The sequence below is a fragment of the Plectropomus leopardus genome, chromosome 22, assembly GCF_008729295.1.
Source record: "Plectropomus leopardus isolate mb chromosome 22, YSFRI_Pleo_2.0, whole genome shotgun sequence".
Classification (NCBI taxonomy): domain Eukaryota; kingdom Metazoa; phylum Chordata; class Actinopteri; order Perciformes; family Serranidae; genus Plectropomus; species Plectropomus leopardus.
Genome location: NC_056484.1, coordinates 18581086 through 18652566, shown reverse-complemented (window position 1 = coordinate 18652566; position 71481 = coordinate 18581086). Strand labels below are relative to the sequence as shown.

At 39.3% G+C, this 71481-nt stretch overlaps 5 protein-coding genes across 6 annotated transcripts in view; 3 read left to right on the top strand and 2 right to left on the bottom strand.

Moving 5' to 3' along the window:
• The window catches only part of camk1da (calcium/calmodulin-dependent protein kinase 1Da), a 59458-nt gene extending 44622 nt beyond the window's left edge, over window positions 1-14836 (top strand). The window contains 6 exon segments of the mRNA XM_042511769.1: window positions 1-40; window positions 3421-3533; window positions 5632-5710; window positions 5865-5952; window positions 6565-6832; window positions 7537-14836. The exon segment at window positions 1-40 is cut by the window's left edge and continues 36 nt beyond it. Coding sequence (XP_042367703.1) covers window positions 1-40; window positions 3421-3533; window positions 5632-5710; window positions 5865-5952; window positions 6565-6832; window positions 7537-7661 — 713 coding nt within the window. The 3' untranslated portion in view covers window positions 7662-14836.
• Window positions 14837-19193: 4357 nt separating this feature from the next.
• ccdc3a (coiled-coil domain containing 3a) lies at window positions 19194-32016 on the bottom strand. Its single transcript, XM_042511481.1, has 3 exons — window positions 31217-32016; window positions 29737-29914; window positions 19194-21098 (listed from the first exon to the last, which is right to left on the bottom strand). The coding sequence occupies exons 1-3, from the start codon at window positions 31618-31620 to the stop codon at window positions 20793-20795; spliced, it is 888 nt and encodes a 295-aa protein (XP_042367415.1). The 5' UTR covers window positions 31621-32016; the 3' UTR covers window positions 19194-20792.
• Window positions 32017-34144: 2128 nt separating this feature from the next.
• Window positions 34145-44520, top strand: optn (optineurin). Its single transcript, XM_042511654.1, is given in 14 exon segments — window positions 34145-34235; window positions 35641-35750; window positions 35752-35767; window positions 36522-36730; window positions 37821-37982; window positions 38163-38347; window positions 38604-38700; window positions 39661-39776; window positions 40552-40701; window positions 41398-41482; window positions 41656-41814; window positions 42407-42549; window positions 42741-42823; window positions 43551-44520. Coding segments are annotated over 13 exon segments (1608 nt in total). The 5' UTR covers window positions 34145-34235; window positions 35641-35660; the 3' UTR covers window positions 43664-44520.
• A 664-nt stretch (window positions 44521-45184) lies between these two features.
• Window positions 45185-58239, top strand: mcm10 (minichromosome maintenance 10 replication initiation factor). Of its 2 annotated transcripts, none has more exons than XM_042511435.1 (18): window positions 45185-45383; window positions 47105-47159; window positions 47244-47552; window positions 47642-47848; window positions 47973-48113; window positions 48295-48502; window positions 48625-48790; window positions 49920-50087; window positions 52413-52529; window positions 52708-52904; window positions 53268-53362; window positions 54234-54347; window positions 55044-55532; window positions 55619-55749; window positions 55925-56038; window positions 57022-57167; window positions 57283-57325; window positions 57413-58239. In XM_042511435.1, the coding sequence occupies exons 2-18, from the start codon at window positions 47153-47155 to the stop codon at window positions 57494-57496; spliced, it is 2736 nt and encodes a 911-aa protein (XP_042367369.1). In that variant the 5' UTR covers window positions 45185-45383; window positions 47105-47152; the 3' UTR covers window positions 57497-58239. The 2 variants fall into 2 exon arrangements, with proteins under 2 accessions (XP_042367369.1, XP_042367368.1); XM_042511434.1 differs by having other exon boundaries at window positions 47970-48113.
• Window positions 58240-61651: 3412 nt separating this feature from the next.
• On the bottom strand, window positions 61652-68544 carry ucmaa (upper zone of growth plate and cartilage matrix associated a). Its single transcript, XM_042511687.1, has 5 exons — window positions 68401-68544; window positions 67250-67309; window positions 67067-67159; window positions 63834-63932; window positions 61652-62208 (listed from the first exon to the last, which is right to left on the bottom strand). Exons 1-5 carry the CDS (start codon window positions 68456-68458, stop codon window positions 62120-62122), a joined length of 399 nt encoding a protein of 132 aa, XP_042367621.1. The 5' UTR covers window positions 68459-68544; the 3' UTR covers window positions 61652-62119.
• Window positions 68545-71481: the final 2937 nt, after the last annotated feature.

Genomic DNA, 71481 nt, shown 5'->3' with positions numbered 1-71481 from the left:
CCGTGGACTGCTGGTCTATCGGAGTGATCGCTTACATCCTGTGAGTACAGACTGGTCTTCATTGTGTTACATCACACTGGGTTTCAGCAGTCTGACTGATCACCACACTTTCACTATCAGTGTTAGATTCACAGTTTACATGAGTGTCGCACCAGGAACCACGTTAATCACACTAGCACCTTATGCCGGATAATCAAGTTGGCTGAACACATTGTAGAGTTCTGCTCAGACTTTCTTTTGCTTCGAGCCTTCACCGGTTTTACTGTTACAATCGTTTACACGCACAATAATATTCCACTATTTAATTCAGGTGATCTGAATAACATAATCCATTATTTTCTGAATTACACCTCATTCTGAATGTAGCATTTTCTGATTAAGAAGTGCGATATACCTGTATTATTCTGTTTTTAGGAGCATTATTTGGAAATGTACACAGCGCACTTAGAATATGTACCTAAACTGGAGTTTATGTCGCAGTTTGCAACACAGCCTCTTACCTGTTCAGTCAGCTCTGTGCGTTGTCATGGATGAGTCGTACACAAATCAACTTGTTTGCCCAAAAAAGAGGCCACATTTATAGTCGAAAGGAGAAACACACTTTCTTTTATAGCCAGAATAGGAACAGTACAAAGTGTGCAAAGGGAACACCTACTTTTAAACATGAAAACTTAGGATATCAACAGGTTTTTGGATATGCACAAATATCATAACGCCCACCTTTCCAAGAATGTGGTTCAAAGAATAAAAGGGGAGGGCTGTTTCCCCGGGTAAGATATTAAGCCCCAGCGTGTGAGCGCGTGTGAATTGTTACTAAGTCACAGGATGCACCATGTGTGGTAGTTTTGGTTACAGCTTGACGGGGTGTTGACGGGGCATTTTTACCATTATTCCAACACCACATATATCCACAAATGCACAAATGATAGAGAGATTTCTACACACTGAAACCATATTTGTGCTAAGTATTATTTTGAGTAAGAATTTCACAAAACTTTATTTACTCTTGTAAATAAAATTATCAATCCACACTAGTTGAGTCTCCATCAGATCAATTGAAAACATCCTTGTTCGCCATCACGTTTTCCTCTTCATTTAGGAATCTGTAAGAGCACTAACATCGAGAATCACAGTCTCGTATGACACAAAATGACTCACTTCCAGCTAAGTTCGTACATGAACACGAAACCACCGGCTGAGTTGTGATGTATTGCACACTTAAACACTTTGAACCACCTTCACATTCTTTTGGTTGTCATGGACTTGCAGCTGCAGCAACAGTTAGCAATGCTGCTGCATACTCATGTGTCCATGGAGCCTTTTGTCCTCAAAGGTCAAATAGCACCACTCTGCTCTGGAGCTGAACTTGTATTTGTTTATTTTTCTCTGCCAGTTCGTGTGTGTGTGTGTGTTGATGCTGCTTGTGTGCCGTCATCAGTGCCAGATGGAGCTCTGCTAAATGGCCTTGTATGGACATGGAGCTGCAGGCTAGACTTCTTTTTCTCTGCTTTTTGTTTTTCTTCTGAAGCGTCACCCCCACCTCTTACCACCACACACACACTTTCAACTGTGTGTGTGTGTGTGTGTGTGCGCGTGTGTGTCATTTGAGGATGACCACTAACGTGCGTATGAAGCTGTTGATGCCTGAAGCCACCACTTTGATTAGTTTGATTTGTGCGTGTTTCTCCATCTGTATCTCAATTAGTGTGCGGATGATTGTGTGTGTGTGTGTGTGTGTGTGTGTGTGTGTGTGTGTGTGCGCTGTGTGTGTGTGTGTGTATGTGCGCTCCACCTGACAGAGATGTTATCTTGTGCCTGAGGTCAGATCAGGGGTCAAAGGTCAACAGCAGTTAATAAAATGCAGAGTGTGCGAGGTGGCAGTGAGGAAGGCGCGCACAAACTATTTTGTGTCCAATGTCCGTGATGTGACCTTGATGTGTTAAGTAAAGGTCTCTCACTTTTTCCTGTCTGTCTATCCTTCTTTTGTATCATATACATTGTTGTGTTTGTTTGTGTGTCTTACAATATTTTGTCTTTGGATGTCTGTAAACCACATGTTCAATACATCTTTTTCTGTAAAAGTGAGTAAAAACAGGTTTTGGTGCAGCTGCCATCTCAGTAGAGAAAGTTTGTGTGTTCCTCTGTGTGTGTGTGTGTGTGTGTGTGTGTGTGTGTGTGTGTGTGTGTGTGTGTGTGTGTGTGTGTGTGTTTGTGTATCTGTGTGTGAGAGAGAGACAGAGCGGCTCCCTGCTGGCAATTAGCACAATTAGCGTTGGGATTCAGACCTTGTTAGCTTTTAGCTGTTGCTCAGGTGGAAAGATCACATTAGCTAATCAGCCATGATAATCACCTGGGATCTTGAGTGTGTGTGTGTGTGTGTGTGTGTGTGTGTGTGTGTGTGTGTGTGTGTGTGTGTGTGTGTGTGTGTGTGTGTGTGTGTGTGTGTGTGTTCAGTGGGATGGATGGTGAGCAACAACTGAGTCTCCAACCAAACGTGAAAGCAGAAAAACAAAAGGGAAGCTTCTCTTCACACCAGGCAGAAACTTAGTTTCTTCCTGATGTGTGTGTGTGTTTGAACATTTGTGTGTGTGTGTGTGTGTGTGTGTGTGTGTGTGTGTGTGTGTGCTTGTTGTGAGGGTGCTCGCTGGAGTGGAGGGTTAGCCGAGTGACAGGTGAGTCCTAAACCAAATGAGAAACCAGAAAAACAAACGGAAAGTTTCACTTTCCTAACAGCAGGCAGACTCTTTATTCCTGGTGTTTTTCTTTTATGCCTGTTGTGTGTGTGTGTATGTGTGTGTCTGTCTGTGTCTGTGTCTGTTTCTGTGTGCGTGTGTGTGTGCGTGTGTCTGTGTGTGTATCGATGGAGAACGGCATTTTAATGACTTTTTATCAGAATCTCTTGGTGCATCCAGAACTTGAGTAATGAGGTGCAGATGATGTTTGTGGTTCAGCAGCAGCTCTGCTGTTGGTTCAGTTGGCTCATTATGGAGAATCAGACTGGAGCTTCAGTTCATTTGTGTTCACCAGCACTTCGAACCAGTAATCTCATGTTAAATTGATTAAGTTGATACACCAAACTAAAGCCAGGACTATGAGTAAAGGGGCTGTCACACTGACCGCTGTAGTGACCAACATGACTGTGTTGCCTGTCTCTAAAATAGCCATTAATGACTGCTTTGAAATAGGAATATTTCATGTAAAATGTTCTTCAGGCCCTGCGATGGTCTGGCGAACTGTCCAGGGTGTACCTCGCCCTCCACCCGATGACAGCTGGGATTGGCTCCAGCCCCCACGACCCTTACGAGGACAAGCGGTTACAGGAAATGACTGACTGACTGAAAATGTTCTTCAAAGTCACTATTTAAATGAGTCAGCGAATGACAGAATGAATGGTTGATCTAGGAAACTTCTTGCCTGCAGGCTGTGTGGTTACCCTCCCTTTTACGATGAAAACGACTCCAAGCTGTTTGAGCAGATCCTGAAAGCCGACTACGAGTTTGACGCACCGTACTGGGACGACATATCAGACTCAGGTGAGCCATCGTCGTTGTCCACTTTCTTTTGTGTTTACTTCACCACTTTCCCTCCTCCTCCGTCCACCACACATGGCACATATGGACCACACAACACCTCTCCATCATGGCCTCTGACATCATCCGCCTGGAATGAATGTCTTTGGGAATGTGAGTGTGTGTTTGAGGGGGGTCATCAGTCACCACCACAGTTATGTGTAAAGCCTGGCAGGAAAACCAGCTTTTGCTGGAAACCCGTTCAAGATTCCAGTCCAGTGTGTGTGTGTGTATGTGTGTGAGTGTGAGTGTGGATGGGGATAAAATAGCATTTATGTGCTGTCAGGTAAAGCCTTGTTTCCAAAAGTATCAGGTTTCCTCTTGAAGCAAATCTTGCAGACAGTGAGCAAATGGAAATCTCTCAAAGCAGAGTTACGTAGGTTTTTCCTGACGACAGATTTCTGCTATTTTTAGGTTTTTCACATCAAGTGAAGATGCAGCTCTGTGGTGACAATTTTCAACCCTTAGTCAAAGTCATATCAAGACTGTGTTTAAATCTTTGAAAACTGGACTGCATCACTGTTCTTTTGTTACATTGTCACAAGTATTTAAACATTTGAAATCTACAGAATTATTATTATTATTATTATTATTTTATAACTATTTTTCAGGTCATTTCCTTTATTTGATCGTTTGTTTTGTTTTATTTCACTTTTTCTTTTTTTCCAGTTTTTAAGTAATTTTTTGTGTACTTTTTCCTTTTTTTAAAAAAAAAATTGGGGGTCATTTCCTAAGTTGCTTATTCCCTTCTCCCAACGTTTTTGACAGAAACCAAGCCAGTGTGCTCAGGTTTTAAAGGGTTAACCATGTTATGGTCATGGCTCTGTAGATGACTAATGGTCCACCACCCTGGCCCAGACTAAAATATCTAAAAAGTATTGATGGACTGACATGAATTTTTTTCCAGACACTTGGCTCTCAGAGGATAAATCATGATGACTTTGACGATCCCTGACTTTTCCATGAGTGCTACCATGAGTTTGACATTTGTGCTTTTTAGTGAAATGTCTCCAAATGTCTCACAGCTATTGAAATGATTGCTGTGGACGTTTGTTCACAATTTTTATGGTCCCCTTATAATAATTTGTTATAATTTTACATCATAACTTTATATCTAGCATCATCATCATGTTGAATTTTGCTTGTCCAATACTGGTTTATTTAAAAAAAACAAAACTGCCTAATTAATGACATTTCTATCAGCCTAAGCTGTATTTAGTGCTACTTAGCACATGTTAATACGATGAGCATGATAATCCATGCACCTGCTAAAGATCAGCATTGTCTTTGTGAGTGTGTTTGTGTGATGATGTGCACATTTGGCACAAAGCACTGCTGTGCCTATAGGCTCATAGTAACACTAGGGCTGCAGATTCTTATGCTGCTTTCACATGAAAACAGGCAGACAGACGACACATTCTGGATGGCATGGGGAAAACGAACAGCACGACAGAACGGCAGAATAGCGAAGCAAAGCATGTGTGACGAAATGTTGCAATGGTTATGTCATTTTGTTTCCAAAGAGTGGAATTAAATTTATTAAATAAAATTACTATGTGTTTATTGTTTTGTGTAATTGTTCAAGTAATGTTTAGTAATTGTCCGTTTTCTCCCTGTGCGAGGGAGCTATATAACATCCAGTTGTTAATCCTGTCACAGAGGATGACAAAAAGTTAAAATATCTTAACTTTGGATGGCGATGCCATCTACTGTGGCCAATGTTCTGCTGCTTCACCCAATATCCTGCTCTTGTCTGCCAAAATTCTATCCGGTTTGCCATCTACTGTCTGCCTGATTCCATGTAAACTCAGCATTAGTCTTGTGCTTTGGAGAGATTATGTTCAACAGATACCAGGTTTTCAGCAGACGCCAGCAAAAACACATTTGCGCAAACAATCCAAACTGTCTGGAATATCAAAGTTTATCATTGTTATTTGTGTTATCAATATCTTTTTAAGGCAGATTACACAAAAAAATGTATGAAAATTCTGTTTAGGGTTGGTGTTTGTGTGTCCAAAGTTATTAACCTTTTATGACCTTTTTGATGTTTTTTTCCCCCCAGCCAAAGATTTCATCGGCAGTCTGATGGAAAAAGATCCAGTCAAGCGTTTCACCTGTGATCAAGCGCTCAGACACCCCTGGTGAGAAACACACACACAGAATATCAAACACAGGCTCACAAAAAGGTTTAATATATATATATATATATATATATACTTATATATACTATCAGAATTAATGTACTCTAACAAAAGGAAGAGATAATTTGTGTGTGTGTGTGTTTATATAAATCAGGATTGCTGGGGATACAGCGCTCTGCAAGAACATCCACGAGTCAGTCAGCCGACAGATCCGAAAGAACTTTGCCAAGAGCAAATGGAGGGTAAATGTTGTTTACTGCAGTTTATTCTTTGTGGTTTTGGCTCTGTTGCAGCATTTTACTGCGGTACAACTCCTCAAACGATTGTCTGTGTTTTTAGGAGATGAATCACTGTAGTAAAAAACCTGGCTCGCCATATGGTCAGCAGTTAACCTTCATCATCCACTTTTCTCCTGCAGCTCTCAGAAAAGAGAAAGTAACCTGCAGACTTGAAACAAATTCCTCTTTCTTGAAGAACCACTCTGCACACAGTATGTCAGTTTGAGCTCTGGCTGTTGTTAGAACATCCAGCTTGTGTTATATGTGAAGCTCAGATGCTTTTGATAAAGATAAACTACATCAGAAGACCATATCATTGCATTTTTGCGCCAGTGCCAGTTCATCGAAAGCAGATTCTGGTCTGCAACTTCAAAGCTTCTATGAAATGAAAAATCACTTTTTTGATCTTTTCAGTGACGTAATATTAAAAACCCTTCATAAAATTCCACTCTTATTCATGAAAGAGTACATTAATAGTGCAACAACCTCATGCCAAACCAATAGATAGAAATAAAAACCTTAATGAATCAAACTATCACAGAACCGTTTCACCAACTGATACTCATTCCCCTCCAGCAAGCGTTTAATGCCACCGCTGTTGTTCGCCACATGAGGCGGCTGCAGCTTGGCAGCAGCATGGGGAGCAGCATGGACGCCTCCAACCCGCCGACCAGGCCGAACCAGACGCAGAGGCCGGCCCAGAGCCAAAGCCAAAGCCAGGCGGGCCAGAACCAGCCAGCTCAGAGCCAAAACACTGGCCAGGCGGCGCAGAGCCAGAGCGCCAACACAGCCGCCAGCAAAACCTCTTCCACAGACAACAACATAGCAGCTCCCCGCAAGGAATGTGAGTATGAGTCAGGCGTATCAGTCGCACCAGAAAGTCAAGAGAACATATGTGAATACCAAAAAGTTAAAGAATTCATAATTGGCTAAGGTTATCCCTTTAACAGGGATTGTCCAATCCTAGTATAGCAACTGTAACTAGGCTCAACAGTTTGAAGAAAAAAAAAGAACTGAGAGAAAATAAAGGAAAAAACATCCTACAAAAAAAATCAAAACACTCACACTACTATATCAGAGTGTAAGCTAATATTCTGAGTTTGTGAACAGGAAGTGGGCACCATACTGTTTCCTGTTAATCAAATATAAACCAAGATTCAGTTACAGAGTTGCATATTTCTTGTGTCAAATGTTTTCAGATGTTCAAATGTTTTTAGGGTACCGTTTAACTGTAATGCACGATTGTTTTTTACCAGCCAGCCAGTATTGTGTTGAAAGAACCAGTTTGCGTAATGTCACCCACCAGCAGGAGTGTTAATTGGTCTGGTGCATTGCAGTGCATTCTGGTATTTGTAGTTTTTCTACCTCTTGAGGAAAAGAGTCCCTTCTCTCTTTCTCTGGTCTTGTAGCGCCAATTTCAAAAGTATTTGACTACACTGACTTTCCAGTTTCACGAAAACACCCTCTTTCCAGTGATGAAAAACATATTTAAATTACAGCGTTTTCAAAAAAATACTGCTGATCCATCTGCTGTCTCTTCCCTCTCAGGTGTAACTGCACCGGTCACACCCTGCAGTTTGGCGTCTGCAGCGTCTTCTCCCGCCGCAGGGCAAGAGCTGAACCGGCCACATCCCTCAGCAGTTCCTGCCCCGGTGCTCACGGAGACCAAGTGACGCCAGGTCCCGCGGGGAACCAGCTGGGAGGCCACAGCGCTGTGAGGCAGAGAGATAAGAGACGGAGGGCGACAGGAGAGGAAAAGGATCCCCTTCTTCTTCTTCATCCCTCCCTTTCCTCGCTGCATTTCTTCTTGAATGCGCCCCCTCAGCAAGTTCCCCGCCCTGCTCCTGGGAGAGCAGAGGACTTTACCTCCACCCCACCGATTCAAGCCACACAGCGCCACACTGTACACCCACCACCTACCCACCCAGCAGGACGCCGCGTAGGATTCTCTCTGCCACAGCAACAGCACGGCCTCTCATTGAGGATGTTTGTACAGCCGGCTGTGATTGGTTGCTGCTTAATGATACATGGGAGTCGACTGCGTGAGCAGTGATTGGTGGTTCACGGTGGGGCTGGTGGTGTCATATTATTCAATGTAAGTCAACATCAACTTCCCTCTTGAATCTGGTCTTTCCTGCGACACTCTATTTAGCTTTTTTTTTCAAATTAGGTTTGACTGTTGACAACTGGATTGTTTTATTTGTTATTATTACTGTGGATGTTAAAGGTGGTATGTGTAAGTTTTAACGTCATTGTCAGATTGATCGTGCTACTTTGGTATAATTACTGTAAATAAACAAGAGCATGGCCAAGACGCCTGCAGCAATTTTCCCTCCATGTGTGACCTGGTGAGCGTAAAATGCAGAGGAGAGGCTGACAGGTCTTATTTGTTTGCACTAATTTTACCAATGTGGCATGAATGATTCATGTTAAATGCTACATATAGCACCTTTGACACATTTGATATGTCCTTATGGGCTTGTTTGTTTGTTTGTGCTTTAAGAAGTGCTTTAAAAGTACCATACGACTGTTGAGATGTGGAAACATGAGTAAGCGCTTTATGTATTTTTGCACACAGAAGGTCAGATATGTTCTCAGACACAGATTAGCCGCCATCCACTTATGTTTATCAGAGAGTAGAGATTGTAAACCTTTATAGATAAAAAAAAAAACCCAGAGTGGATGTCAGAGCATTGTACAACTTGTTTATTGTCTGAAAGATTCTGATCTGTTTATTATTTTCTTACTTTATAAGACTTTTATAACAATCACCCTTTAAGGGACACACACACAGGTTACTATGAAACATGCAGCAGGTTTAGGATATGATAGGAAAGGGGAATTTACCGGAAAACTGCCTCCAGTTGAGAATGTTAGCAACTACATGATAGTTTTGGCATTTCATTTTCTAAACTAAGGAGTCACAAGCAGCACAGTGAAGTTTAAATGTGGCTAAAGAACACAAGACGTGTTACAAACCGTGTCTGAGATATTTAGCTGCTTCCCACATGGGCCCTCAGAGTGTTTGGCCTGTGTGAAGACAAAATCAAAGATGGAGACGCTGTCGCCTGCTGCTGTTCCTTCCCCCATATAAAGAAGCCATGATCCTACATTTTCGCATCGTCAAGCTGCACCCAGTTCAGAAGTGCTCAGGGAAAACTGCGGCTGCACTGTGAGCTGGTGAGTACAGACTTCCTAGTTTAGGTTTTTCAGTCAGTGTTGTTGGTCCAGGTGTTGTGGCATCACAGTTAATGATCCAGTGCTTAAGACTTTAGCTGTGTCCTTATTGCAGTGTTGTGGTGACTCGTGACTTGAATATTGAAGACTGGGGCTTAGACTATTCAACCAAGGACTCCAAGGTGTTTTGGACTCGATCTTCTCAGCATACCAAACTTGTTCCACTACTTTGGCTTTTATGTTTTGTTTATGCAATTCCCAACCTTTGAACAGCATAGCAGAGCTTTTTGCTTGAATAAATTGGACAGAACTGCCAAAGAACCATGGAGGATCGGTTCATTCTTGCTGTATCCATGATCCCTTCCTTTATGACTCAAAAGCAGTCAGTTATTGTATCTGAAATCAGAAGCATGGTTTGCGTAGCTTGGTTCTCACGATGGGTGAAAGGTCTTAACAATATTCTAGAAGGATTTTTCAAAGCCAAAATATTTTGTTTCAATAAGGCTTCCATTGTCTACAACCTGCTTTCATTTTTACTGAGGGTTAGTCTTTAAACAAAGTTTTTAAAAACCCAATGCACACCACCCAGTTTGACACCGGGTGGAACAGTACACAACATCTCATAGAAAATGTATCCGATGATACATAACATCGATGACAATTTGCACAACCGTTTTTAATGTTTTTATTTCAGATGTAATGACTTAAGTCCACAGCGTGGAGTCCTTGTTTGAGTATCTAAGTTTAATATGACTGACTGACTTAAATGTGTTCCTGATTGAACCTTTTCATGACTCTGACTTGACTACAGCAGCCTGGATTGTGCCACTGGTTGTAATGTCCTTTTAGACAGCAGAGATGTACGACGTTGGGTGCTCACTCACACATATCAGATTGTCACATCTTTGTTAGATGCAATGCTACTGATCCCTTTATTGTGAATTAGCCAAAGACTAGTGCTAGGTTCGTATACAATTTGGTTCATTCTACTCCATCAATTAGAACTAGTCAGATATGAAGATGTTTGAGACACAAGTGGACTAAAACTAAGGGCTGAACTTAATCTGAGAGAAATTGATTGAACTTTGATCCTTTCCTTATCTGTTGCCATTTTACTTTTTTTCTTTTTAATTATCTACACAGAGTGCTGCTGAAAAATGTCTGTAAAATATTCGTAGTGCTTGTTTTAATCTGTATGGCATGTCAGAAAGGTGTTAGACCACAGCTGGATGAAAGTCAAGTTACATTAAAAACGACAGTAAATCAACACTCACCCAAGCTCACTGGAATTCACCCTTGGCTCACTGAGTCGTTTTGTGTATTAAATTCCACCTAATTGGCACTGAACTTGACTAAAACAAGCCAAGAAGACACATTTGTGAGTGCAGTCCAGTCTAAATCTGTCTCCGTCCTCACTATGCTCTCTGTTCTTTGGCCGCAGCGCCTTCTTCCTTCAGTAAGCTCTGGAGGAACAATTCCAGTGTGTTTGGTTTCTTTGCTCTTTATGTTTCCAGGCCCGAAAAATGTTATGCACATTTGTAGCTCTCAAAAGCCCAGTGGCTGCTACTGAAAACATGAATCTTTCAAAATGACTCACAAGTATATAGCTGACATGAGACAGGACAATATGTAATGCTTTCACTCAGAAGTATCAGTTTTTGCTTCATCATCACGCAGAAATACAGAACCCACCTACTGTCCCTGAATGTGCACATTAGTATGAAACATGTAAATCTATAACTGTATATCTATAAATGTATTTAATATTAGCAGTCTGGTTGTCGGATGACACTGTCTGCAATAGATTGCTTAAGGTTTAATGCCTTATTTCCACTGCATGGTTCAGCTCGACTCAACTCACTTTTAGTTCCAGTTCCTTTTCTCTGCTCTGTTTTCCACCATGGATTTAACCTCTTCGGAGTCGGCCTGAAACTGCTGTGACATCATCTTCAATGCGATTCTTCTATAACCAAACAGTGAAATGTATGCACCTTATCAGTTTATCCTCATAAAGTAGCAAGCATGACAACCTACAAACTAGCGCCCCACGAGTGATGTTACGTCTTTAACGTAAAGTAACGTCGTTATTGTGGCTAGGGTCAGGGAAAGAAACATGGTGAGGACATACTTTAAAACAAGTCAAAGTTCACACCAAAATTCATAGTTTATGCACAAATTACTGGCTTATGATTACATGGGATATGTACAAATTTGGGTGCAATAATTTTGTAGGAAAACCTACGAAGGGGGAAACCTACGAAAACTGCCCGAAAACAGTCTGATGTTGTATATTTCTCAGTTTTGTAGGCTGCCATTTTTTAAAAATCTGGTTCAAGTGAATAAAAAATTTACAGTCACTGTTGGCTATTTAAAAATGGCGGGTTTATGCTGGATATCCCATGTGGTGCAAGTGACAAAAACCAGAAAAGAGTAAGTCAGGCTGGGGTTGAGTTGTGATGTAGCATGCAGTGGAAATGTGGCATAATTTATGCTCTTAGCAAAACTTCTCTATAATTACTTCTTGTGTTCTATGAATGTAAAAACAAGAGAACCATACATCCACCTTTTAGGAATACATCACCCACAAGATGACCGGTTTTGGATTCCTTGTTCACTGTGGAGACATGCGAGAGTTTTCTTCACAAATTCAATATAACAGGCTAATAAGCTAATATGAAAATTGTCATTTTGTGGGTAAAATTCCTCGAAAAGTTTTTTTGTTAGAAACCTCTCATTGTCCACCTTACTTCTTCTCCAAACAGACATTAGATCTACAATATTACTGTTCAAGTACTGAAGCACACATTTTAAAATGTGCAAATGTGGTAACAGCACTGACATGGTTGATGCCTTTTAGCTGAATCATTTTGGTAGCATTAGGTTTGTGAGAAAAGGCCAGTTAGCCTGATTTATTTTGCCATTTTAAAAGCGCAGTCATAGAGTAAGTTAACTTCAGTGTTCCCTCCTGATTTATGATTTTTCCTTCCTTAACACCCACATGCCGTGTCTCTTACTGCATGACTACACAGGTCACCTTACAGAACATATATATTAATTTTGACATTTTTACAGTGGGGTCTTGTGTTACATTTTTCTCAAACTCAATCCATGTAATTATCCACGTGTTACTGAGGGGAACTTTCAACCATGTAAGGGCTTTATTCCAATGATCACCTTAATCTAATTATTCACTGTAACCATGTATACATAACCATTGATTGCTATGCATTTTTTTTAACATTTTAAAGTGTGTTGTCAAAGCTTTTTTGTGGAAGTAGGATCTGGAACCAACATCAGCACCTATAGTTAAAAAACTAGTTTTAGGGACTAAAGACACTGAATCCCTGACAGATCTTAGACTATTTCAATTACTTAACTGTTAATTATGATTATGATTGAATGAGCTACATTGTTTAAGTGTTGTGCCAGATGTTTTTTCTGGCACAATAGATGTTATCGAATCGTCAGCCAACACTGTAAGAATATATTTCATTAAATGTGATGCCGTCCACTTCAGTGTGGACGTTTGGGTTTACGAATGTATCGTGAGGCAGGTGGAGGGTCAAGGTTCATGCTGCTCTGTGGTTTTATGTCCGCTGTTTAAAAAAAAAAAAAAAAAAAAGTTTTCTGAATGAATCTTTCCATGTTAAAGATGCTACTGTAAATAGATTGTGAATATGAATGATCATTTTCAAGATAATATTTACAAATGTTTTGCTGTTCAGGCATGTGAGAGTGAATGAGTGAGCGAGTGAGTGTGTCGAGGGAAGTTGATTGTATTCTCTATGGAATGTTTAATGTATTAAAAAAAGAAGCTAAAATCCCCTTTACTCCCCACTGCTGTCATATATACTGTCCAGTGCCGTGTGACTGCCACCTGCAGAACCACATGGTGCAGTTTAATGCCATCAGTGTTCCACCACCACTTCAGTGTCAGTCCAACAACAAGTGAAGCATCGTTTACCGAACTCAGGCTTACGTTTTTGCCATTCTAATGGAAGAAATCCAAAGCTGTGACCGACTCAGAAACACACTGTTAAGGACGATTTGTGGCTACAACCCGCTCTCGTCCATCCCCTTCCCCTTTGAGCTCACACTCCTTTTTTTTTTTTTAACGATGACGTCACAAAAGATGAAAACACAAGCATGTCGAAAAAAGTGCTTCAAGAATTCAACTTCACCATGAGTGTTTGCATAATCTTATATGCCCTTGTATGATGTTAGTATCTCTGTATAATGTAAAGACGCACACAGGTTGAGACGTCCGAGTCCACAAAAAGATGAGTTTTACTTCTACAAACAGTTTTAACAAGCAGAAATGATCTCACCGATAACTGCAGACTAGCCAAGTGACTTTTTTTTAAAGAAACTGGGTACCCTGTTCAAATGCAAGTTGCTCTAGTGCTGCTTATGAGAACCACTTCCAGCTGATTCACTGCATACATGGATGAAGATGTGGAAATAATCTCTTAATACTAATTCAACAGTTTTGAGATAATTTAAGATTTTTTTATTGTACCAAGTGGCAAGGACTGTTTGTTTTTTTTTCATTCATGACTTTGAAATTTATTACATCATTGCACCGAGCTTAGATATGGCCCAACTCTGTGGCTCCAAACTGGTCCACATTTTTCCTTAGTCATGAGATTAAGGTACGCACATTATAAATGACTAAATATTCCATTTTATTTGCCAAAATGTAAACAATACATTTATTTAGGACACGTATAAATAAACCATTTGGCAGGGGTAAACAAATAAACCAATGTACAAAAGTGATTTCTCAGAGACATGGTTGCAATAGCCTTGTATGGCTAAGAAATTTCAGCTAGGCTAGTTAGCTAACTCAGATAGCTTTGTACGTTAGGAAGCATATTTTCTATACGTACTTACAAACTTTATAAATACTTTCAAACTTTCTATACATGATTTAAAAAGTTCTATTTCTTATATACATAGAGAGAGAGAGAGAGAGAGAGAATTTTTTATCCCAAAAACGCAAAGGCTAGTCCTGTTGCAAACTGTGCTTATAAGGAAGTAAATTGATGTTGTTTACTAGTGGTAGATGTAATACTTAATTTTGTGCAAGAACATAGTTGGTATGTGGGCTAAGTCTCTGTAAACTGTTGCCAAATGCTTTAGGAGTCACAATATTAGCATTTCCACTCAAGAGCTGAGAAAGTTGCTAGTTTCATTAGCTTTAGTAAAGTACCACACAGCTGCCATGCTGCTGTCCTTAAGATCTAGCTGGACTAATGACAGCGGTGAATGAAGTACCTGAAAGTCATACTTAAGTACAGATATCTTACCACAGAATGACTTTGGTAGAAGTTAAAGTCACGTATTATAATATTACTTGAGGTATTTAGTGTGCTTAAGTATCAAAAGTAATTTTATTATATTCATTATTTTTATGTGTTGAAGGTAAAGTACAAATAAATACTGGTAATTAAAAAACAAGCAGCCAAAAAATGGAGCATACACACTAGGGGGAAAAAAGGACTTAAAGGTATTTTACGACAAAATCACGTTTTTCCATCCCTCCCACTTCTTCCTTCCCTATTTTGTAGTAATTGACTAAGATACATAGGACATATGTAGTGGAGTAAAAGTACTTTTTTTTAGGAAATGTAGTGGAGTAAAAGTGAACATTGACAGAAATATCAAAACTAAAATAAAGTACAGATACTCCCAAAATATACTTATGTGCTGTAACAAAATACTTTTACTTTGTTACATTACAACAGTGACTAATGAGAATAGTTCTGCCCCTGAGAATTGTTTGTACTAAAACTCTATACAAGCTGCTTTTTGGGACGCGGCGTCTCCCTGTGGCTGTCCTTGTCCAGAGCCTGCTGAGTTAGCTGGCTGTATTGTATTTACTCTCTCTGCATGTGACCACGACAAACTCCCATCCTGTGCACTGTCGTCACGCCGACGACACCCTCATTTCTCAGAGCGGGCGCCGCCTGCCGCACTTATTGTGCTGTGATGATGATGATTTTCTGTTAATGGGGCTTGTATATCAGATGCCTTCGACAATCATGTGCACATATCAGAGTTACCATGACGACACAGGCCAGAGCGACTGATTGTGTTTCGTTTGTCTTTCTCCTGGAATAAATCCTGAATGATCGTAACATATGACTCTTTACACATGTTTTGTGTGTGTGTGTGTGTGTGTGTGTGTGTGTGTGTGTGTGTGTGTGGCTTACTCATACTACTCATTCTCAAAGTTAGAGCTACATTTCCTACAAATGTAAACTCGTGTGTTTGTACTCAGTATTTCAACACTTGCAGACTCCAGGATCCATGCATGTGGATATTAAGCAGACCATTTTACCACTTTGACCATATTGCCTGCATATATGCTGTGCAACAGATGTTTAGCAGACACAAGACAGATGTTGCAAACACATGAGGCACATGTTGCCTTCACTAGCACATGCTGGAATACATTATGAGGCTTATATAGCACTAGAAACATAATGTCTACAGATGTTACTCGCCCATATGAAAGTGTGTTTGGCCTCCTTGGGTTAACACTCCAGTGTCCTCGCACTGAAATGATTGTGCAGATGCAGCTCAGGGTTCAGTAAGAGTTCAGATAAAACAGTTTGGAGAGACATTCTTGTATTATTGCTCTGTATCAGTGTTTTTCTTTAACAGCAGTTTCCAGACATCTTTGAATCCTTACAGCTGTCCAGTAGAACCAGTTCGGGTGACTCAGTGAGTGAGTGCAATTTAGCGCATGTGTGTATGTCCCACTGGCTAGCTCATCGCCGCTACTTTGCATTACTCTCATATAGTGGTTGGGACACCATTTTTGTGGAAGTATAGCATCCACCCTCAGGTTAACACATTTCTGTCAACACTGTTGCCGGCGTTAAGCATTAAACGTGCTGTTAGGACCAATAGCTGCCAGCTCAGCCACCACTGAGTTGAGAACTATCCACAGACAACCTCTGAATCATAGACATGCTTTACATATTGTTAAGAGCTTCTTTGATATTGGTCTGTTATTAGCAGAGTGTTACCTGTGCTGCTTCATCACACTTCCTCTGCTTTCCCTTTGTCTGAGCTGGAGCTTTTCCTCCCGACTGCCTGTCTATCTCAGCTCAGCACAGAGACAACACAACACAAACACAAACACACACATACAGACACATACACACAATGCTTGTTCAGAATTATTCATCCATCTAACACACACACACACCAAAGCACTGAAATGAAAATCGTGAAATCAAAGTATTTTACATCCCTTTGACACTCATGCAGTACAGCATCAGCATCAAATGCAGTCGTGCACACACACACACACACACACGCACACGCTCACAGAGCAAAGCAGCAGAGTTTTTGTTTAATCAAAATTGCCTGTCACTTTCACACACACTGATAGAACTCGCTTGTTGACTTTGGCTGTCAGGCTGTAAGTGTGTTTGTGCTCGGAGTCACTGATCTCTCTGCTCCTTAAAACTGATTTCACCTCATCTTTAATTCAGAGCTTCACCCTCCTCATCCTCGTCTCCAGCTTTTCTCTCACTGCGGGCTTTTTCCTCCCCTCCTCTCCTGTCTCTCTCCCCCGCAGAGACATGTTGTTTTGTTCTTTACTAAGCAGCATATGTATATCCCATAAAACTAATTACGGGCCAATCATCTGAAACTGTGAGATAACACACAATTATGTGCGCATGCCGGGGAATCTCAAGTGTGTAAAGACCGTCCGTGTCATTTGGACAGACAGTTCTGAGTGCCAACAGCAGGGGGTGATGTGATGTTTCCCTCTCATGTCTCACTGTCTGTTTGCTGGCAGTCAGTAAGATAGAACTAAACCAAACTTTCAGCTGTGATGGAAATCATCTCACAGGATCGCACCAGCAATGACCTCAAAAGACATTTCACTTTGAAGGGAAAATGCTTTTATATAATATCTTCTTTCAAAAGCAGATACTCAACATCTTATCTTAACATCCTCCCTCAACTTTAAAAAAAAAAAAAAAAAAATCTGGTAGATGGTGATTTCAAGTCAAAACTGTAACTTTCTCTAAGAGTCCATGATACAGCCATTGGTGAATGTAGTATTCAGATGCTTTACTTAAATAAAAGCACTAATACCATTCTGTGAAAATACTCACAAAGTCTTGCATTGAACATGTTAAGTATGATCAGGAAAATTTATTTTAAGTATTAGAAGTACACAGGGTAGAAAAATCTTTAAAAAAAAGAAATAAAAGATAAAAAAAACAAATAAAACGCACAAAACCTAATTATTAAACACCTAAAAAAATCGAAATTATTAGAAAATCTAAAACAAAAAAAAACACTCCAAACCCTTTAAAATTAAATACTAAAAATATTAAAAATAAAACCACTAAAAATCAAAATAATAGAAAAGAGGGGGGGAAACAACAATAAAATTTAAAAAATATTAAACAAATAGAAAAAAAGATACCCAAAACCTCAAAATTATAAAATTAGATATTTTTTGTGTGCTTTTCCAGATGCTACACCCCCCTCCTCTTCCTCCCACTCTGCAGAGACTAATTGAGCACACCTGTGCGTAATCTGCTCATTAGGAGCATGCAGTGTTTGAGGACTGAAGAAGCAAACTGTGGGAGGCAGCGGGTCAGCGAGGCTGTACTGGAGTCAGTACAGGTTGGTGAACGCTACTTTGGCAACACTTTACCTTTGGGGAAAGCAGTTTTTTGAATACTCATTATGTACCCTTTGCTGCCATTTCTTGTCAAGTAAATCATCACTCTTGTTTGTGTACCTATTTACACTTGCCTTGCTGCTTCTATTTGAACAATTAATGTTATTTTATATGCACGTTTGGCTGTATCTGCGAAGATATAAAGTACTTCCTGTACTTGTGTTACTTGCAGGCTAACTAATGCTGGGTTCAATTCAAAATTGCAGGCCCAGTTTGACCAAATGTAAAGAAAAAAACAAGACAGACAGTGATGAAGTAGTGTGTCTGTGGTTAGTCCATGGACAATTGGACTATCAGCGGGGTTGCCTCTTTATATTTGAATAATATATTAATATTTAATACTAATATTAGAAATAATATAATACTAAATACTAATGTTTTGACATCAATTTACACGCAGAACATGTTTTACTATGTTAGTAGATGTATTATTTTAATTAAATACATGCAAATATACTTTATGTTGCCTTTTAGTAGATTTCTTACTATTGAAAATGTGCGCCTCCATGGCATGGATGCTGCCATTGTTGAGAGACGTCAGACCGCTGAAGCTACATGGACTTCACAAGCAGGAACTGTACTTTTTCAAGCAGGAAGTCAAAATATCTCGACTTCCGAGTTTTCTGGAACGCAGTGTAAGCATAGACCAAGAAGATGAAGGTTTGCTTCATCTTTTTGCAGAAGGGGAACATCTCTGACAGAATGTAAAAACAGTGCAACACTGTTATATTTTTATTTTAGCATCTCGATCACGGACTGCAGGCGATAAATTGACCGCTTCTTTATTCCCCCGCCTCACCATCACTGAGTGTTTGACGATGTGCCATAAGAGAGAAGCTGCAGTTTAGCATTTGATGAACACCTCTCTCTCTCCATCCCTCTCCGTCCACCCTGCCTCTCGTTTTGTCATCTTTCGCTGATTTGTTTTCCTCATTCGCCGTGGTCTCATGATGTGACGGCTGCTTGCCTCCCTCCAGAGCTTTTGGTTTTCCAGACTGAATTAGAAGAATATTTCAGCGACGTCCTGCTGTTCAGAACATTGCTGCCCACACAAACACATTCCAGTCACTTGATGGACCAGACACACACACACACACACATGCATACACACCTCGTTCTCCTCTCAAGTACGACACATATACAGCGTCTCCTCTGACCTTAACCTCTCTTTACACTCTCTGCGTGATGCTGTGCAGCTTAACTCCACCACTGAGCGTGTGTGGCTATTTGTTTTTTTGTACTCCACTGACCCAGATGTTAATAGTCTTCTTTCAAAACATTGTCACGTTCACACCGATGTTCATCCAAGTTCAATTTTATATGCAGAAAAACATTCGTACAAAAATATCCACGTATACAGGCTGATGTTCCAGACTTTAAAAAGCTCGACTTAATAATAAATGAACAGTCTCAAACATCCCAGACTTCTCATTCTCAGATACACATCTCTCTGCTCAAAGATAAACTCACAACATTAAAATTATATTTAATGTTTCTTATCATTGCTTCACCAGGCCATGATGACATAGATAGCTTTTTGGAATGTGTGTTTTCTTTGGTTAACTGTTTGGTTGCTGCAGATCGTCCTAAAATATGTGTTGCAAAAAACGAATAAGCTATGAGGCTAAAATGTCTTCCAGTTATTTATAGCTGCTGTTATGATTCATTTTACTGTATTAACAATGGGTCAAATTAGTATGTGCATCGTGAAAAGGGATGCTTATAGTGAAAAACCCACAAAGAATTCTCACTCAAATCTGTAGTTTTCTCAGCTCTGCAGAGTATTTTAGCATCTTTCAGCTCACTGTTTTGGTCTTTCAGCCTAAATGTATTAATTTAATCTAATCGCTTTTGTCAGCATTGTTTCCATTTGGCAGTACGCAGCTGTTTTCTGTAATTAAAAAATACTCCAATAAACCCATTGTACACCAACTGCCCAGCATGTCATACCATTGTTTCAACAGCTCATAATTTGGAAGCCCCAATAGTCTGGGGGGTTAAGTCAAAATTGATGCAACAGAGGCAGAAATATCCTGACTTTTAAACTCTGGATCCCACACTTTCCATAATGCAATTCTGCAATTCAACGCTGTTTTCCATTAGACCCTCCTACCTGACCCTACTTTGTAAATACTGATCTCTTTTAAACTTCATGTGCCAAATGTGTAACACTTTATGTTATGAGGATTTCTGTTAAAACCAAAATAACCCTAATGACATCATGTTATTTTAAGACTTGACACCAGAGCCATTAAAGATATTATCGGCCTGCTTTCACAAGCTCCATCTGACTTGCAAACTGATTGAAATGTACAATAGGTGGAGTGCCCCTTTAACTAAACTCTTACATCTTGTTGTCTCGCTCCAGCATAAACTGACATAAAACATGACTTTCTTTTGTCATTTATTGTTTTAAAACATGAACCACTTTTCCTCCAGGTTGAGAGAACCAGCACTCTGATAAGCTCCTGCTGCTACTGTTACTATTGTCACTAAGAGCTTCTCTTTGTGTTGGAGCAAAAACACTTTCTATGTGATCGCAGCCTGAGAAGCAGCTGAGCAGGAAGTGAATCCAGTTGTAGGAGGCAGCAGAGCTACAGCTCTGCTCCACCTGCGAGAGTAATCATGGAGAAAATAAATGTTTGATTCTCTTTCAGGAATCTTCTTGCTCTTTTGTCAGTTGACCAGGAATGGTCCTGACCTTCACTCTTGTTTTATAGCAATCAGAGATACAAAAGAAAGGGCTAGTTTATGTACAGAAAGTCTATGTAGATTATAACTTTAAAATTGTGTTTATGCATATGTTGCTTTTTATTTGTCCCTTTACATAGAGACCATCCAGCAGTCTCTCGCTCTCCACGGCCAGCTTTCAGTCCTGTCGGGTGGCAGACGGGGTGGGAAGGATTAGTTAAAGTTGCATTCTCTTGCGTATCGTCGTGCTTGAGTAACGCCCCGGTGGAGGCTCCTCCTGTGTTATGGCGTTGAGGTGATGCCCCACCCTCCGCTCCGCAGCCTTCAGCTTCTCTTGCAGCTCCTGCGCCTCCTGCTCGGCTTTGCGCGCAGCCTTGCGGGCGTTCCTCAAGGAGCGCTTCACCTTCCGAATGCGCTCTTTCAGCTGCCGGTTTCTCCTTTCCGCCGCGGCCAAGCGCTCCTGCATCTTGCGGCCTCGCTCCTCCTCCTCGAATAGCGCGGCCTGCACCGAGGAGCACAGTAGCTGGAGAAAGTGAGGAGAGAGTGAGTTAACATACAGGAAGGGTTGTTTTCTTAACCCTTTAAAATTTAAAATCTAGCCATATTATTTCTTTCAAAAACACATGAAGAAAGAAGTTCATGAGAAACAGAAGAAATGGAACCAAAACTTAACAAGAAATTAGTAAAAAGGTACAAGAAAATGACCTGAAAATAAGCAAAAAAATATTTTGGGGGGTTTTGGCCTTTAATCGACAGGACAGATTAAGCATGAAAAGGGGGAGGCAGAGGGGGTACATGCAGCAAAGGGTCGAGGCTGTAAATATAATTATTCTAATTCTAAATATATTTTTATCTCCTATTTTCTCCTACAGCTAATGTTCAAGTCATTTTCTTGTCACCTTTTACCTTTTTTTCCTTTTTTTTTTTGCAATTTTCCAGACATTTCTGCTGCACCAATTTTCTCATGTTCCAGATGTTTAAAATGCTGGTGAACGACGTCTAATGGCATCACAACAAAACTGATGGTGAGCCAGGTTTTTAAAGAGTTAACCAGCAAAGCAAACAGTTGTAAACCTCCAGATGCCATCTTGTCAGCTGGTTGTGAAGTGTGGGAGCACTGGTGATGGGCTTTTCCCAGCAGCCTTTCTAAAATGAGAAAATCTTTTTCCCTTTGAAGTCCACAGTGCTGTTGTTTCTCCTTTACTTGTGTATTTTCTCCTCTGCAAAGCCCAACACACTTGTAAGGGTGGAATTTGGGGAAATAAAATAAAGGTCCTAACCCTTGTCATTGACATTTATCCCCACAGGCTTACTACCAGTGCAAAAACACCAGGGGATGATGTTTATGTGTGTCTGTGTAACATAAATGTATCACCCCACAGACCTCCCTTCCCTCCCTGACGATGCGGGGGTCACGTACTTGGGTAGAGCGGAGCTGACCTCAACCAGCAGGGTTAACAGGGGTGAGTGCTCTTGTAGTCACAGCGGAAAATGTGTCTTTATATCCGACAGCATAAAGTCCAAGGAGCATACAAATCGAGGGAGATTTAGTCCGCTGCTTAAAGTCCAGTTTGGATTTTATTGAAGTGGGGTTGTACGGTTGTATCCATAGTCAGTGTATTACATAGAGTAGATGACAGATTGTACACTCCCAGTTTACAGTAGCAGACAGGAGCGCTGACTGTATTGCTGTGGATGTGATCAGCACGTATTTTATCCGCCTAAAAAAGTCCCACCTAAAAAATCGATATCAGTTCATAGGACCAGTGTATGGGATTTTAGGGGACATACTGGCAGAAATGGAATATAATATAATAAATATGTTTTCTTTAGTGTAAAATTACCTGAAAATAGGAATTGTTGTGTTCTCTTTAGAATGAGACGTATATATCTACATAAGGAGCGGGTGCTTGGTTCATGGAGATCTACATGCTGCACTGCCACGTTTCTACGGGTCTAAAACATACAAATGTACGATATACAAGATACAATATTGCAAACTGGCAGATAGGAGCAATAAGTTATATAAATAATAAGAGAGCACATCTTACCAAGTAGTAGTGGTCTCTGATAGTCATTCTGTTTTCATTGTCATATAGCATATGGAATAAAAGACTCTGTATAAATGTTACGACGAGTTTTTGGGACACTAAATTGATGGTCAGACAGGAGCAGCTCAAACTCTGAGTGTAATGGATGTGGGGCATCTGCAATTATATTTTCCTTCCTGTGTACAGCACTGTCAAATAAAATGCTGAGTTAAGCACTTTTTTCCAGGCCGTTTTTTTTCCCCAAACTAATTTTCAGGTAATTTTCTTGTACTTTTTACAAATTTCTTGCACATTTTTTGGGTCATGTCTTCTCTCATTGCCCTTCTCCCATGTTTTCATGTTTCTTATAAGCTACTCACACAAACCCACTTTAAAAAAATCCGCTGTCCCTTTAATGCTAATTACTACTTGTGTAACACTAGCACTTAACCAACAAACACAGCACTGATATCACCAGATCTGGTTGGCTATTCTGTATCAGACAGTAGATTGATGATATTTTTTTATGCCCAATTTGGAAATGAAGATCACATTAAAATCCTGTCAAAAGAACTTGCAGCGGCCTGTTCTCACCAGCCTCAGATGGCTGCAGCAGATAATGATGGGTTTAATAGTTACTTTTGAATATTCTAAGGTGTGTCTTAGTGCCAGTTTTGAGAGCTTTGGTTCAGGTAATACACATTAACTTTTCCTTCTAAAACATTGTCACATGATGCATATCATTGCATAGTTACAGAATGTGTCAGAATGGCTTTTTTTGTCTCTGTGTTAAATACACTGTAAGTTATATATTTCATTATGGCGTCAGCTACTACAGAAGAAATAGTTAACGGTGAAGTCTTTGGATCATTATGAATAATGTGAATACTGTTTCTGGAAAAAGAGGTTTTTGATATGTAACAAAGGTCTCCAGCTGGAATTTAACCAGGGTTATTGCAAGTAGGGCGATTGAACGCCCTACTGTAGATTTTTTCAAAGCTGTGAGTACAAACAAAACTGCATTCATATCCATTTTACTGCAGTGAGGTGAATTTAATCACAAAGATGAATAAAACCGAGACAAAACATCTTTTTTCTAATTTGTGTGAACTGAGCCTTTAGATGAAGTCCTTTTCCACTCATTTATCCAAACAAAAGTCAAATCCAGATTATGTAACACTGGTACAAGAGTTTGAACACTTTCTCATGCTCATAGGAAGGCTCTCAGCAGGACGCCCCCCAACACACATGCACACACACACACCACCTGTCAAAACATCCGGGTGTTACCTGCCTGCTGTTCAGCATCATCTGTATAAACAGTGGTTAGAGGACATGAGAAGACACACACATGCATGTGCAAAATGTCCTTGCATTCGAATTCACAGTCACAGTCAGGCTGCAGTGTCAAAACTTAAAAGGCATTTAAAACTGCTCTACATAATGCACAGAATAAAAAAGATAAAATAAAAGCAGGTGCTCATTGTGATGAACCCATGGGAAATTATCACCTAACTCTGCAGTTTTCCTTTAGCTCTATGGAGCGTTTTAGCGTCTTTCAGCTTATTGTTTTTTTTTTTTGTGAAAGTAGCAACTTTGTTTTGGTTGAGTCCACTACTGTCATCACGATTTAAAGCCTCATCAGAAAGTTATTGTCACAGTTATCCTAGTTACAAGCTTATAAACGCAGTGGAACTCTTTGCAGCTTAGAGCCAAATATTATGTTCAGGAGTTGGTGAGACCCAAAACAGTGCTAAAAGTAGAGTTGAAATTAGACTGAAATTATGAGTTGGCCAGAAACACAACTCAGAATGAATGATTGTTACCTCGTATCTGTTGCTGATGTATAAATTATCAATTGTTCCTAACGCTAACATGATTGCCATATTCACGATTGCCACACTGCTGAGGCTAGGAGATGTGCAAATTTGTGTTATGGTTTCAACTCACAAACCAATCACAAGGGCAGAGCTTTTGTGTGATAAATAAGGAATAAAATAAAGATTGTAAACAGAAGAGAGTAAAGGAGTTAAGGGAATTGGGAGGGGTTTGTATGTCTGTGTGTGTCCAGCCTGACCTGACCGCTTATTTATTTGTGCAGACTTTCAATTCCCCTTTTCAACTCCCCGTCTTTAGAACTTCACTACTGACGTCAGAGAGAAAAGCCAGGATTTCAGCTCTTCTCCTGAGGTTTAATTTGCTTTGTGCATGTGTGTGTGTGTGTGTGTGTGTGTGTGTGTGTGTGTGTGTACGCATGTGTGTTTGTGTGTGTGCATAGGGATGCGTGATTAGAAAACAGACAAAAAGAAGAAAAAGCACAAAGAGAGAGTGAGTGATGAAGAGATAAAAAGAACAAAAGGGAGGCAGAGAGAGGAAGGAAAAACAAAGCTTGAACAGGCACTAACTACTAAGTGAGACCAGCAGACTGTTGTCCTCCTTTTATAAATCTACATGTCCACATAAAAACATTAATCAGAGTTGAAAATAACCTTCTTAAAGGTGTTTACGTGACTGTGATAACTGGAGTATTCCCTTGCTGTGGTTATGATTAAATCATTAGAGTGAAAGTAGACAAGAAAATCTGCTGATTGAGAAGTATTTGGGGAATTTGGCTCTTTCTTGTTGTAGCTGAAGGATAAAGGAAAGAAAATCATAAAATAGACGAGATGTCTTTCAGGGGAAAGAAAGAAATCTGTATGAAACAGCTGAACGATGGGCTTACAGCAGCGTCATGGTAAAAGCTGCTCCGAGTGCTGCTGATAAGAGGAGGCTTTCACAAAAGCTAATTGAAGGCTCTGGCAGAAAAGTGGAGGAAGTCTCCAGTTTATCCTTCTGGAGGGGCGTCTGGTTCCCATGAGGCTGAAACCAGAAGCAAACAACCTCCTGACTCCAGTTTTAAGGGATGTTTTGTGTTGAAACTCCAGCTGAATGATGTCTTGAAACCTCAAAGCACAGAGACAGTGATTCAGCAAAGGAAACACCTTCGAGATCCTTTGTAGATAGATAGTGATATTAGAAATCTGATCGTGTTGCTTTTAATTTAATTTTAATTACAGTCCGGCAAAATTTGAAGGAAAAGAGCTTTTCTTTTTGCTTTAAATTTGATACGAAAAGGCAGGGAAACATGGAGGGGTAAGAGGAGACATGAAGAGGACAGAGAAGGTCCTTCCATCTCATCATCCTCCATAAATTCCAGGAGTAAAACACCTGTTTTGTCCCGCCCGGACGGGAGGTCACAGCCTCTACATGCGAGTGCTCGTCCTCTGAATAATCAGCGTCTTTAACCCCTGCGTCACTGACCTTTGACCATAAAGCTCAGACCCTGCAGGTCAAACCTGAGGAGAACTAAGACACCAAACCACTGCACCTTTCCTCATTTAGTTCTGCATTTTTGACTGCTGGCTATACAAAAAAATGCTATAAATCCATTCAGGAAGCAATTAACTATGTCTTCCTATGCTGCAGGCAGCGTTCAGGTCAGTCCGGAACAAGATGCAACATCCTGACTGCGAATGCAATGATGCCAATTTAAAACATTTTTGTAACAAATTACACAAATTTTTCATCACTGTAATGATGCCAATGACATTTCTGTTTGATGTCAAAACAGTATGACTTTTTCGTGTCATACTGATCTGAGTTGTCCATTGAGGCAAGTCCAAATAAGGTCAATGAAGGTAGGTCCAAGGCCAAGGCTCAGGTCAATAGAGGTTCGTCACCGTCAAGTTTCAAGGAAATTGCGACCTTACAAAGACAAGGCTCAGGTCAATGGACGTAAATCTAAGAAAAAAAAATCAAATCAAGGCATGTCCCAAGTAAAGTCACTCAGAACAAGCCCAATTCAAGTCTCAAGTCCTCTAGACATGTGAAGTCAAAACCCATTTGGCACAAGTGCAAGAAGACAAGTTTCAAGTCAGTGGAGACAGACAGAGGCAAGTTCGAGTCAAGTCTCAAATAATTTGAGAAGAGACCATGTCAAGTCTCAGGAAAATGGAGAAAAGTGAAGTCGAGATTTATTCTGATAAAAGTCAAGTTAAGTCTTATGTCATTGAGGACAAGCCAAGTCAAAATTACAGCACAACAAGTCCAAGCCAAAGTCTCGAGTCACTGAAGACAGGTCAAGTTGAAATTCATTTGACACAAGTCCAAGTCAGACCAACAGAGATAAGTCCAGGTCAATGAAGATATGTCAGAGGCAAGGCATAAGTCAGTGCACACAAATCTTGGAAAAAATAATCAATGCAAGACATATCCCAAGTCAATGATGTTACTTAGGACAAACCCAAGTCCTTCAAGACAAATTAAGTCAAAACCCATTTGGCACAAGTGCTAGAAGCCAAGTTTCAAGTCCATGGAGACAAATGGAGGCAAGTCTGAGTCGAGTCTCAAATAATTCGAGAAGAGACCATATCAAGTGTCATTGAGACAAGTGAGGTCAAGATTCATTTAAAACATATCAAGTCTGTCCTTTGAGACAAGTCAAAAGTAATTCAGTACCAGTTCAAGTCAAGTCTGAAGTCACTGAACACAGGTCAGGTCAAAATTAATTTGAAATCCAAGTCAGCTCTTGAATCATGTAGACAAGTCTAATCAATTCTCAGCTCAATGGAGATTAGTCTTAGTAAACTCTAAAATAATTCAAGATCAGTCCACGTTCATTCTCAAGTCCAATCGAGTCTCAAGATATTAAAGACAAGTCCAAGTCAAGGCTTAATCTGGAGAGCTCAAATCACCAGTATTCAGTGAGGAATGCAAGTATATGGTAAGTCTTTCAGGTCTCTAAATGCTGACAAATATTCATGTGTTTTCTTAGCTGATACAAAGTCCCAACAAAGTACAGGCCTGTTTGTAGCCCTGCAATCAGAATTTTACAGCCCAATACTTTAAATTTGAAAGCAAGTTTGCTGTTAATAAGTAATTAAGTCAAATCTTTAAGGAGTCAACTCTTAAGTAAGTCAAATCTTACAATGCTCAAGTCCAAATCATGTCTAATTTTTGTTACTTAACTCTGACTCGAGTCTCAAGTCTACAACTTTGATATACAAATAGAGTAAAAATGACTTATTATACTGATGCAGTGCTACTGAATGAAAACCTCTTCAACATCTGAACAGTTGCCCTTGTATCCTTTCAAACTGAGGGCAAAGACTTGTTCCATCTCCAGCTGCTGTGTTCTGTCTTGTCTGAAGTGCGACCTGCTCAACTCACTCAAAGGAGGAGTGATAATTAATGCAGCAGAGCTTTCTTCCTCTGTCGACAGGGTTCGGCTTATCTCTGCTCCCAGGTCAGCAGCATGTTACTTCACACTGATAGAAATCAAAGCTGCAGACTGACACACGTCCAAACTGACGCCTGCTTAAGATGTGCATTTTTTTTTTTTTTTTTTTTGCTATCTGACCTTTGACCTCTGGATGGTTAGCATCCTGTCTGCCTGTGGAGCCAGAAGCACGTACCTCAACCAATCAGCATTTGCTTTGATCTTGGGACATGATTGCATGTGACCAATCACATGCTGGGAGTATTTTAAGAGTATAATCATGTCTTTTGTGCATGTGTGTTTCTATTTGTTTTAAACCTTTGAAGATAAGAACAGTGAGCTGATATTTTTAAATGTGTGTGTGTGTGTGTGTGTGTGTGTGTGTGTGTGTGTGTGTACTCTGCACTGTGCCAGAGGGTAGTTTTACTGTGTTTCTACTGATCCACACCACATTCCTGTCAGCAGAGTCACAACTCAGCTCAGGATTAGGTGTCCACACACACACACACACACACACACACACACACAGACACACACATACACAAACATACCTCACTCTGCTGTTGTAATTTTCTTCACACTGCATCACATTAACATTTTAGCTAAGTAATATTCCTAAAAATATATAGTTGACTAACAAAACCACAAAATCTTAACGGTAGCTCTTAATCCCCCACCATCTCCAGTTCCCTGCACCCTGCTGTTTATCTGGCCCATTAATCTGTTATCTCCACGGTAACGAGATGGTGTCCCGTTTGTTTACATTCTCTGTAAACTCCCAAAAAGCTGACCTGCCTGAAAAAGACTTTTTTTAAATCTTATACTTCTCACAAGGTAACGAGGTTGTACAAGGAGATAGAAGTCATTTCTGTTTTCAAGAAAGCAGCCAGCATCACTATGGCAACCAGCTATCTAGTCATGCTGCATGGCAGGCCTCTGGGTTGCAACTCTTGGTTTAGTTTTAGACATTAATAGGGAGAGAAGTTGCCTGATAACATACATGAAAAAAAGGTGTGTGTGGTGAAAACAGTAGCCTCTTTAACACTGCCTGTTCAAGGCAGGAATGTCGTGCTGTTATGCTGCCTCGCTGCCTCGCTATCCTGAATAAAAGGTACAATCGTAGAATAAGGGGACAGAATTTCCTTGCCTTTAGGATGCCATGGGAGGTAACTATAGCAAAAAAACCCTGTAAAAACAGGACAGCCAGCAGGACAGGACCATGCTCAGGAAGGGTAGGACGTTTTGACAGCGTGTTATGTGTGTGACCCACTGTGGAAGATTTAAAAAGCAACAAGCAGCAGTTAGTAGCTAACTCAAAGAAGAAAAGCAGTCGCAAATGTCAGTAAATTGAGAAAACAATGAGGTCCCGGGGCTCTTTACCTTTCTAGCAAAGGACAAGATCAGCCACTATTTCACAGGACGGTAAATGCTCGTTATTGCCATGTTAAGCCATTGTTATTGTTCAGAAAGGCCGACACATATAGGTCACATGAGAGGCGAAACACTGTTGTGTTTAACATCTTGCCTGTCACGCCTCCTTTGGTTCTGCGATGCCAGCATGCTATGTCAAATCACACATACCCCTTCTCACCAACGTAGAACAGATTCTGTTCCGATTCCTGCACCTAATTTTAAACCACTCAGAGCATGTCGACCAAATATGAATTGGTCCAGAACAAAAAAGTCGATTTCCAGCTGGAAATTCCTGCTCAACAACCAGAGCTGATTTGGTGAAAAAGGAGTAACAGTGGAGCGGGATGATGCCGCCGTCATTTGGCTCTGCGTAAAATTACAAAAGCAGCACAAAGCTCAGACTTAGTAACGGCCCTATAGTGTGATCTCTGTGTAATAAAAGTGCTTATATAAAACCCTACCCTGCTGTCCTCTTGGGTGTCCCACTCAGGGCTGAAGGTGTGGAAAGGCTGGCTCCCTTGGGTGCAGTTGGAGAACTGGAAGAGGCTGGAGAAGGTGCGCCTGTTGTCAGACGTGTCGGGGAAGATGGCGTCCTGGAAGTTGACGCCGTGTGGGAGGATGTTGTAGTTGTCGTCCATCCTGCAGAGGAGATAAACAGGAAAGCTGTGAACAAAAAGCTGAGGCTGCTGCAGGAATAATCGAGCTGTGCAGATGCTGTTTTGAATTTGCATCAAACTTTGCAAGCTTTATGGACTGATGCACTGCAGAGGTTAGAGATGCATAATATTCACAGTAATGAGCTTGCAGTTTGCTTGGCAGGTAAAATATTTCTTTGCAAAATAATTAGAAAGCACAGCTGTCAAAGAGATGAAGTGAATAACAAGTACATCATTTTAAGTCTCACTTGATGGACATGCTAAGGCAGCTTCACACTGTCAAAAGAGACTAATGGTTTTAACTTTGAAATAGTTAGTGTCCGGGCTGCCTTAAAAATTTAAGTTGACTGAATTTGAGAAGAAAAAATGAATTATTACAAAATTAACTCAAGTTGTCTTCTCAAATTCAGTCAACTTAAAGCTTAACTTTAAGACAGATAGGACACTAACATCTTTAAGTTAAAACAAAAAGTTTCTTTTTACAGCGCAAGTGGTACACCTCAAAATTACATTTAAATACAGTCATCTTGTAGTCATCTTATATCTGACTGTAAATCACAGTTTAATCACAGAAGAGGTATTACACTGTAAAATCAGACAAGTTGATTTCACTTTTTTCTTTTTAAATCTAGAAAACCAACTTTCTTGAAAAATTTAAGTAGATACAACTATGATTCTCAGTTTCATGTTTGTATCCATCTGCTAAGTTTACAAAAAATTTAGTGACATTTACTTAAAAATGAAATCATCCTGTTGTAAGTTTTAGCAGCTTCAGTAAACGAAGTTTTCTGTGCTGTAAATCTTTATTCTGCTGATTGCAAACTAATTAATCATATCTGCACATCCTGGAAACAGAACTTGCAGATCTTGTAACTCCATCATTGGCAAAAAAATTTCTTTTTCATGATCAGGTTAAGTCAGACTAACTTGGTTTAAATTACTAACACTTAAAGAACAAGGTAATTCCACTTGTCATTTACTTGCACCAGTTTCACAAAATTAATTACATCTAAATATTAATTAAACTTAACAGTTAGATATAAGGTAAACATGAATTAAGATTCCTAGTTATTTATATATTTATTTATTTACCTTTTTCAAGGCTGTCAGTTTCTAGGATTATTTTAAGTGAGATCAACTTTTTACATTTTACAGTGTAGAGTGTTAGTTTAAAGTTGCTTCTTTGCAAAATGCATTTGTGTTTAGCTGATGTAAGTGCAGTTTTAATCAATATTTAGAGACCAAATTTCTGTTGGACCTATATGGCTAAAGGCCTTGCGTTCACCTTAGGAAGAAGAAGTAGGAGTAATTCTCCATCACGGTGTGGGACTGGCAGGACAGGTATCCCAGTCCGGTCAGGTTGAGCCTTGATCCAGTTGGCACTTCCAGCATGCTGCCCCACGCCTGGTCGCACAGCAGCTCCACCTCCGCAGAGTACAGCAGCCCTTCCTCCGCGCCCTCGTACCCGTACCCGAACCCAAAGGGCAGCGAGTTGTACAGGCTGCCCGCCCCGCCGGCCATGGGCTCCCGGTGGATCGCCAGGACCCGGGCGTACACGATGATCTCCGCCAGCTCCGCCCGACAGCCCTCGCTCAGCGGCCGCCACTCGGAGGGGAGCTGGCACCCGTGCGTAAAAGTGTCCAGATGCGTAAAAACGCTGAGCGCTGCGAGGAGAGCCACGGGAAACATCTTGACGACCCGAAGTGTTACAAACTTCTGGACAGTTTCTAAACCTGGTGGTGATGCTTCACTGAAGAAAAAATCCCTGTTTGATCAAAATTGACTGCTTAATGTTAATTTCAGAATCTTCAAACTTCACAGTCGCCAGAAGTGAGTTGAAGTAACTTCTGATCATTTAATAGTCACCTGGAAGCTTGAGGATGCTCTACTTGATCAAAAACTAAAAAAAAAAAATATATATATACAAATTTCACACGGAATTCAACCACAATGTTTTTGCCCATTAAGCAAACTTGCATGAGCTCATATCTTCTCGCTTCCAGACTCTAAACTAAAACTAAAAACTAAAACTAAACATTCAAATCTATTTGCAGAGACTTCAACTTCTCCAACCTGTTGCTCTGCTCCCAGTGCTCCCACCTCATCTGTCTGCAGCGGGAGCGACAAGCTTCAGCAGAGCGCGCCGGTGCTGCGTTCAAGGACTAAAGTGACGCTCCGACATTTGATGTTTCCATGTGAACTGGTTGGTGAGCTCAAGCGTTATGCAGTCGGAAAATAATAAGGACATAAAAGTTACCATTTGATACCTGTTGCCACCTGTTGAACTCGATAATGTCCTTAATGTTATAAAGCAAATAGGCCAATACACCCATACATCATCATTTGTGTTTTATTTTATTTAAAACATATATACAGTTAGTTAAAGTTCCTTTTAACGTTTCACGTGATCACTAGATATTTCATTAGAGTCAAGGTAATTACCTACCTGAATTCAGAAATTCTGCTTATTATTGAAGCCCATCTCCTTAAGTGTGATGGGAAAAAATCTTATAATGACCAACTTTGTGGAAATAATGACTTAATATCTCAAAATAATAAGTATCTTTAAAGTATGTAATTTTTAATTAACATCATTCATTTGAGAAAGCTTCTACTGCCTTTATCAGGATTGATAGTTGCACAGGATAGCTGAAATACACACATGATATGTATATAATATATATATAAAATCTATATAAATATTTAAAGAAAAAATAGCCTAGAAATATAATTGCACAAAGTAGTAAAATATTGCACAGTAAGACATTATACGACGAGTTACGCAGTATAAATATAAAAAATACAAATATGTGATATGATTGTGTGGATATTTATTGTCATTATTGAAAAATAGATAATGTATAGTATATAATCTGAGGTGGAAATAGGCCTCGTGCAAAAAAATAGTGTGTTTTTACAGCTATGGATTTTGCAGTGAAAACACTGCCATCTAATGGACACTGACATAAACAGCATGTATATATGTTTCTTTTTCTATCACTGATTATATATATTAATCGAAAAAAAGCTGTAGTATTTTTATATTTGCCTTAATGGTTACATTGTACTCAAGTTTGGACTTAAGCAATCAATTGGAAGACTTATTGTAATTTATTAATATTCAGTAGTGACCTTGATGCGTTTTTGTAAAAAAGAAAATTGCAAGGTATTACATCAGAAAGCATTATATTTAAATAATTATTCTTCTATATGTTTCCAAAGGCCTAAACACGTAAACGCGCAAACTGCCAGGAGGTTTAGGGAGTCTCCGGTGTCTCCTCTGTTGTTTCCAAAGTGCAGCAAGGTGACTCCTGCAGGGAATTCCCGCTGTCACATGACGGCTGTCCTCGCCCTCACTGATCTGTAAAACATGCGGATGGGCCTGTCACACAGCGGCTATTCTCATCCAGCTGCCGCCTATCTCACTCAGATCTGTTCACTGCTCTGCGACGTCACTTCGAGGAAATGAAAACCCTCGTTAGCCTTAGATCCTCTCTGCGTCATACTTACGATGGTTAGATCGTTGTAGACAGGAAGTACGTTGAATGAGCTTTTAAAATAAGAGCTAAAACTTGAAAATGATCAAATATAACAAATTAACGATAACAATATATTATAATGGTAACCTAATAGAGAAATAGTGTAGCAAGGATTGGTTATATATCGTAAAAAGGTATTTATCGTTTGATTAAATAATGCAAAATGCAGGGGAATCATGTAGCCCAATTAAATGCAATTGAATTAAAAATATTAATGAAAAATGAAAATATGATATATATATATATATATATATATATATATATATATATATATATATATATATATATATATATATATATATATATATATATATGATATCACATGATATCATGTATATGGCCCCCGACTGGGCACCATGTGGCCCCCAACCATATTTTAAAATAACAACAATAATGATAATTATAATAACAACAACAACAACAACAAATAATAATAATAATAATACACTTTTTTGTATTTTTAATATAAAAAACTGTGTCAGAGTATAATAATAATAATAATAATAATAATAATAATAATAATAATAATAATAATAATAGTTCTCGTACCTTCTTAAAAAAAAGCTACAAAAAAAGTATTCTCAAATCAGGATTTTATTCTGAAAATGATTACCGGAAACTTTGTGTTTCATGACGTGTCTTGACGTTGCTACAAACGAGAAGCACTAGCACACGGTTGAACACCACATTTAGCCATTTCTGAGTGTTTCTCTGCGTTTTTTGAGTAAACATACAGACTGTGTTTAGTTCCGGAGTTGACAACAGGTGAGTTGAAACATTTTGACTTGTTTTTAACGTTTGCTGTGACGCACTTTGGCTCAGGTTAAACCACATCCGTATTGTGTAAGTTACTGGTAACTTTTCAGTGTTTACCAGGAGTCGCACAGCGGATGCTATTGCATGGGCCCACCTAGAGAAAGTGAAAGTAAAATTATTCGTCCATATATTAAAAAATATACATCCATACCATTTCAGAGTGCGACAGTGTGGCTGTAATATACAAAGAATGTTTTAAAGTCGCATTTATCCAACTGGTATTCACAGTAGTACGTTATTACCAAAGTATGTTACAGTTAAACAGTTACATCTCCTATTAAAATAGTATTTATGTATGACAGTCATTATATGAGGGCAGAAGCAGACCATAGTGTGTGTAGCATACTGCTGACATCTATTGTAATGTAATGAAACTATCATGTGAGCTGCTGATTAGGTAATTCCGGCGTATGCTGCTTTTCTTCTGCTGCATGCTGAAGCACTGAGTCATTGGATGATGTCAGCATGGAGCATTTTTATATGTGTTTTGTTGAAATGAAAACATAGAAGTTAATAAGACAGGGAAACATGAATGAGTGTTCAGTAATTGTCAAAATTTTCTATTTGTTTAATTGGATTCTGACTCAAAATGTTATCAAACAAAGATTGTCTAGTTGTATCTGTGGATGTGATAATGCCTGTACTAGGCCCTATGTATAAGTACTCTTGGTAGGCCCCTGTCATGGTCCATGACAGGGGCATGGTCCATATATATATATATATATATATATATATATATATATTTTATATAGAGAGAGAGAGAGAGTGTAGAGAATATATATATATATATATATATATATATGTCAATCCAGGTTTCAGAGGGTTGAAGAAAAAACCCTGTTGTAGGGCAGACTAAGCCACATTGTGCCTTTCAGGGGTGAGAGGGGCCTCAGAGAGCTTTCACTTTTGTTTAAATTAAGTTCTGTCTATTAACTGAAGTATCCTGCAAATTTTAATTTTGTTATGGCATGAAAGATTGAGTGAAAAAATTGCAAACAAAACCAAAAACCTTTAATTCCAGGTTTTTCCAGGTTAATCAGTCCCCACAGTTTCCACACGGCTCAATAATAAGTCAAGTAAGATTATTTATTTTTTTTAGAATTGACAGTACAAAAACAAATAATGTTAATGCTGGTGGGACAAGAAAGTTATGTTTCCCTCCAAAATGTTATCACTGTATATCTAAATCATCTTTATTACATTTGAGATGAAACAAGAGCTAAAAGAGGTCAACGTATTTTCATTTCTGCCACTGCAGCATTTCTACTGATGGTTACTGTGTCATTAGATAAATATCAATATTCTGCTGACATGATCAAACATCTTAGTGCCTTTTTCATTTTCCTCTTCTCAGCGTCATGGCGTGGAGGCCCCATGATGAATGGCGACATCTCTCGCTCACCTCCCAGTCAGTCTGGCACGCTGGAAGAAACCCTGCAGCAGATGAACATCCTCATCCAGGAGAAACCGAGACTTGAAAGGTGAGCATGTGGAAGTGAGGAAAACGTTTTTCGTTTGAGCTTATTATGTGCTGTTGCCGCACTATTAAAGACATCTGTTCCAATCTTAGGAACAGTCAAAGGTCAGTGTACACTGTGTTTCTTACAGCTCATGTCAGGGTGGAGTTTCAGAGGTGAGGTGTGTGATAGAGCAGCTGAAGTGTGTTGAGACAGTAAACATAATAATAATGGAAAGGGACATAGTTTGACGCTTTGAAACCTAAGCAAATTGGCTTGATTTGTTTCAGTAAATAAGGCAATAAGCAATTTGAGGAAAAAAATGACCCAAAACTATCAAGAAATTAATAAAAAAAAAATAAAATAAAATAAAAATTCATTAAAAAGCAAAAAAATTAACCTGCAAAAAATTTTAATAATAATAATAATAATAAATTATTATCACTATTATTAATAATAATAATAAATATGTTTAATACACACTTATGATTATTATAGAAATATTTTTCTGGACATTTTTCGTATTTTTTAAAAACTTTTAAGATCTGGTTATTTCTGGCAGTTTGGAGAAAATTACTCGCCAAGTTGCCAATTACCTTTTTCCAGTCTTCAAAAATAAATCAGACCAATTTGTGTCAATACCTTTGTTTGAATACCTTTGAAAGGCGTGTGAATGCAGCCCAAAAAAAAAATGATGACAGTCCAGGTTTCAAAGGGTTAAATGACTTGGCTCGTACAATGTAAATTTATTTGCATTCTCCATTTGTGTTGCGCTCAGAGGCCCTGCGCCAGACCAACCTGACGATGAAGGAGCGTTTCGAGGGTCTGTCTGCGTGGCGACAAAAGCAGAAGGAGGAGCGGGACTTCCTGGAGAGCAGGCTGGAGGAGGCTCGGGGCCGCATGGAGGCGCTGACCCTCCAAAACCAGGAGCTGACCAGGAGAACAGAGGAGGAGGGGAGGATAGGAGGAGCTGCCGGAGGCTTGATGGTGAGGATATAACCCTGATATTAATTTTGATTATTTGTCAAAGCACCTAAGAGCCAGTGTTGTGTTCTTCTGATGTTATATATTTTTAAAGGTCTTCATCATATTTTCTGTTTTATATGATATTTCATCTTTTGACACTTTGTCCAAATTATTGTGAATTAAAGGCCAGTTTCAGTATTTTTTAACCTGGATCCTATTTTCCTATGCTTTTGTGACTAATGGGATCAACAGTCTTTTAAATTGGTCCAGTACAGAGCAGGTGGCCAACAGTCAGCAGCGGCAAAACAGGCGTATTTACATTCACTGAAACTGCTTGTTTTTGCCACTGACAGGCTCATATTACTATACTTAATTTCTGACATTATGCAAAGGATCCCTACAGAGAAAGACCTTTTTGTAAAAGAGTAAGATCATTTTTGTTTAACTAGAAACAGCCAAATCGCCATTTCCAAACTCACCAGACTGCATTTAAATAAACAATAATTTCATCATGCATTGAACCAGCATATTTTCACATCTAACTGGGTGAATTAAGGATTTATTTCAACCTAAACTAGAGTTGGTGATCGTTGGAAAAGTGGAAAAGATAACAAAGACAGCTTTTGTGAGTTTTATTTTGCTTCTATTGACTCAAAATCAAGTCTGTTTTATGATGATAAGATTAGTGTTTATTTGAATGGAGGCTGGTGGGTTAGGCGATGGTGAGTTCAAGGCTGTTTCTGGTGGTTAAGCATTTTACTTTTTAACAATAAGGTCTATCTCTGCAGAGATCCTCTTCAATAATGTTGTCAAACACTGCAGAATAATAATCTTAACCTGCAAAAACAAGCAATTTTAAATGTGACCTGTTGATGCGAAGATGCCTGAAGTGGTTACATTGAAGTCAGTTTCTTGATTGTAAGCTGCAGCCCTCCTTCCAATACTGGACCAACTTCAAAAATGTTTGTTCCCATTAGTCACTCAAAAACTAGTGAAAATACCAAACATATCCTTTAAAATGCGCTATATTTAAGTTGCTGTCAAATTGTAACCACATAAACCCCTTTACTTCTTAATATTCTGCATTGCTGACGTGTGATGTCGTCTCCAGGCGCTGTCAGCCAATCAGAGTGCAGAGCTGGATGCCCTGCGTGCCCAGGTTGCTCGCCTGCAGGCAGAGAAGAACGACCTGGTGGCTATGAACTCTGAGCTGCAGCTGAAGGCGGAGCAGGACTTGCATGACGACTCCTTCATTGAGATCATCCAGGTCTCGGTGAGGAGCGACACACACACACACACACACACCATAATCAGTGTTTCCGTCAGAACTGTCTTTTTTCTGTGCTGAAAAGCCTCATTTAACACAAAATGCCTCCACTTAAACCCACCAATCATCCTGTTTTAGACATCCAAAATATTCCACATAAATGTAGTCAGGTGCTTTTCTTCTCAGGATGGCGGCGTCGCGGGTGTGAATGATGCATGTGGTTTGGAGCGCAGCAGACGTGCGGACCTGAGCATGACGGCGTCCCGGCTGGACAGTGAGGAGATGACTGTCAGCCAACTCCTCCATTCCCTGAGGAACGAGACACAGCGGTCCGAACGGCTGCAGGCCGAGCTGCAGTCTTCTGCTGCCAGGTAGAGAATGGCAACCTAAAGGAGCAGTTCACTCTAAATAAACTAAGTTTATAGCACCAGGAAACACAGCGAGTCAAGGTGTTTGCTGTGCCAATTTTCTGAGAACTGGAGCAAATTAATAGGAAATACCACCTTCTTCCTATTTTTTTATTTGATATTAAGCACAATGTGTTCATGAAGTTTATCTAATCTTGTCTCTTGATATGTGTTAGTTTTTCAGCTTTCGTAATTTTTACACTTTTTTTTTATCCAACAGAATTAGAGAGCTGGAGGAGAGGAAGAGTATTGTAGATAAATCAACACAGACCACCGAAGAAGAGACCACAGTGACCAAGGAGGATTCTGGGCAAGAGGTAAAGGTATTAACTCACTAGTGAAAGAACGAAAGCGAGCAGCATTTTATTCATGAGAAAGAAAAATGTAGCTCAAATAGGTGGTTTTAACTGTGTCATTGTATATTCTGATAAAAGGTTGCTGTTAAAGGGATAGCTAGGATTTTATGAAGAAGGGTTGTATGAGGTACTTACTCGTCAGTGTGTTACTTACAGTGGATGGCCGTCTGCACGCCCCCAGTTTGGAGAGGCAGGCAGGAAACTTAAGCAATGTACTGCTGTGGATGGGGGGCAGCTGACAAAAAGTTATTTTAGCCACTAAAAAAACCCATCCACATTAGTTAAAACCTTTGAAACCCGGATCAACATCAGTTTTCTTGTGCTGCATTCAGACGTATTTTACAAGCTTTTTTAGCCTTTGGAAACCGAGCAAATGGGTTTTATTTCTTTAAAAGAGGTAGTGACCAGTTTGGTACGAAATGTCACAAAAATTGCAAGAAATATTACAAAAAAATTGTTTTAAAAAGAGGGAAGGATTATTTGAAAATAGGTTTTAAAACGGGAAAAATGTCCCCTTTAAAATTATTCCACAGAAAAATATATAATAATAAAGATTTTTTTTAAGGTGGATGAAATTGATTTGCTGCTGTCCCCTATCTAAAGCAGTACATTTCTTAGCTTCTGTGGTGTTAATCCTGTCTGCCTCTCCAAACTGGGAGATTATCGACCACCATCTACTGTAGATAATACTCTGACTACTATAAGTACCTCCTACGACCCCACTCGAAAAAATCCAAACAATTCCCTTTTAGGGATAGTTTAAATATGATTCAACATCATATTTGAAGAAATAAGTTTGAAGTTTTATCTCAATGTACTGCTGTTGATCTACGACTTAGTAACTGCCAACTGGCAGAAGTCCACTGATGTTTGTAATATTTCGGCTCCAAATCGTAATGTTCATGTAACATTACATGACAGGCAGCGTCTGAAGTGGAGAATCTGAAGTCTCAGATGATGACGCTGTTTAAAGAGCTGCAGCAGGCCCAGAGCAAGCTGGATGAGGCCGAAGGCATGAAGAAGAACCTGCAGGACAGGTTAGGGCCACACATACATGTATACCCACACTGTTAAATCATGTCAAGCATTTAAGCCAACCAAAATAGTATGTGCACCAACAAATAAGGCCAAAGTTATGAGTTTTTTTCCTGTGATGTTATTGTAGATTACAGGGAAATCCTGTTTGGATCTTTAAAGGAAAGCAAATATTCCTCTTAAACCTGCCTGTTATGCATAACGTAGCAACAATAATGTTCCCAGATCAAATTAACTTTATGCATGTTTAACCATCTGAAAGTAGTACATATTTTCTCCATAAACATTTTCTTTAGCTAAATTCATTGCAATTTTATTAATAATTAGTGTAATCAAGGTTTTTGCCTCTTACAGATCACAGGTAATTAATGAGAATACACTCATTTTCCATTAAAAATAATATTCAAACTTTTTTTGTATACTTTCAAAAACTTTCAACACACTTTTATATTAATTTTTTTTTTTTTACATTTTTGAAATAGGTTCTAGTATGGGTGCATGTTGGTTCACTCAAACAACACATCTCTCAAATTTACATCTTAAAACTACATATAATTTAATTTTAATTTTTTTTACAAAAGGAAATCTTAACAAGGAGAAAACATTTTTTTGTGTATTTGCGTGGTTTCATGCTCCAAATATTATTAAAAATGTTTCTTCTGTATTTTAAAACTTCAAAATGAGTCAGTTTGACCCGCAACATAACTGGAGGGTTAAATCGATGTTCCTGTGCTTAATCTGGATCTGCAAGTATTCAGTTTTTCTCTGGTGTGTTAGATGTCGGGAGGTGGAGCAGGATGTGGCCACCTTGAAGGCCCAGCTGGTGGAGAAACAGACCGTTCAGTCGGAGAATGACCGGCTGAAGCTGCAGGTGGACAGCATGCAGGCCCAGAGCCAGCTGGAGCAGAGGAAGGCTGGAGAGGAGAGGTCAGAGGAGACACATACTTATTTTATTTATTTGTATAGTTTATTTGATTGGGACAATGTAAATTAACGTAGTACAACTTTGGCCTGATGCAAAAAAAACTGTAGTAACTATTGTTACATATATAGAGTTAAGAGTTATTGCTAGTTTCCAACTCCTGTCCCTGGTTTGGCTTTTAGTAAAGAAAAAAGAATTAAAAGGAGAGGATATAAAGGTGACATACAATAGCATGCATGTAATAAAAGTTATGGTTAACAAAAGATAAAGGTAAATATTTACATTTAGATTACATAGAATTACAACATAAAATTACAGTAAAAAAAGATACAAATATCTATGTTGCATATGTTACATATCAATGTTACAACACTCAATTAAAAGACAAAATAAAATTGTTAAAAATGCTCACATCCGATGTTCACATATGCAGGGATTATGACTGTACATGTTAAATTGAGTCTAAACTGTTTTTATCCTCCAGAAAAAGTAGATATTAAAAATGTACTTGCTTAATGATGATACGAAAATAAGTTAAAATGTAGCAGTTTACATTTAGGGACAAAATATACTATATGACACTGATTTGCATCAGAAGCCCCCATTTTACCACCATCAGAGTCTATTTCCCAGTAGTGATGAGAATATATTTGGACTCACACACTGAGTCATTGGTAACTCCCTTCTGTCCTCCCTCACAGGAACAATCTGGCCCAACTGAAGGATGCATACACCAAACTGTTCGAAGACTACAATGAGCTCAAAGAGGAGAAAAAGAAGAGAGAGGTCGGTTTATGCAGCTCAGTGAGGACCCTTTTCTTCTTTTTTAGCAACAGCCAGTCACATCTGCCTGATTTCCACAAAGCCTAAAGCAGCTCTAAGCACATAAACACTCAACACAAAACACAACACAAAAACGAGAGCCGGATGTGTTTGACCTTTGCCCTGTGGTCTTGCAGTCTCAGCTGGTGCAGAAGGAGGTGGTGGATCAGCTGCAGGAGCGTCTGAGTGCTGCTGAGGAGGCTTTGGCTAAAAAACAGGAACACATAGATCACATGAAGCAGGAGATCTTCCAGAAGGAGAAGGAGCTGGAGACCATATCTGTGTTCCAGGCTCAGGTCAGTGAGTGAATAATGAATCAAGCATCTAGCATTGGATCTTAAAGGTACCATATTATAAAAAGACAGATTTCTATATCCTTTTTAATTTTTTTTTAAATTTTAAAGCAGGTTGAGGTGCTGTATAACTGCTGTCTGTGTAAGAATCAAAATGCACAAAGTCCATATTCAAAAATAATGCTTTTAAACGAGCTGTCAGGTTTTCCATATCGTTGTGATGTCACAACTATACGAGGATAGAAGGTTGAAGGTCTCTCTACTGTCATTCCCCGTTTGTAATGAAAGCGCAGAGACACCAAGAGTGGAAATGTGGAAGACCTGAAAACACTGACCAATCAGAGCAGACTGGCCATTTTTTGGGAGGGGGGATCAAAGAGACAGACGCTAAAATGGAGCATTTCAGACAAAAAATAAACACAGGAGTCCCAATACAGACAGTGTGAGAAAAAGAAAGTGTTTTTTTACCAACCCAAAATAAAAATATGAATCTTAAAATCAGCACAATATGGGACTTTTAAGTGTCAGAAGTCCGCATGACAACTTGGCTCTCTTCATGGCGGTCATCGTGCTTTTTGTTGTACTCTCTGTGCAGGCAGAGGTTTACTCCTCAGACTTCTACGCAGAGCGAGCAGCGAGGGAGAAGCTCCATGAAGAGAGGGAGCGTCTGGCTGCTCAGCTGGAGTACGTAAAGAAGCAGAACAGCCAGCTACAGGAGGAGATGGAGTCACTGGGCAGGTATGGAATCAAACAGAAGACCGAGTTTACACCTGCAGCTCAGATCAGGTGATCTGGACCAAGGAAAAAAAAGTTACAGTGCATTGTTCTCTTTCTATTCTAGTCTAAATCCTGTTTTTTCTCAGCTTTGCATTCACCCCATAAATGAACTGCACCTTCTGAGACCCCCTTCATTATGTGTTTCTCCTCAGACGGTCGTTGAATGAGATGCAAAGGAGACATGTGTCGCTGGGAGGAAATCAACACGGAGCTGGTGCTAGTCTGGTTGGAAGAGGTAGACATGGCTTTTATTTATGGCCTGAGCATAGCATTTCAAGCAGACTTTCTCATATAAAGAGTAATTAGTGAAAATACTGTACTCTAATACTAATTTATGGAGCCATGCAAGCAACTGTATTATCAACAACAGGGTTCTGCAAATACTTCAGAATAAAGCCTTGTGTTAACGACTTAAGGAAATCTGTCGACAGAAATGATGTCAGAGTGCTTTTATTTTGAAACGGAAAAGGTCGAGTAAAACATAAATATTTGTATTTCTCCATGTGTGGGACAGGTATAGGCATGAAAATTGTTGTGAAAGGTGGTGTAAGGTCAGTATGACCATCAAAACACATTTTTTACTGTCTGTTTTAAGCAGCAGCTGCACCTGAACAGCATACTCTAACCTGTCCAGGCACAAAAATATAAAACAGCAGGTTTTTCAACGCACATGTGCTGCTCAAGCAGGCAGTATGGCCTGGACATTGGGCTTCCTGTTTTGCATACAGACATGAGAGTTTTACCAATCCTCTCAAATAACTCTTTGCAAGAAAGAGAAAAATCATATTTACCAAAATGTCTAACTATTAGTTGAATTATCTTGACAGTATAACCAATATTTGATAAGTGAAACTTGTTGGGACATAAAGTCTGGGGTGAAGTGCAGGACAAACAGTTCAGTTCAGTTTAACTGGAACATCTGTCCAGCATGTTCAGGTTATAACAGCGTCTCTGTCTCTCAGGTACAGACTGGCAGCATCAGGGGAATATTCCCGAACACGCATGTCCCAAGTGCAACGAGATCCTGCCGGACCTGGACTCACTGCAGATCCACATTATGGACTGCATCAACTAGACCTGTGTCATTACGAGCATCCACGACAACAGCGGCTACATTAGCACCTTAATCTGAGTCTTCCTCTGCTTTTACCTGTACCTCAACTCGGGTCCCTGAGACAACTCGCCATAGTTCCACGATAAACTCAGTACCATTTATTCTAGGATGAGCACCTTACTTTTGGTAGGATTTAAGATAAAAGATTTCAAAGCTGTAGCAGGGGTTTTACTTCCTGAAAATAAATGGCCATCTCTAGTTTGTTTAATCTGAGAATAAAGATTTGAAATGGAACCGAATATTGCAGGATGTCATCTGGTACATGGTCTGTTTGTTGCTGTAAGGGCTGAAATGAAGTTGGAGATTAATTTCTTCAAGAAAAAACCAAATCTGTAATAAAAAAAAAAAAGAGAAACTGCAGGAATGCTTTGATATTAATTTGGTGCTGTCTGCCTTTCATGCACATATTAGATAAGTTCTGTTTTTACAAGTTGCATTCGTTTACCAAGTATTTGGTTGCTGAAGGCTTTATTTTTGAAGATATTCCCCTCAAATTAAAATGAGATTCTGTCTATATTTTTAGCTTGAGAAGGATATTTTAGCTCATGACTGCATTGTTGGTGTTGGAGGGAGCATGCACCATGTAGGCACTTTAATATGAAGATATATATTTTATTTTGACTCTGCAGATGATACCTAGTAATCTGAATGTAATATATTTAACTGGTAATCAACCTATCACTGTAAACGACAGCCTTTGTAAGTTTATATGCAAGGAGGCTACAACACCCGGCTGATTCTGTTGTCTGTAAAGTATAAAGGTCTTTTGATTCCATGTTGTATTTCTGTGAATGAAAATAAAATAACGGTCAAATTTCTGTCTGTCTTTAGTCATATTGTGACATAAAACCTTTACGTTTTTTTCTTTGATCAAGTATACGAAAACACGTGTTAGATATTTTTTATAATATTTAAATTACTCTGAATTGAGCCTGAACATCAGATTTTAAGTCTTAATGCCAGGGAACAATAGTATAAACCCTGACTTCAGTCTTGCAGACACACTTCTTCCTAGACTACTTATACAGTACAGCCATGAAAACAGTTAAAGGCCAGTTACGGTACAGCTAGGACTGTGGATGGTGAGCAACAGGTTCTGTAAACCACAGCAAGATGTTATTAAATTATCTGGTGCAGACAGGCCAGTGGGCCAGTACAAAGTAAGGTATACCTGGGAGCCTACTGTCTGGGAAATGTACCCACAACAGCAGTCTGTTCCTGTCTCACCTTTTAGGCTTCTCGGTTCCCAATGGATACAAATTTTGACAAAATCAATATCATCAAACTATATTTTGCTTAACATATTCTTATTTCACGACATTATTTACTTGGAAGACATTAAGTTTTTATATTTTGGTCGAAACGTCATTCTACGATACTGAGATACATGTTTTCAGTTGGGCAGATCGTTGGGCACCTAACAGAACTTTGACAACACAACGGGGTCCTTCGTTTAGCGCCAGTTTAGATTTTCTCCCTCGCGCTGAGTTCAGGTTGTGAAGAGTACAAGATTAATGTGTCGTTTCTAGAAAATATCATCTTTGACTTGCACATACCTACGCCCGGAGCAAAGTATCGGAAAATAAGCTATATATTGACACGTTGAACGAAGTTGTAAAATCCGTTAAAGTTGCATTTTGGAGCTCGCAAAGGACACAAAGCTGTAATTCAAGAGGCCGGGGTGAGTTGGCTGTCCCGTTACCTTTGTGTAAACCACTAAATAAATGACTTTTTCCCCCTTTTTTCTAAAAATATCATTGTGGTATTAACAGAAGAAGCAGTATTTATATCCTCAAAGGTTTACATGTATGACTTCTGTACCTGCTAACAATTTATTTTACGGTCTGTCAGTTTAAAGGGGCCCGGTGAAGGAGAATTTCAATACTGAACTAATCTCTGTCAAGTACATTTACAGTTTCTCTCAAGTATGTAAAGCCAGTGTTTCGCCTGCATAGCGTTTAGGTGCACTGAAAGACAGACACCGTTTACAGGGCGGTTTTGATAGACTGCACACAGTGGGTACTGTATGAAGCTCACACAGTGTGACATTACTTTGCATTACATCACGTTTGTTACTATGTTTGCTGTGCTTGCACAAATAAATTTTACCAGTGTGTTACACGACCAACTTATAGCTGTCTGTGAGACTGTTTTTGTGCCAGCAATTACACTAAATACATTAAAGTAATCTCAAGGCACGAGTTTATTATAGTTTATATACTATGGTGTAATTACTTAATATTTTGCACAGTGTAATACTGTAATATTGATTAATTAAATATTAACCAGTGAAAAGAACATTTCAGTTTGTTTACTGATGCAAGAAGATACAAGTATTCACATTCAAGCTTGCATCAGAGCATTTATATATTATACATGATTGATTGATTTAATTTTATTATTATGACATGCATAAACGATATGCCCAGCCTAAAGGGGATACAAGACAGCATTAAGAAAACAAAAAGACCAGAAACCAAAGGAAGACGCTTGATTAAACTAACATTAACACAATAAACCATCCTCACATTTCTTCCAGGCTTTTGAGACATAAGTAGCTAACTTATAGACATTGAAAGTAAACAACCATATCATCCTGTCATCATCAGTGCTCCAAAACATTTCAGGATTTTGAACGTACATTTCATTCATCAAAGGTGATCTTAACTCCAATTCATAAAATGTACAATATAAAAGGAAAATAAATGCATTCTCAACTTCTCCTAAATCACAAAGTTCACACATTCTTTGTTCCTCTGGGATGTTTTTAAATCTGCTGACTTCAAGAACCAGAGGAATACATACAATGTGTGTGATAAAGCTGAGTGCCATCTAGTTTGGTTCTATATGGAGGAGAGCAGACATCTCTATGGCTGATATCCACAACACTCACCAATTCACACCAAAACAATCTAGACTGATGAATGGCTCTACAGGTCAGAGGAAAAAATAAGTGTTTTTGATTTTTGGTAGTATTGTCTCTTTAAACACGACACAAAAATGCTCAGGTGAATATGATATTGACCTGGAAAAGTGCAAGTAAAACAGTAAAATGGCAACACGAAGTTGTACTGATGAGCCATCGCCCAGCTTTGATACAACATTTATCTAAGATGAGAAAAAAGAGTAAGGTGGGCATTTGCGTTAATTTAACATCAGGTAAGAGAGGATTAATATAGATAAACCAACCCTGAAAAATACAGTAAAGAACACTTAAGTGTGTCAATTTTACTGTTTACTCACTGTTCAGTGAATCATTTAAAGTGTTAAATTATATTTCAAATTACTGTATTTCTAGGTCGATTGCTGGCCAGGCATGTAGATCTAGCTTTGTTTTCTGAGGCTCTCAAATTAGTCTTTCCTTCACTTCACACAATAATGTAAGTGTCTGCCCTCCTGTAGGTCACATGGTCATCTGAAACCAGCACCAAAAGCAGTAACATCTTGAAAATGGACAGTAAGTATCATGAGGTTTAAAAAACATTAAAGTGCAGCTTTATGAAAGGTCAAAACGTAAACAGGTGTTATCACCTCTGTTCAGGTGATGATGGTCTGGATGGTCTGGACCTTTTGACGGAGCTGCTGGCTGAGAGCGAGGCAGTCGGAGAAGAACAGGGCAGTCAGCAGCAGGCAGATGACTTGGACGACCTGTTTGACGGAGACGATGATGAAGAGGAAGAGTACAAAGAGGGCGCTGAGGAGGAAGGGCGAGGTGTGGAGACAGAGGATGCAGTGTCAGATCTCTTTGGCGATGTGGATGACATTGAAAATGAAGAGAAAGATACTAAGAGAAAAGAAAGCGGTGGCGAAGCCTGTGAGAGCATGGACACATCTAAGGAGGATTTACAAGGTTTGTGTTGCAGATGTTTTTCATCTAATCTGCTTCTTGTTCATGATGTCATGTATGAGTTCACTAGTTTAGTGTCATGTCTTCCTCAGACCAGCTGAGGCGCATGCAGGAGCAGATGCAGCGGTTGCAGCAGCAGCTGGAAGCAAGTCAGAAGTCTTCCACGACATCTTCAACTCCAGTCAACACGGCAGGGAGCTCAGCTGGTGCCAAACCAGTGACCCCCAGACCAACACCCCCTCGACAGCCGACTCAGACCAAACCAGCCTCTACTACACAGAAGACCAAGACACAAGCAGGTAAGCATTTTGTTATTTACTAGCCACAGCGGATCACAAATTCTGAACTCCACAGAAAAACATCCACGAAGACACAAATAATTGCAGCTGCAACAGAAAAATGATTTTGTTTTTCTGATAGCAGCAGCATCTTCATCCACTCCAGTCAGAGCAGGAGGTCTTAAGCTCCAGGAGTCCTCTGACTTTTTTGATCAGCTGAACAATGCTGACTCCTTCAAACGCAAACCCAGGGTAGCTCATCAACCCAAAGCCAGCACATCGCCAGGTAACACTTATCCTTACATTGCTGAAAGAATTTGTCATTGGAAGTTCCACCATAGTTAAGGAAACATAGCTTTTTTACTGTATTTCATTTCTACCAATATGTCTAAGTTCTACACACTGGACCTTTAAAATGCTACTACTGTATTTATTTAAGTGTATTTTCTTCACTGTTTCCTCATCAGAAGGAAGAGGGCCACTGGTGGAGATAAAGATTGGCAGCTCCTTCCAGCCAGTAGAGAGCACCAGCAAGGTTTACAAACCTCTGCGCTCACCTCCAGCCTCTCAGAGCAGACCTGCGCCAGCTGCACCTGCTGCACAGCCTAAACCCTCCTCTCTTCCTCCCCTTCCTAAAGATGTAGGTGTTGAGAAATACTCTGGACTGCGGCTCAGGTTAGGACACTTAAGTAATGGAAATACTCGCTTTTTGAATTTAAAAAACATTCTCAATTTGAGTCTTATACACAGAAAGATTTTTTTGTCCAGTTTTTCAATCTGTATCTTTTCATTTTCAGAAAACCACGCGTTTCCTCCAGCGAGATGGACCGCAAGATGGCCGACCGCCGCCTGATCCGTCTGTCGCAGGTGCCGGAGCGCTTGGCTCGAGAGAAGCTGGAGGACAGCGACTGGGTGACCTTCGCTGTGCTGGTCAACAAGGCCACACCACAGAGCAGCAGCAGTGTAGGTCTACGTTCACACCTCCCATCTCTGGATGTTACCCTCTTGTGTTTTGCTGAATACAGTGATGTGTAAACAGTAACCGTCTGTTTGTCCGGATTTCAGAAAACTTGGAGCTTACGGGGTTTCCCACACATTCATTTGTTTATGGCGGTCACCTGTCATATATAAATATTCTATTTTGGGGGCTGGTCCGTTTAAAAAGTCTGCTATTGGAACATATATACCATTAAGTTATTTATTTAACGACACTGTCAGAGCACAGGAGTACTCTAGGCACAGACGGAGCAGTGAAAGTGAAACTTAACTGTTCATTGTGTCAGGTTTAAAAGTTTGCTTTCACTCACCTCAGCAGCTGCTTCTTTCATCCATCGCTGATCATTTCTGACTGGATTAACAGATCACTTATCCATGCCGACTGCTACTACTACTCAAACTGCCGCTGAGAAAGAGACAGACTCATGCATGTTCTGCCTGCGCTGCCTTCACAGACCCACAAAAACATCACAACTAAATGCATCACAATTAATTTAGAGAGGGGACTTTTGGAGGAAAAAAGGATGCTGTAACATCCAAACCATATTTTTTAGCAGTTTTCAAGCTGTGAAAGAAGCCCTCAAGAACTCTGCACAAGACCAGAATTTAAAATAGATGAATGGACTTTCTACTGGCTTTCTATGAATCAAAAAAATAAACAACATTTTTTGCCATAATTCATATTTTTTTTCCAATGCCTACAATATCAGATTTTTGTTTTTTTAATGCTGTTTCTTAAATGTTGTAAACTGTGTTTGCTCGGGCACTAAAGCCACTGCTGCATGAGTTAACTCTGCTTCTTTTACATGATCCTAAAGCTTTCTTTCCATTCCATACAGACTTGTCTCTCCAAGAGTAGAGGCAGTATGTCATAGATGGAAAGACTTATTATTTAACAACACATATGCAGTTCAGCAACAGTATTTTTCCAACTGGAAGCTTCAAATCTGGGCTGATGGGAAATCAAAGCGATTTTGTTTCATTAGACAAATCACCTAAATTATCCAAAGTTACGTTTAACTAAGCAAATCTGAAAATGTATTGGAAACACTGTGCATTGTCACAGTATTTTTGATGGAGCTCTTCCTCTCTGCAGGGCAAAACCTTCAGCATCTGGAAACTGAATGACCTCCATAACCTGGAGGTGTTTGTGTCCCTGCTGCTGTTCGGTGAAGTCCACAAAGAGCACTGGAAGACGGAGCCGGGCACCGTCATCGGACTCCTCAACCCAAATCCCATGAAGCAGAAAGACGGATATGACGGGGTGAGTGGACAGTTTGAACTGAATATATTTGTACATAAAGTAAAAAAAAAAACAGGGTTTTCTCATTACCTTATTGTTGTTGTAGTCATATAAGTGTTTCTTACATTTACATCAGAGATAATTTGTCAGTGTCAAGAGCCTCAAGTCACCTCCACCAATCAGAAGTCACTTCGTAATGTGGAGTTTAACATATATGACCATAAGTTTCTGCCAGAATCTGAATTAAACATCATTAAAGATGCTTAAATTCAATTTACAATTGTATGTGGGGACTATGCTGCTGTGAATTTAAACTAATTACAATATGTCACCGCTAAAGCATAAAAAAATCACCTGTATAATGGAATACAGGTAAAAGTATCCAAGAAAGTTTAATTCTGAGATGGTAGAGTTTAATTGAAACGTAGCTGATTATTTACATTTCTGCTTTAAAGTTTCTTAGAGATATGGCGGCTTTCATTCTTTTCTCACGTGCAGCAAACATGGCTTATTTTACAAATAGATGGATTATGGGTAGATGTGAGAAGAGAAAAGGAGTTAAAAGTATAAACCTGTTGACAGAAAAATGGGTCAGAAAGAAAACTGCGTGTGATTGTTTGCTCATTATCCTGGAAAATGAACAGCTTTTCATCCAAAGTAAAGTGATAACCTTGTTTAATTTATGTTTGACGGAATTGGTTACAAGATTTATTTTTTTTCTCTTTGACTGGTTTGGCAACCGAAGGGTCGGTCAATTAAAGCAGAAAACAGACTGGTGGTGTTGGTGAAAATTGCCAGTAAGGTTGCCAGTTTTAGCACCGCATGACAAACAGAGATGTTAAGAGAGGAATGTGGTGAGGAAAGCCAAAGCTTTTCCTCAACTGCATACCACACACACACACACACACACACACACACACACACACACACACACACACACACACACACACACACCACCTACATCGGGCCATTGAGTTCAGAACCTGTAATCTCAGTCACAGGCTGGACACAGTTTAAGTTTGTCAGTTTAATCTACATATGAACAAAATGATGCTGTCCTGTATCAGATGATGTGTGTAGGATAAAGCGCCGTCGTTCACAACGACATTTTCGGCGTCAGTATCAAACTTAAAAAAGCTGTTAGCACTGAGAGCAGCCTTGTAGTAGCTTTCACAGTTTCTTTTAGTGTTAACTGGATGTTTGTGTTTGAAAGCCAAACTTTGCCACAGGTACCAGTTTGTCAGCCAGTTCAGATGAGCTGGAAACTCAGGAAAGGCTTTTTTAATGTTTGTCTCCTAAAACACCAGTTTTACACATCAGTGTATTTTTCAGGGTGTTGGGGAGGGCTATTGTGTCCTAGTCCTATTGAGCCTGTTGTGGCTCTAGAGGAAGCTGTGTGAAATCTGATTACTACTTCAAGCGATTTTATTTGAGTTGTAACTTGAGGTGCATTGTGTGTAATTTAGGCACTGAGTTTTGACTAGGAAGAGGAATACGTGTAATAAAATAGATGATATCTGCAATATTTTTTTTATTACGCACATTTAGAGATGATCACTGGTTCTGCATCAATTTTGATCCTTCTTTAAACTGTCCATTGTTACTATGTAAAAGGAGTGCATGATAAATCAGTGGAGTAATCTTTTGATGGCTCTTTGTAGCTTTGCTGATGCTCTGTGTTATAGCTCTGTTCCTTTTGTTGTCCCTCAATTCTTAGTAAGATTTTTTTAAGTATTGCTGAAGAGTTTGACTGTTTCAAATGTCAAAATGTCAAAATCAACATCCATATTTTGCCGCTAGTGACATCCATCTTCAAATGTCAAATATAATGGAATTGAAGAATTTCCATTTCATTTTTTTAGAGCTCAAGGTGCCAAATTTACTGAGCTTATTATATCCAACCTGCAGTCTAAACCCAAAGACATTAAATTATAAATATGTAAATAATATTCAAATATAAAACAGATTCCCAAAATGTAACCACTGATGTTCTTTTCCTTTTATCAGTCATGTTGCTTAAAAAATTACTGAAATAATAATTTATTATCCAAATAGTTGCTGGTAATTTATGTGTCCATCAACTCATCAATTTATTGACCTGTTATATCTGAGATAAATAACAGTGACAACAGACTATAAACTTTATAACAAACATAATAAGAAGTATAATATGAGTCCCAGCTATAAGGAGAAGACATTTAAAGAAAGAAAAGAGAGAGAATGCAAAACAAGAGCTGATTCGTTGTCTCTTGTAAGCATTTGTTTGACTTTTTGTTTTGACTGATCATCACTTGTTACTCCTTTAAGGAGATTTCCCAAAAATAAAAGCTTGTTTTGAATGTGCAGGTGAGCCTGACGGTGGATCACCCTCAGAAGGTGTTGCTGATGGGTGAGGCTCAGGACTACGGCACCTGCAAGGCCATGAAGAAGAACGGAGACCCCTGCTCTCAGATCGTCAACATGGTGGGATCCTGCCGCACATTTTTCCACATAATTTTGTTGAATTAATAATTCATACTAGGAATTTTAAATTATTATTCCCATCTTTTCATTAATAATCCACACTTTTGAACCAAATTACCCAATAAGGAGTCAGTATTCCTTACAGTCCACTTGTCTCTGTGTGGTTCTTTGTTTACAGTATGAGTGCCAATACTGCCAGTATCATGTCAAAGCCCAGTATAAGCAGATGAGCTCGAAGAGGGCGGAGCTGCAGTCAGCGTTTTCTGGAAAAGCTCCTAACAAGGTGAAGGGAAAGGGAGGCAACCTCAGAGAGCGGCTGTGTCAGGACGGCTTCTACTACGGCGGCGTGTCTTCGTCTGCCTGCGCTGCGTCACTGTGAGTGTTGTTAAATGTTATCGTTTCATCGTGTATTTTTGGAAATGTGGTTTTCCCCGGCTATTACTGCAAATCATCCCTTTAATGCACAGTATCTGATCATTACAAATAATGATATTTAACACTGAAAGCCCCAAAGTGTATGACTGAAAAATTGCAGTCAACTGATAGCAGACAACAATGTGTAGCGAGGTCACAACCCTGTGCCATCTGGATTCTGACTGAGATTCTATTTGCACTTTTACAGTGTGTTGAAGTTAATTTGTGCAGTCTAACTGCAATTTGCAAAGCCAGGAACACAGTGTGGGACTGGGCAGAATCTAAGCTGCCTGACATTTTCAGTAACATGTCCCTGTGTTGCAGAACGGCGTCCAAACCGAACAAACCCGTCCAAAAGACTCTGGACAAGCTGTTTGTGAAAGGCTCGGCTCAACACATCAATCAGGCCAAGAGGCTGGGTAAGGACTGATTCTCTCTCTCTCAAAATGTCAGGACTGTCAGTTTACCTGATTTTGTCTCGTTGCCTTTTTAAAAAGAACAGTTCATTTTCACATTTTCAGGCTCATACTTGTATTTTGCATTTCTACTAGAACATGTTTTTATTTTTAAAAGTTCAAAAACACTTTATTTTCCTCACACTGTGCTCGATCACCTGCAGTCACCCTCTGTCTGAGACGTTCTGTCTTAGTGCCTGTCTCTTTAAGAGCTGCCCTCAAAAAACCCAGTCTGCTCTGATTGGTCAGTGTTTCTTTATCTTCCGCATTTTAACATCTCTGAACCACTATTACAGCCGGTTAGTGACTGTAATTAAGTATAGCGTCACTTTCTACTGTGAAAAATCCCAATCGAATTAAATCTTCTAAAGCAAAGTATTTACAACTGGACATATTCCAGCAGGACTTTGATCTGAAATAAGGGGGAAATGTACAACTTAAGCAACCAAAACTACATGTTTTTTTTTTTTTATGTGAGCATGTAGCTATATGTAGCATTGTACTTGCAGCCACTTGTCTTCGTCAGCGTCTTCTCAGTACAACCAGGTATATTCCAGCAGGAATATGATCCGAAGTCAGGGAGGAATTTCAATGCCAACCAAGATTACATGTTTCCCTGATGTCAGCATGTAACTACATGTAGCAATGTATGTAATGTGAACACCTGGAGTGATGCGCCTGGAGGAAATTACCATATGAATAAATCCGTCATGAGCTGATGTCATTTTGTAGCCAAAGCAAAAAAAGTTAGAAACAGCACTGCTCACAGTGATTAGTGACACTGTGTGTGTGTGTGTGTGTGTGTGTGTGTGTGTGTGTGTTTTTTTTTTTTCAGCCATGCAGTCCGGTGAAGTTTCAGGTTGTTCAAATGACTTCAAGAACCTTCTGTCAGCACCAACACCCGGAGCTCTGCAGCTGAAGAAGCACTTGACGCAGGGCAGCCAATCAGGTACACAGCCTGGAAATATCACTCTGCCTTTCACCGCTCAAGATGAGAATGAATGAATGACTTTAATTCTATACAAGTGTCCCGTCATCTCATGGCCACTCTGTTATTGGATTATATGATATCACTATTTGGGGGCGCCCAGTAGCTCAGTTGGTAGAGCAGATTCCCCATGTACAGAGTCTGTATAGATTCTGACCTCGGCCCTTTGCTGCATGCCATCCCATCTCTCTCCCCGTTTCACGCTTGTCCTGTCAAATAATAAAGGCCAAAAAAAGCCCCAAAAATAGGATAGAAATATTTACAGTATAAGTGCTGTTAAGGCAGTCAGTTAAGATGATAATAATAAAAAGCAAGAAAACCAGCTCTTACTGATACAAAGTTTCCTTCCTGAATTCCCACTAATTGACACTTTGAAGGACTCTTTTTAAAACAACCATTTCAGTCATTCATATCCATCAACTTACTTACTTTGTGCCACTGATAAAAAGATCACAAAGTTTCCAGTACAAAGGGCATTTGATTAGGCTCTTCTTCCACAGCAGCAAAACGACCTGTTTCAGTATGAAGAAATGGTATATATGCTCAAAGCGTTGTTCAACTTATGAACTTTGAATTTAGAATAAAGTCCACTTATGTTAACTTGTCTATGTTTAAGTTCACCTTTCACTTTTTTCTGAACCTGCTTTCCATGTTCAGTCTCCAAAGGTGCAGCTCCAGTTCAGTCTATCTCAGCCTCAGACCTGCTGAAGCAGCAGAAACAGATCCAGCAGGAGTTTATGCAGAACCGTCGGCGGAGGGCAGACGAGACCCAGAAGAGGGTGCTGCAGAGCTCAGCTGAACCCAGACCCGGGACTTCATCCTCCACACTGAGCCGGAATGGTCTTATGTCACCGAAAGCTGCTTCCGAGGTCCCCAAGGCCACCCAGAGCCCAGCGGCTCCCCACACCCCCACCCTGGGCCGAGGCTTCTCTGAGGGGGAAGACATCCTGTTCTTTGAGAACAGCCCTCCACCCGCGCCTGCCCCGAGCGCTCTCAGCCTATCAGCCGCCAAGGTGGCTGCTCTGAAGAAGCTGAGAGCCAAAGGGGCGGGGCTTGAAAAGGAAGACCCCAATGCTGTGAAGAGGAAGAGGAGTAACGACAGTGAGATCAACGCACGAGTGGAGAAGAATCTGACCTCACCAAATGGTACATGGCTGATCCACAGTTGCAAGTCAAATATAAAGCGACTTGATTTTCGCTTGCTCTAACCCTTCCTCTTAATTCCTGTGCAGGTGAATCATCCAGTAACGACGATGAGGAACCGGCCCAAAAGAAGAAGCGAGAGCAGCTCCTCTACATCCAGTCAGAGGAGTTTCAAAAGATCCTTAACGCCAAATCTCGCCATGGGGCTGCACTACAGGCGGTACGACAAATGGCACTTCATTCCATAAATCTATTACACTTGTTTTTTCTTAGCCAATTGTATATTACAGCTGTTGCACATAGATATACGTTAGATCTGATTTTCCCTTAGTTTTCTGCAAATTCAACCTCATTTTTACATTTAAAACATTTCATCTGAATCTCCTCACTCTCAGGCGGAGTACCAGCTGCAGGAGAAATACTTTGACCCTCTGGTGAAGAAGGAGCAGATGGAGGAGAAGATGAGGGGCATCAGAGAGATGAAGTGTCGAGCTGTTACCTGTAAAAAGGTACTGAGTTCAATTCACACCTACTTGGTTCAGATATGCAGGAAAAAACCTGGAGAAGTCATGGGATTAGTAAAATCCTTGAAGTCAATAATTGTGTGTGTGTGTACCATAATAAAATTAATTGAATTTGTTTTTTAGGACAATGTATTGACCGTGCCCTTAGTTTGAATTATTTGACGTAATTATTACAATAACCAACAATTACATGTTAAAAAAGGTTGCTGTTTAATTTTCATACAATAATTAACATGTTGAGTCAAGTACTCTCTGCGTGTGTGCGTGTGTGTGTGTGTGTGTGTGTGTGTGTGTGTGTGTGTGTGTGTGCGCGCGCGCGCGCGCGTGCGTGTGTACGTGTGCATGCATGTGTGTCCCCTTTTATTCATCTGTGTCTATTTGGACATGTTTGTGTGTTTGTGAACACAGCACAGGTGGAACTGGTGAGGTTTTTTTTTTCCTCTGCATAAGTTTGAGTCACATCGTTGATAATTGATCTGTTGATCAGATCAGATCAATGGATCAAAGCAGCAGCTGAAATCAAACGTTTAGACCCAGCAAAATGAACGCCAAAGTTTCATTTCTACTGCGCTTGATGTTCTGCTGCTGTCTGTGTTCAGAGTACTCTCTGTGGTCCGACATTGTGTCATAACGGATGACTGGACTGTATATGTATTATAGTACAATATAATACACTACAATACAATCCAAAAATATAAAATCAATATGTTGTGGCAGATGTTTTAATTAGGGCATTATGACGCAAATAAATGAATGTGTGGTTAACCCTGTACTATACAAGTTGTGTTTGTGTGATACATTGTAAACGGTTATTGAAATTTTATAATGGATACTTAATAAGATTTATCTTTGAGGTAGTGTTGTTACCATGGTGTAATAAACATAAATGCAAGCATAATGAAGGTAATTAAAGCCCTAAAGCTAGAAAAATAAGTAAGCTGCCATTTTTCATGTTCTTTTGCTTCCAGTGTAATTACACCTACTTCAAGCCAGCGGATCGCTGTGTGGAGGAGAAACACGATCTGCGATGGCACGATGCCATGAAACGATTCTTCAAATGTCCCTGTGGACAGAGAGCCATCGCCCTAGACAGACTGCCGAACAAACACTGCACGTAAGACTCAGATGCAGATGTTATGAAGTGGAGTTGTATGAAGTACTTAACCATTGTCATGTATTACATAGTTGTTTCTATTTACATTATAACTGATGTTGTTTTCCCATTTCAGTAACTGTGGTCTGTTTAAATGGGAGCGTGATGGGATGCTGAAGGTAAACTCTCTCTCTGGCTCACAGATTAGTTCTCATTTTTTTGTGACAGAAAACAGACCTGATGTTGCTCTTCCTGTTTTATTTTAGGAGAAAAAGGGACCAAAGATCGCTGGAGAGCTTCTCCTCCCTCGAGGAGAGGAGCACGGCAAGTTCCTCAACAGCTTGAAGTGACGGCACTAGGATTTGTGTTTGTAATTTAAGTATCTTAGAATTTTTTACATTTGTATGAATTATGTTTTTAAAGTTTGATGATGTTGTCTGGATATATTGCTAATACGCAAAATATCCAGAAATAAGATGATTAAAGCAATAATTTGCAACATTTCATGTTAAATGTCTGTTTCTGAAAAGCCAAGCACAGATTCTGTTGCAGATCTGGAAAGTATGAAATGTGATATTTAACTTATTCCAGCAACATTTCTGCGTTTTGTAACTGGATAGCACCATTTGCTTTCCCGACAGTTGGCCCAATATTCCGCTTTCACAAGACACGTTGAGATGGCACAGCAGGAAAAGTACAGGTGTAAATGATAAAATCGGTGATGGCTGAATTACATTTAGCTGCTACGGTTTTCAGGATCCTTGTGTTGTGCATGCTGGCTCACTGTCACAGCTAACTGGGACTCACAGAGCCATCGTTAATGTTATTAGCGACAGCTGTGCTTTTCCTACTGCAGTGAGCCAAAATGTCTGCAAAGGAGGCCTGTTCTTGATACAAGCTTAAATATCAACCTAACTTCATATTTTTTTTCTTTTCAAACACTCATGCCCTAAATTCTATGTGAAATAAATAATGACTGGCAATTCCTTAAAGGTAGGTAACTCTATATTTTAAAGATACGTTGTTTGTCTTTGTTATATTAACCAATCAAACTGCTGCAAAATGTCAAAAGTAAACCTTACAGGAAAAAAAATCCCACCTGAAACATTTTAGCAATACCATGCAATAAACTTGATATTATTTTTTCTCTCTGGTGCATGTGTTTGGTTATTGCTGCTTCTTCTCACACATGGACTGTGTCACATCGATAACTAGATGTGTTTTCAGCACTTACTTTCTGAGGACAGAAAAACCTTCCACCATCGAAATCATCAATGGTAGGCGCAGCTTTTTTTTCTAAAATCGAAGTTTTGCATCAAAATTATGAAATCAAACAATAAATCAGAGACATTACAATGTACACACCCACATAATGCAAAGCATATTCAAGAAAGGTTGAGTTTAAGTAAAGACGTGGTTATCACCATAGACATTTCAAATGTATGCAAGCTAAAAATGTCTTTCATTTTTTTGTAAATGATATCTGAAGATCACTAGTTAATTATTTTGAATCTCGAGATAAAAAAGCTCTTGCGATTGTGGGTTAATGTATGTCAACTGTTGTGAAAACAAATGGCAGATCGATCCAGATAAAATTCATTGAAACAAATTTGTTTTCTGATGATAAATTACCTCATCATGGTGAGAAATAAGCCTTTTGTTTTCTTCAAACTACACAAGTTAACCTGTTGTCATTAGAGAGCAAATTTTGTTATCGCATGATAACAAAATAATTAACTTGATCTCAAGATAACAACCTTAAAAAATTGCAAACATGGTTGTTCTTGGTTTTCATACACAACCACAGCTGAATGATAAGGTGTTTATTTTGACTACGTGTTACCAGGGGCGTAGCCATCATTTCAGAAGTGAGGGGGGCAGACTGCTCAGTAATAAGTCGACTTTTATTGAGTGATTTATCATCCTCTCACATTCAATTCTGCCTCTCCTTAGAGGCTAAAGAACCAAATAACCACAAAAAGCTACAGTATGGCACCTGGGGACTGTCTCAAGTTCTTTTAAATTATCAAAATTATTTAACCTCTAACCCCAAAGTCATTTTCATTCTATAAATATATTTGCTTCTGTGTTTATTGCAATAAAAAAAATTGTTGTGAAATAGCTGTGGAAATTAATGTCAAAGTCACTTTAATTCTACAGGCATGTGCCCCGCACTTCCCGTATCTGTGCCCTCTGCCCCAGCACTTTTTTACAACCGTTCATTTCATTTGTAGCATATGATACCTCGTTTTTCCGAGCGGTCTTAAAACGCACCATGAATAGAGGGCGGTCACGGTCACGCGCTGTCTTGTTATGATCACGTGACGCAGTTGAGACGTGCGTTGCCGGCGCTGCTCTGAACTGATTTTAACTGAAGTTCTTCAAATAATGTGCGGCAAACCAACAAGCAGGAGGCAAAAAACCCAGCACTCCTTCTTCAAAACAAACCGTGTAAGCTGAGTAAAGCTGTTGCCTGTTGATAATGGTAGTTAAATTATGTCAAATTATTTAGACGCCAATATAGCTCGGTGAACAAGAATGCTAAGTTATTGTTACCTTTGGCTGGCTAGCTAGCTTCATGCTAGGAATAGACCCGCTCCTCCTTAATTTCTGCGCAAAATTTGTGCTCACTATTGCTTTGCACATTTTTCAAAAATCTTTAATGCTGCAATAGAAAGAGCAGGGAGGAGAAGGTGGACCAGAAGGCAACACTGATGGTCACACAGGGGCTTCACAGGTGAGGGGACATTATAATTGGCTGATAAAATATATTTATAGCATTAAAGTGACTCTGAAATTAATTTCCACAGCTATATAAAAACTATTATTCTGAATTCTGTTTTTGTGTTTGTAAATTGTTGCTTTGCAGTTTGCATATTTTTGCATTTTTTTAATCTGTATTTTTGCAGTTGATATAGCGAGGAGAAGGCAGCATGCAGCGGTCGGGGCAGAGACCAGGCTCCAACACTGGCTTTCAGGGAGAGGCTTTGCATGTGAGTAGAGATTATAATTTATGACTATAGGGAAATATATTTATAGAATAAAAATGACTTTGGGGTTAGGGGGTTATACAATTTTGAAAATGTGAAATAACTTGAGATGGTCCCCAGGTGCCGTACTGTGGCTGTTTGCTGTTATTTGGTTCTTAAACCACTAAGGAGAGGCACAATTGAATGTGAAAGGATGATAAATCACTCAATAAAAGTCAGATTATTCCTGAACAGTCTTGTCGCCTTCACTTCTGAAATGATGGTTACACTCCTGGCTAATAACAGTTTCTCCTCACCTGTGAAGCCCCTGTGTGACCATCAGTGTTGCCTTCTGGTCCACCTTCTCCTCCCTGCTCTTTCTATTGCAGCATTAAGATTTTTTAAAAATGTGCAAAGTAATAATTAGCACAAATTCTGCGCAGAAATTAAGGAGGAGTGGGTCTATTTCTAGCATGAAGTTCGCTAGCCAGCCACAGGTAACAATAACGTTAGCATTCTTATTCACCGAGCTATATTGGCAACTAATGAGCTAACATTATCAACAGGCAAGATCTTTACTCAACTTACATGGTTTGTTTTGAAGAAGAGGTGCAGGCTTTTTTGCCTCTTGCTGCTTCGTTTGCCGCACACTATTTGAGGTACTTTAGTTCAACGTCTCAACTGTGTCATGTGATCGCAACAAGACAACGCCTGACCATGACCACCGCCTATTCACGGTGTGTTTCAAGACCGCTTTGGAGGTACGACATGTTACAAATGAACTGAACGGTTGTAAAAAGTGTGGGGGACAGAGGGCACAGCTATGGGAAGTTAGGGAGGAATGTCCTATACGTCCCACGCATCTGTTATGCGCCTGCATGTTACCACATTTGAATGAAAGTTGCATTTTCATGCCTCTCCTGCTCGGGCTATTGAAAGGTACCCTGGGAAATGTAGGAACAGTGATGAAAATAAGGCACATGAACTATATAATGAAATACTTCTTTATTATATAAATAGGGAGTTAACACATTACTGCTTCGAAGAAGCCCACTTCCAGTTTAATATATCATATAAGGAGTGAACCAGTCTTCTGTATCAGGACACAAACACGTTCCATATGTTGGAGTAAGTACTGCTGTGGCCAGGTGGCGTTCACTCAGGTTTGCGAGCCAATCCACATGACATTAAACAATAAATGTCCGAGGTTGAATCACAGTATAGATACAAAATAAGGCTTCTGGATTTGAAGCTCTGTGATTGGTATGTTTGGATTACCATGCCACATTGTCTTGAGGATTTAATTTGTGCTCATTATCCCGTTGCTACTGTTTTTTCCAACCTCATCCTCCTCCATCTCTTCTTTGCCCAGTTTGTGTCTAATATTTCCACTCAGGAATGTGGAATTCATTTCGGCCTGATGACTTCTGCAGCTCACCTCATATTCTCTTTTATTCCACACTGCCTCCTCCCCTTTAAATACTCCAAATACCAGACGGTACTAGCTTTGAGTTAAAACACATCAGTGGTCTGGGATTCAGGAAACTCATCTTTATTTGTCATTTTGATTTAAACACATTAAGCCAGTCTCTTTGCAAAAACGAAGCCACTATCAAATCGCTTGTTGATGTACAAGGTTGTTTTACTGCTGCTAATGCCACAGGCTGACATAAAGGACATTCTAGCTTGTATGTACATGTAAAGAAGGCAGTAAAAAAGCATGCAAAACACATAGCCTCCATTTATTATGACAACGTTTAGCTAACAACACAAAAACTGCACTTTTAATACATTTTACAGTTTGACGTGGAGACATATTGCACAATTTAGGTTTTCATAAAAAGTCAAAGCAAATAAAACCTTTATTTTGTAGATTAAAGTAGAAAGAAATATGGACATGATTAGCACTTGCTCTCAAAGTGTCAGCAATCACCTTTGGGTCAGGTGATGGCAGTATGAGCACTGCTCTGATGAGAGGTGCTGTAGCCTGGCCCTCCATGAGACTCAGTGGAACCAGTAGTAGCGAGGATAGAGGCCATCGTAGTGATACTCTCGATACTGCTCAGTCGTCTCCCTTGATCTCTCAGTTTGCTCTGTGGATGAAAGTGAAATTAAAGTGACTATAATCATTGTTTATATATTATCAAAGCATTTTATTTTATATTTCCAAAGCATCTCATGAGTATATGTAATGGGTCAGTTGTAGTGAGAATTATTATTGGACATTGCAGTTCCCTTCTGCTCCCTGAATCTTTGTAACATCCTTTAGCTAATTAGCTAATTTTATTAGCTAATTCTTTCTTTCTTTAGCTAATTAGCTAATTTTATTAGCTAATTAGCTAATAAAAAAAATGAAATTAGCTTTCATTTAGCTAATTTTAGTTTTCACTGTATGCTATTTAGGCAATACTAAACAACAGACAAACTAATTTAAGTAGTTAGCTGGTGAAGCTAGTGGAGAATTTAACAGCTAAAGAGACATATTGCCTCCTGGATATACAAGAACAGCTAAAAGGAAAGAAACATGATTCCAGATAGCCTACATGCTAATGTTGCTGCGCGTCTGCTGGTGTGTAAATAGGCTAATTTTTGCTATTATGTTTGTCATATCATATTACATGATGAAAATAGTGTTCCAGGGATGACGTTTTTCTGTAGTCAGATGCAAAACGTTAGTTTCGCCCTGGTCCCTTCATCTAAAAGCCTATGGGACCTTTCCATTGGATTTTGCATTGTTATAGAAAATAAGCTCTGCAGCAAACAAATGTTTATGAAACGTACACGTTTTGATCTGCAAGATGATCTTCACAAATTAATACCACTTTTATGTTTTTTGAAGCTTAAATGTAATCGCCAGAAGGTACTAAAAAACATTAATGTTAGTTGTGATTTCTAGGAAATATCTGGGATATCTGTTAGCTATAATATCTTCTATTTGGTGAAACCAACTATAAGTGCGTCAACAAACTACTGACAAGAGCCACCATAGCTACTAAATTAATTCAAATTTCAACACCAATTTAATGGATTTAGCTGATAAATTTGTGTCTGATGATTTGTGTTCTTCTCCTTGTTCTGACATGGTGTAAATTCAGCAATAACCAACAATCTAAAGAAAAGTAAGAAAAATTAGACTTTTGACATCTATGACTGATTGGCCAGTCTCTACAAAACTTTAGCATGGTCTGTCAGCAAGTGGAGACTTTTTTGTTTTCCTAAAACATCTCATTGACTCAAACCACCCAGAACTCTGTGTGTCTTAGATATAAAAACCCATTCACATCTTTATGGTTAGCAGTTCTTACTTTAGAAACTCTCACTGCAACCATATCACACCAGACAGACAACCACAGGGAAGATTGTCAGCTTGGGGTCGACCACAAATTGACACTTTGATTTGGTGTGGAGTCTCAGGCACTCCGTTGTGGTCCAGAGGCTCGTGGGTGCCGAGAGATTTATTCAAGATCCAAACTGTCTTCCTTCAATGTGTTTTCTCTCGTGAGCCCTCTCGTGACGACCAGCATTCAAGTATATCTTAGGCTTTTTGCAAGGATGTATTTACTGATACGAAGCCTCTGTGCTTTATTTTTCTGCTTAATTTAGTGTCTGGGAACAAAGTGTTTTTGAGAACCCACTTTAATGTTTGTATTTTCAGATCTCTCCGAAAGGGTTGAAAACTAGGGTTTGGTGGAGGGGTATTTCTGCATCCCAGTCTCACCTTCATGCAGCTCCCTGGTGTAGATGTCGTACTCGTCCCTTTGCTCCTCATTGTACTCCCTCCATCGCTCGTTCGCAGAAATCTTAACCCTCTGCTCAGCTGTGGGGAGAGGATGGGAATAGATGAACGTCAGAATTCCACTTCGGTCCAGACTGAAGTATCTGAATCCTAATGACTTTAGTGGTTCCCTGACCTGCCTCACCAGCAGGTCAAAATTTGTACTTGTCTTTAAAATACCTTAACTTCTAGTAGATATTTTCAGTTTTTAAATTATCTACAGACATTCAGGGTCCCCAGAGGAGGGAACCTATTGACTTTTATGGTCCCCAGGCTGTTCTGGTGCCAACATGAGGTTTCTTGTTTTGTGCAAAATGTCTCAACAACTACTGGATGAATTGGCACCATCATCCAGTCCAAATTTCACTTTGTGCTGTACAAAAGTCTGACGTTCTCATCAGCCTCAGCTATTTAAAGCTTAACCTTTAAACTATGATTGTAAACATGATTAGATGGATAATTCAGCCCAAATCAAAAGTACACATTTCTCCCTTACATGTAGTGGTATTTATCAATCAATTTCACCAATCTGTTTTGGTGTGAGGTGCTGAGTGTTGGGGATTTTGGCCGTAGAGATGTCTGCCTTCTCTCTGTTCTCATGAAACTAGATGCAATTCGGCTTTTGGTGCTCAAAGCACCAAAGAGTAAATTTAAAAAAAATCAACAGCAGTGTCTTTTTTCAAGAAATCATGACCCAGTTACTCAAGAGAACCAACAGACCTTTTTCATAAAGAAACTGTTGTCTTTCTACTGAGCGACACCTGCCAACAGTGTTGCTGTGCAGAAGGAAGTTTGCATCTACTGCTAACTCACCTAGTACCACTGAGCTAGCTAATGTTACAGCTCAGCTGAGGACGTAATTCATGTTTAAATCTTGCGCTGTCACGAACCTCTCATCCATGAACAGATGCATGCTGTCTCATGCGCAGTGATAAATTTGGCAGGAGTAGTTTGGTATATCTGTATCTCCAACGCTCAGCTGCTCACACAAAAACAATCAAGATGATGAAAAGCATGACAGGTAAGAAAGAAATATGTATTATTGATTTGAGGGTAAACTGTCCCTTTAACATAATATATATGCGTAATATGCTTGCGTGTTAGTGTTGTTTTTTTCGGTGTATTTCACACTCGTGTTAGCATTTAGCCCAAAGCACTGCTGTGCCTACAGTCTCCCTTCATCTTGTTAACCATTTGAAAACAAATGTGGCTAACCACTTACTGTAATGTATTAGAAATGTGTGAAAACACCTACACCTCTGCCTGCAACCTCACTGTGCAAAACCAAACACCCCCATCCATGCAGTTACACGGAAGCCACTGTGTGCATGAGACATTATGCTGTCATCTTAAAGTCCCTCATTTTACTTTAATCTCAACATGCTAGTGTAGGGATTACATCACAACATTTCATGCAAACAGACCCGTATCCACTCTGCAAACTGATTTTCCCTCTATATAGGCCAGTGACTTTGGGGCTTAGGTGTATTGTAGGAAACATAGCTAACACCCAACTTCACACCAACTTTACGACCTCCCTGTGACACTGCAAACTCATCCTATTTTTAAAAAAATCAAATACGATCAGCTCTTTGTGGGCCCTCTTTTTAGCTGAGAGTTGGAATATTGGTATTATTTACTTTGGTGAGAACTGAATAGAGCCAGGACCTGAAATAAATCCGGCCTGTATAGTTTCTTATTTTCTCATGTGCATTCAGCCTTCTAGCATTGAACATGGATGTAAAAAAAAGTGACATAAAGTGACAGCATGAGACGTTTAATTAGAGGAAAACAACAAAAACTGAACTTTTCCAACATCAAAGAAATAATGTAATTTTGTCTTTCCTAAACACCTCTCCTTAACCTCAAAATAAAAGATCATAAGCCAAAAACAAAGGTATAAGGGGTTTGGAAAAAACAACCACAGCTATTAGAAAACTGCACCGAAGTCACTCTATGTTGTGCAATAATCCAACATCTGTTGAAATTATTACATTTACCCAATTTGAATGTTGCTGTTTAAATAATGGAGCAATTCAGCAAGAAGGTAATTCCTCTTTTCTCTTGAATAATTTAGTATCTTAGACTAAATCAGGTTCAAAAGGTTAGAGAAATTAATGAAACTGTCTGACAAACCACAACAGAATTACTCTGATTGCCTTAACAACCTGCACATTACTGTCTGGCAAAAAAAAAAGCCCTAACAAACAGTCACTTGGCTGGCCCCTCAGTTTCACATGAACTGTGCTGGCAAGAGACATAATCAGCCCTTTTCTAAGTAATTTATTTTTTTCCAAGAATGTGGCCCTGTGTGTCCGGAGCCAAGGTCCCATCTAGTGCTCAGATTGGCGGGCAAGGTGAAATGACCCGCAGCCTGTCTCTGGAGGACTCCTCTTATGGGTTTTCCACCAGAAAAGAGAAGAATAACAAGGACATACTTTAAAGCTAAAGGAAGATAGGAATCCTGTTTTGATTTTTGAAAAGTTATTTTGGTGACAGTGTGATAATAACTTCCTGTGCAAAATTGTCCTGAAACACATCTCATTGGTGTGTTTGTGCATGTGGTTTGAGGTGTGTTGGCGTTGTGTATCGCACTGATGCTGGCAGTGGAAGAATGAACTCATTGTACCGAGAAAAAGAGAGGGAGAGCCGGCTCCATACTACCCTGTGACTCCTTCTGCAGCCTCCAGCCTGCCTGTGTGTGTGTATGTGTGTGTGTGTGTGTGTCAGATTAAAGAGCTGCTACTGTATAGGAGCACACCTGCTTGAGTTTCCATTACTCTCTTTCTACTTGTCTCTTGAACTTTCACAGCTTGCAGTCAAAACCTCAAACCATATAATCCTCAGAGTCCAATGAGAAACCAATAAACCAACACTCCCACACACACACTTCACATACAGTGAGTTTCTATGGAAGGCAAAACATGCCAAATTTACCACTCTCCACAGTGTGACCACATCAACCACACATAACACCAAACATAAATAAATATAAGTCCCTCTACCCCCATATTTGGAAAAAACACTTGAATCATGATCCTGCTTTCTTTCTTGCAGCAAAATGACAGACAGACTTAAACAGAAAGCTCAAAACAATTTCTAGCTTTCAGATAACCACAGCCAACTCATATCTTTGCTTTTAGGCAGACATGTTAAATAAATATAGAAGGACCTGCCTTGGAGCTCATAGTATCGGGTAGAGCGGCGACTGCGGCGTTTGAAAACGTTAGCGGCGTCCGACTTGGGCATGAACACCTGCCGTGCTGGCCCTAAAAGTCAAAGGTCAGACAGTCAAGGTCACATAAGGAGGAAATGTGGAGCAAGGTATTGAAAAAAAATTAAAGGGTATCACGTATCACCTTTTGGATTGCTTGGTTTTGAGTTGTCCCGCACTGCCGCATTTTCCACCACGCTGGAAACTAGAATGAAAAAGAGAAATTATCATTTCCTGTCTTTACACTGAAGCATGCATACAGGGTCACTTTTATAACAATAATATTTGCATACGAATATCGACAGCTGTAAAAATATATCACAATCGATATGTGCCTATGAATAAGCTTTGAGAACAAGAACATGTGAACAGGATATTTAAAATATTTTCTCAAAAGTGGCCTTTAGTAAGTATTTAGCGTAAACTGCTGGAAAAACAGAATTATGGAAGGTTGCATGGGCCATTAATGTACCTTTACAAATAATCAGTGTGGGACATTGTAAAAGGGTTAAAATAGCCATAGACATAATTTTTCATAAGTATAGATAAATATAAATGAATTCTACAATGTTCCGACTTGCACAGCTATCTACCAAATTGTACATTACTCACTGTAGTCTGGCATGGCTTAATTCAAATTAGTGTTGCATATTGTCGTCCACGCCCAGCAGTTCACTGATTGGACTATGTCACAGCTGTCTTTTGGACACATGTCTCATAGTGGAAAATAAGATGGTGAGAATCAGGTTGTCCTCTGGAGGACTACTGGACATCTCTGGGCAAAATTACAGCATTTTTTCTCTCCTCCTCTTGGCTCGTATAGTCAAACATACAGTACTAAGTTTCCTTACTTGCCTGTACTCGACTAAAAATATGACTTTGAAAACTCTGATGCAAATATGACCGTCAATTTAACCAGCAATTATTGTACAAATTGACTTTTACAACTTCAACAAAAGTTTTATGGATTGATTTACACTGATACATGTTGCCCCCAAATCAGATTATACAAATTAGGTATGATTCTCAAGATGAAATTTGAAAATAAATGTGGAATTCACATGTCAACTTTGATAGATTCATATTCTTATACTCACGTAAGGTCTAAGCATGACGCTGGAGTCAACAAATAACTACCAGGTTTAAGTTTTTGTTTCTATATTACATAATTACCGCACATATTAGTGCTTTACACCCTCAAAACCATTCACCCTATCTCTCCTGACATGGTATAATAAAAAATAAATAAAAACAACAACAAAATAAACCCCCATCCCACCCAGACAAGGTACTTACAGGTGAGGATGAGGAGGATGGTGATCAAAGAGAGCGCAAAGACTCGAGTCCAGGACATCTTGATAGTAAAAGGATTACAAGCACAAATTCTCTTGGACTAAGCACCACACCTTAGTGAGCTGAAATGAACTGAGAGAGGAGAGGATGATGAGGGAGGGAAGGGAGGAAGGTGGGAGAGGCAGGGAGGGTAGAAGAGAGTGGGAGGAGAAAGAGGGAGAGAATATCTTGGGGAGGGGAGGGAGGTTACTGGAATATCGTTTGCCCAAGGGATAAGTAGACAAAAACAAGGAGAAAAAGATGAATGATGGATTGAGGTAATTTGAGTGAAGAAAGCAGTAGAATTGAAACTTGGATTCAGTAATAGATGGAAGTCAGAAATTAAGGAGAAAATGTTTGCTACTATAGATTTTTATGGCCACTTGGGGCAGCACAACAAGTTGTAAAATTGGCATACTCTATTAAGCATCTTCTAAACTTGATATGCTACCATGTTCTCAAACAATTGCTTACATAATACATGGAGTAACATTGTCATTTATTTAGAGTCATATTTCTGGTCACCTGGTGATCAATCTTCACTCTCCTTTTAGCTCTGTTTTTAGTCTCCTTCATCTCCTAAGGGAAATATCTGGCTCTTTAGCTGCTAAATGCTTCCCTCTGTTCATCGGCTAGTTGCTAACTTTGTTTGTCTACAGTTGAGTCTGATAGCATACTTTGGGTATTTAAGAGCTTTTTTGCTGCAAGCAAGGTTGATGAGAACAATAAGACTGAACTAAAGCAGTAAGGTTGTGATCCAGATAACCAAACCAATTTGATAAAGGTTGCTAAAACGCTCCATAGAGCTGAGGAAAACTACAAAGTTGGTGATAATTTGATCTGAGTTTGTCAATATAAGTGACTGCTTTCATACTCCACATAGTCATCTGACCAATTATAGGAAATAAATAGGCAGACATCAAAAAGACATCACTGTGCATTGTTGACACCAAATCATACTAATATTCAACATTGTTCCCTGCTATAGATTTTTTCTAATGTAGAAGGTTTGACATTCTTAAACCTAATTGATTTTTTGGCAACTTTGGGGCAATAATACAAGTTGTGAATACAATGTTGACATATTATTACGTTAAAAAGTTGATATGCTGACATTTTAGCAAAACAAATTGCCAAAATAAAAGGCGCAATTTAGCATTACCTTGCAGCTGTGTTAGTGGTGACCTTGTAAAGTTCAATGTTCACTCTCTTTTTAGCTCTGTTTTGGGGCTCCACCATCTCCTGAGCAAAATATATGGCTCTTAAGCTGCTAAATGTTCCACTACCTTCACCAGCTAGTCGCTAATTCTCTCTGTCTATAGTTTAATGTTTGTGGGAAGGTAGTGTACTGTGGGTATTTGAGCTTTTTTTGCTACAGTTGAGGTGGATTTGAGCAGAGACTGTACAGTAAAGTTGTGGTCCAGATACTCAAAACAATTAGCTGAAAGATGCCAAAATGGTCAGTAAAATCTCTGTGGCTTTCTCTCCAAAAGAGCCCCCTATCACACTGCATCATCTGACCAATTGTAAATATAAAAGTATTGATTTGTGCAGCTTTTAACATGCAAAAAACAAAATGAATTATATTCAAAGCACTGTTTCCTAGGTCTAAGGATAGTTGGATTTTTGCACAGAATCAAGAGTTAACAAGCAGCAGGAAAGTATTGTCAACAATAATGACTTTGTGCCTCTGTTTCTAATTCTGTGAGAGTAAACGGGGGTCGGGATGGAAAATAACCTGAGGAAACAAACACTGGTTTGCTGCTTTTGTGACTGCTGCAAAACATTAAGTCATCCCACCAGCAGACATAGCCACATATTTTTTCAAAGAGGGAGGACAAGGACATCAAATAATGTCAAATTAGTATATGCTAGCCTTGAAATGCATCTCCTTGGCCCAGTATTTACAAATCGTGGGTTATATCTATTGTGGGTGGATATGCTTATATGCTTTTTTACCTGTAGGATGAAGTTCATACAGAATTCCGTGATAGCTGCCCATCAAAAGATGCTGCTTTTGTGTATTTTCTTTGTTTTACGGGTTAAGATTAACTTCACTTCGCTCAAACTGGCATTACGTGAAGTAAACAAGTTAGTCGGCAGTTTGGAGACCATAAAGTTAAAAGCTAGAATCCCCTCAAAAGATAATAATACTATACTGTATAGGTATAATAATATAGGTATAAATTATGTGAAAGGGTTACAAAATAATACCACTTTATAGCACTATTTAATGTCAAAGAATTTAACAGAACTGCTATCGTTTTGAACCTGTTGGTTTTATGAAATGCTCTGTTGTGTATTGTTACCTTACTATATGAATAATGTCTATTTCCCTTGCAGGCACAGTGTGCAGGTGGTAACATCCTGAAGCTGCACTGGACCCATTCATTACCATTCCAGGTATGAGTTATCTCAGGGTTAAACCCACTAAGTTGCACTAACATCTAGTTAATGTCACAATATGTTAAAATGTTAAAATTTTGAAATGTCTGTGAGGAGTTTTGTTTCAATTGAGCAATGTAAAATTCACTGTGAAATCTGACAAGTTGATTTTATTTTAAAAACATCTGAACATCTGACACCAATAGCCCTGAAAAATGTCAGTAAATATAACTATTTTTCTTATTTTATGTTAACTTTATATCTAATTGTTAGGTGTGCTTAAAATTTAGTTAGATTTACTACATTTTTCAAAGTTGTTGCAACTTAAAAATGACAAGTTTAATTAAATCAATCTTTCTAAATTATAACAACCTGAGTAAACCAAGTGCGCTGTGCTATATATTTGTATTCTTCCAGTAGTGTACTAGGTAGTCAAATGTGTATATTCCTAAACATGTTAGCGAAACAGAATTCACAAATCTTTTAATTTCACCATTGGCAAAATCCTCTGTGTCATGTTCAAGGTAAGTTAGACTATATTAATCTACGGGAGTTGCTAAGTTACTTAGAAAGAACAAGGCAATTTCACTTGTCATTTTAAGTTGAAACAACTTCACAAACTTAAGTAAATATAACTACATTTTAAGTAAACTTGACACT

Bases quoted from the DNA above. Each gene is read 5' to 3' on its own strand.
- ccdc3a (XM_042511481.1), bottom strand. From the start codon at position 31,620: ATGTTTCCCGTGGCTCTCCTCGCAGCGCTCAGCGTTTTTACGCATCTG. The intron at 29,915-31,216 runs GTGAACGCAAGG...TCTCCTCTGCAG, and splicing joins TCCTACTTCTTCTTCCTAAG to GATGGACGACAACTACAACA. The intron at 21,099-29,736 runs GTAGGGTTTTAT...CACTTTCTCCAG, and splicing joins ACACCCAAGAGGACAGCAGG to CTACTGTGCTCCTCGGTGCA.
- mcm10 (XM_042511434.1), top strand. The intron at 47,553-47,641 runs GTTTGTGTTGCA...TGTCTTCCTCAG, and splicing joins ATCTAAGGAGGATTTACAAG to ACCAGCTGAGGCGCATGCAG. The intron at 52,905-53,267 runs GTGAGTGTTGTT...CCTGTGTTGCAG, and splicing joins TCTGCCTGCGCTGCGTCACT to AACGGCGTCCAAACCGAACA.
- ucmaa (XM_042511687.1), bottom strand. From the start codon at position 68,458: ATGTCCTGGACTCGAGTCTTTGCGCTCTCTTTGATCACCATCCTCCTC. The intron at 67,310-68,400 runs GTAAGTACCTTG...TTTTCATTCTAG, and splicing joins CATCCTCCTCATCCTCACCT to TTTCCAGCGTGGTGGAAAAT. The intron at 67,160-67,249 runs GTGATACGTGAT...TTTGACTTTTAG, and splicing joins AAAACCAAGCAATCCAAAAG to GGCCAGCACGGCAGGTGTTC.